Here is a 71931-nt window from a genome sequence, read left to right as displayed (position 1 = left end):
GGGTTCCTTTAAGGTCATTGAATCTTCAGTTCAATGACTTGAATTATGGAAAACATTCCCACGTTATCCTCTGTAATGTTTGTCTTACTGCCCTAATCAGTAAAGATTGTATTAAGTTGGGCCCCAATGCCATGGTGGGGGTAGGAATCATAGGACATATCTATGGGAACATCATAGCGAGGGGTACCAGCCTGAAAGGGAGTTGAATGCACATGCCCTGAGCTTAGACTTGCAGAGGGGTAATGTGGCATGAAGCTGTAGGATTTATCCAGGTCAGGAGAGCCATCTTGCTTCAAGGAGAAGTTCCCACTGATGCTCAAGGGTGGAGTGAGTGGACCCTCATAAGGTGGTGTACTGCAGTCAGGTGGATGGCTCCCAAAGGATGATTCTCCCAAACTCTTGAATACTGGGGGTTTGAGATTAATAAGATGTGTTTCCATATGGCCATAAGGAGGGCTGGGGAGCCCAGGAGACTGATAGTTGAAGTTATGGACAGAAATGGCAGAGTCACAAATAGGAGATTTCTCCTCGTGCTTCTCCAGGAGGACAGACTGAGGGCCCAGCTGGAGGCATCCAGCCACCAGATTGCTTGTAGGCTGAGAGAGCCCTTTACAGAGCATCTCCACAAAGCCCTTCCCTTCAGGTGTCTGTCCAGTTTCCAGGACCTCAGACAAAGCCCAAATATAGTTCCTGGCCAGTCTAAGAGTCTCTATCTTGGAGAGCTTTTGGGTCTTTGAGTAACATGGCATGACTCTCCTCAGGTTGTCCAGGGCATCATTCAAGCCGTGCATCCGGGTCCGTTCTCTAGCATTGGCCTTGACCCTCCGAGCCCTGAATCTCTCAAGGCGAGCTTTTGTCATCTTCTTTTTCTTCGGACCCCTTCTCTTAGGCTTTTCCCCATCCTCTTCCTCCTCTTCCTCCTCCTCAATACTGTCATGCTCTTCAACTAAGCTGCCAAGCATCCCATAAGCAGCTGGTCTTCTCTCCTCCTCCTTCATCTCATTCTGAGAGCCCAGACCTTTGTCCATCCAGGATGGTGTGTTGACCAACTCTGTCATCTCCTTGGATTTCACATAAGGTTTTGCCATTCCTAGATTCTGGAAAAGGAAATGACAATGATTAGTGTCTGTGAATATCTGCTTTAATTTAAATCTAAACTTTCTTTTTATGTCTTAGATATAAAGCAAAGAATTGTATTAGGATTCAACTTATGATTATCTAGTCCAAGTCCACCATTCTAAATAAGTAATCTAAGACTCAAATAAATGCCCAAAACACTAACGTAGCTATGGCATATTACAAGAAAATCAACCAAAGAAAATGAAAATTGACTTGATTATTCATTGTAGTGCCAGCGCCTTACTCTTTTTATTCTCTGGTGCTTCGTCTCATGGATACTTTATGCAAAAATAACATATAATAGTCAAACATATTTTTCCTTCTTACCAGAATCCAGATCATAAAGGGAAGTACATAAGGTGGGCATATAAATTATTGTCCAAATAGAGAAATTCCTGAAAGTAAGAGAGGATGCTAAAGTAATTATAACTATATAATATATATAAAATAATTATAATTACTACAAAATTTGAAAAGAATATTAGTAAGTAAACTGTTGTATTTTACACTATAAAATAAATGAAACACTGTGGTGGGATCATTCAGACTTTGCTCTCCAGAGGACTGCCCAGCCTCTATTTAGAGACATACCACATACATTTAACCTATAACATTCCATGTTTCCCACTGACTCTACCAACTGTTAGGTTCAGCCATCTTAGGAAAGAACCATACCACAACTGGCTGGTACCCCACGTGACCATGAAATATTTCTCTAACCATCACCTGAAGAGCATTTTGTTTTTCAGCAAGCACCTTGTGGTCTGTCTAGTGTAGTGGTGTTAGAGGTATTAGTGATATGGTGTCTAAAAGGATCAGGAAAAGAGAGCAGGGTTACCACTGACCATTTTTTTAAATTCACCCATATGTTACAGTGAAAACTCTTTCATTGCACATGCATCTCACATCATCAGACAAGACTATGGCAGAGCAACTAGATTTACAAGCCAGAGGTCTACAAAGCTTATTTAAGATTATTTTAGTGCAACTATTATAATAATACTTCATTAAAAATGAAAAATCTGGAACAAATGCTAAACTTAACAGAACATAGTAGCTGCAAACATTGAAATAGCCTGACTACTTTAATTCACTTGCCTAACAGATAGTGTTTAATCAGAATTTTCTTTGACAATATTGCAGTTTGAAAACCAGAAGACACCGGTGGTTTAGTAAACATTTTGTGTTCAATTCTGGAGGAGTGAATTGTTTTGAGATTTGCTGATCAATTTGTAGGTATATAATTTACCAAATAAAAGTATCTGAGAAGCTCAACTGGGGCATCCCTGTTTACCAGCTTAGTCTTTGAAATGTTAAACCTTCCATCACTTTTGTATATCAGAAAGGAGAGAGCATGATAAATGTTTTTTGATCCTTAAAGCTTGGGCCTCAATCAATGAAAGCAGGATTTAGTACATAGATTTTAAAAATATAAATATATGATTTGATTTGTTTCTGGTAATTTGAACTTGTTTTCCTTGTAACCTCATTTACCTCCTATAAATAATTAATGTTACCACATTGCAAAAACAGCCTAGGTTTCATGTTAATCAGCACAGAAATCATGTCAGCTTGACTTACTCACTTAATAAGGCTTCCTGGGTAAGCAGCTTTATTGAAAACACACGTTGGAACCTATTGGTCAACTGGCTGCCCAGGCCAAGTTAGAAAATCCCACTTTTAATATGGATGATGGAGCTTGTGTGCTGAGCCGCACTTCTAACTCAGCCAGATATCCAGAGGGAGGGTGAAGGACCTAATTAACTTTCTGTTAAAGTAACACAGACCTTTCTGAGGCAGGTGCACTCCGAGGCCAAAGAGGATGGAGTAGGCTTGGGAAACGCAATGTTCCACACGTAATTATAATAATGTTTGTGTAGCCTTATAACCAACCTTTGAGGGAAATAGGGATTTATGCTTGTTTTGTAGTTGAGGTCACTGTGGGTCAGAGATTAAGTGACGGAAATGCAAAGATGTAAAGCTGATAGAGCAGGACATAAAACCAGGTCTTCTGATTCCAAATCCTAGGTTTTATGGGTTTTTTACCTTTTTTTTCCATCATAGCTACAGGAAGAAAGAGAGGCACTTTGACTTCAGGAGATGTGGATCAGTAGAACTAAGTCACCAGGAAATGACCATCATCCAAAGAGGGGCTAGTTTAGGTGTTCTTTGCAGTGTTAACTCTCCTATTCCAGGATTCCTTCCTCTTCCAAATTTTTTTCTTGTTGTTTCCACCCTTTTATTCTCCCACCTTCTCTTACTCTGCTCCCTTCTCCTTTTTTCTCTTCCTTTTATTTGTCTTGTCTCCTCTTTATCATCATATCACTGGGTCATACTTACATGCATGGAGAGTTGAAAAGGAAGATGCAAGAGAGGAAAGCAGAGTCTCCTGAATTACCCCTGAAATTGAATACCATCCTAGCCTCTGTAATTGACATTATTTTATTACCAATTATTATTATTATTATTATTATTATTATTATTATTATTATCCCCACCTCCCACCTCTGGACACTAGCCAAGTTCTGTCAATCCTCACCGTTATCAAGAAGTGGGATTAGGAGAATAGAGTTAGACTATCCTTTGCCTTCAACATAACTTAATGGTCCTGTAAGAGTCAAAGAGCTGCTTTCAAATCAGATTATCAGCAGGTATGAAGGAAAACAACCAAATGGCTTTGCCTAAAACAATGAAAAGGGCAAACAATTTCCAACCATGGAAAGGATAGATGACTCCAGTTTAACTCTCTCTTTTCCCTAGATTCTGGTCCCTTAGCTCTAAGAGAATCCCATGGGTATATAGTATGGCTTTGAAATCTTGGAAGCTGGAATACACACACTCTAGGCCCAACTGTTCTGATTCCTGGTTGCTGATCTCAAACATATTACATGACTCTCTGATCTTCCATTTCCTCTTTGATAAAATAAGAATAAGGTATATTCAAGATGGTTCGTGCAAGATAAATAAAAATAAAAGATTTTTTAGACTTTAAATGCTATAAAACATTATCCATATATTGATCTTGTGTTTATTCTTGAATTCTCTTATCTAATCTATTTACACATTTGCATATTCAAAAATAAAAATTGTTTCTCACAGTTGAATAGTAAAAGTAGATTTTACTAACTACTGTGCCTCTTATTATCTTGAGGGAACCTCCTCTGATTGGCTCAAAAGATAATCTGACAATTGTCCAATAGCCCGCCAGTTTTCCCAGTGAGGCTGGACAGCAGACTCTGGAGTCAGATTACTTGAGATTAAGTTTCAGTTCAATTACTTACTAGATGGATGACCTTACCCAAGTTTCATAACCTTTCTGTGCCTCATCCCCTCTCTTTAAAATAGGAATAATAATAGTCCTACCTCATAGGATTATTGTGAGCATAATGAGCTAATATATCTAAAGACTTTGAATAGTGTCAGACATCATAAATGCCATGTAAGTGTTAGGTACTATTGTTCTTAAAATTCATCATGACTTTTTCTGGCCACATGGACAAAAATAAGTATAATTGCAATCTGTGCTTACTACTGATTTTATGCCAACAAAAGCCAATGACTCCATCTCAACAACCATTTTCAAAAATGTTTGACAAACCCCCTCCTCCAACTTCCTACTAAAACCAAATAACAAAGCTTCTATCCTGGTGCAAGAGGTGAGGACACGGTGTTCTATCAGCTGCCTCTACCAGATTGACTAAAACTCTTCACCATATTCAAGGAGGAAGTTAGCCTCTTTCATTCTGTTTTATAATTGGGAGACAGCAATTTGCTGAACACTCCTACTCAGTTACATGAATTTTTAGGTTCATGAAGTTTCTGGTGGAATACAGACAACTCTTGGCCCCTGGACATTTTTCCTTTTGTCTTTGATTAAACACTATTGGGGATAAGACTTTCTTACCAGAATCAAGTGCCAAAGCTCTGAGGAAAAAAATAAAGTGTCTCTCAAATAGAAGTAAAAGCCAGGACTCCTCAAAGATTAAAAAAAAAAAATTGCTTTGCCTTTGACTTTTTCCACCTAAATATCTCCAATGCATCAAAAAGTTAGCAGAGGGGAAAAGATGATGAACATCCAGTTTTAGACTTGAGAATTGAAAATGTGTGTGGTATAGTTCTGAGTTCTGATCAAGGAAAGCAACTTGGTTCTCTCCAGAACAAGTATCTGATTCTACCATGGCTTTAGCCTGTTAATGAACTAGCTCAGAGGTGTATTGAAAGAATCATGAAACTGAGACCTTCTTCACTCATTTATTACTTACCTATTAAATGAGTACAGAGAAATCATTTTCATTTTTTTACCCTTAGGGCAAAGTGGAAATAATATTTTTGTCTTCCATATCTCATTTAGAAGCTTTTATGAAAAACAAGGAAATCAAGCAAAAGTACTTAGACTTTGTAAAGTTATTAGGCAAACGTAAAGGCTGGCAATTGTTTGATAGAAGCAGTATGGGAAAAGCTCTACACAGAGTATTGTGATACACCATTTTAAGTTTCCCCAATTTTTACAAAAGAAATTAGCTCTCAAAATATACATGAAGCTGACTCCAGTGTGGCAAAAATCGATGAATACTGGCTCTGGAGGTAGAATACAGCTTTCCCGACTCCACCCTCAAATGCATTCTAATTCTCTAAAGCCCATTTTATTCTTTGATCTTAGAATTTGGACATCCTTACATATCTACATGTTATGACAAAATTTTCCCTTTTCTTTAGGGTCTTTCCTAAATTTCACATTTAGCCCATTCTCTCAAATTTGAAATTGTCTCTCACTCTTTTTTTGAACCTGTTCTAGCAAAATGCTTGCTTAAGCAATGACTGTGACTACCCAATACTTTAATTCCTGGGGCTGAGGTCATTAAGCATGACTATTACATGGATCTGTGCTGGAACTCATCTGACACTTTTACTAATTTTTTATTTGTTGTGGAGAAGTTTCAATTTATGAATAAGTGAGCAAGGAGTACTTGGATGTGTGTGTGTGGTGATTAGACAGTGTCTCCTCTTGGAAGTTGATTGTACTCACTTCACTTCCTGATCCTATGACTAAATCCTAAATACAACAGAGAGGGGACTATTCAGCTCAGTTTCTAGGGAATCTAAGCCCCAGACAGGTTAAATGACTTGCTCAGAGTTGCAGAGTCTTCCTACTGAAGACAGAATACAGACCAGGGTGCTCACAAGTTGCACTACCTAGAAACATCCAGTGGAGCTGTTTTGTGCTCTTCCTATGCAACTTCTTATACTCTACCACTTTCCCTCTTGGTTAATACCTATACACACACACATACACAGGCACATCTTATCCAACATAGCTGTGTCATACTTCAGTTTTCATAGCCTCAGATTCAAATGGCAAACTTTGCAAACAGAAATTACTCAATCTTCAGTTTCCCTGCCTTGTTCTTGAACATTTCATCTTTGGTCCCTCTGTCAAAAAACAAGGGAAGCATTTTACATTTATTGGTATTGTTCTTAGTACATTTTTGGGGTGGTGAATGAGTGAGAGGCAGAGGAGACAAAAATATACATGAACAATCTTTCTTTTTTGATTTCTTAGCTGAAAGAATGAGGAAAAGGAGTTTCCCCACTTTGTTACAAGTATCTAAGAATTTTTAGCAGACCAAATGGGGGCAATGGTAAGAATATACCCCCTGGCTTTCCCTGGCTTTCCAACATCTTCTCCCATTCCTTATTCTATTGCCATTCCTCTTCTTCCCCATCCACTCTCCACACAGTCCTAAAATGCTGTGAGCAGAGGGGCAGATTGGGTCAATTCTTGCAACCTACTTGCTGAGCCACCTCAGAAAAGCAGTTAAACTTTTTGGACACTGTTTCTCCTGCATTAATAAAATGGAAGGCTGGGTTTGACAGGAAAGGGGGAAGATAATTTGTAATCTCTACTTTATAAAAATGATTGGGAGTATGAGTTTCACTTCGGGTAGCAGGTGCTATGGGAATTAGTGAAATTATTAAAACTTTAATAATTTAACTATTAACACTGTGTTAATAGTGTTCTCTCTCTGCCTCTCTGTTCAAGTTTCCTAAGTCCTACTCTCTTCTCTCCTAGCCCAGAAGAGCCTTACCTCAACCCAACTGCTCCTCTAGGTCTGTGGGAACTTTCCACAGAAACTTTAATAGTCCCATACCAACCCATCCAAGGGCTCACCTCTGTCAATGGCAGTCCCTGGTATGAACTCTGTGAATCTGTGTCCTGGAGGAGACTCAGAGAACCCAGGTCTCCCTGACCATCCAGACCATAGGAGAAAGAGGTGCTTTTAGCGATCCATGTTAAACCGGCCACTGCCTCTTAGAAATGCCACCAAATCTGCTTTTTCTGATTGCGTCTTGTTCTACTCCTTCCTTGGAGTTCGGTATGCTCCTCCAGGACGCCTTGGGGCTGATGCCCCCGTTGTAGCTGGTCTTCAGTACCTCCTCTGCGTGGTTAGTTCCCCGGAGTGGAGTTTTCAGGACCACAGCCTCTGGGCAGCTCCCGCTTTCTGGCTGGAGCCTCTGAGTTGCCGCAGTTTTGATTGCTTTCCCAGCTGACCAGGGCGGGGTGATGCTGCCCGGGGTCTAGCTCCTCCCCTTCCCCAGCCGAAAGACACACCTACTTCAGAGGCTCCTCTGGCCAGGTCCAGCTTACCATTCATTTGTTTTGTTTGTTTATTTGCTTGTTTGTTTAAATAGGGATAGAAGTTAGTAGAAGGAGAATATGAGGGGAGAGTTGCTGAATTTGAGAGGTAAAGAAAAAGAGGACTGGAAATCTTTGTGGTTAAGAAGGTAAGAAATAAGGTGAAAGAAAATTTAGGTAGACTTGGAGAGAGAAGTAAGAAGGGTGGCCCACGTCTGAAGAGTCAAAAAATGAGAAAGATACAGGCCCAGAACACAGCATCATTGACTGTTAACCTTATGCTTGTAGATTGGCGTCTTTAGTTTTGAAACTTCAGAAATTCTAAAAGTAGAAGGAAAAAGTATCTTCCTCTCCCTTCTTTTCCACATGTCAAACTTATTTCCATTTAAAATCTTTTTATTGTAATTAGTGAATATAGACAAAGCCACATCTCTATTTGTTGTATTGTTCTTTCACCTTTTCTGTTTGCTTGAAATTTATAAAAATATAAAGTAAATGAAATCTTTCATTCTAAGGACACTTAGCTCTTCAAATCACAAATTGGGATCCACTATTGTTTTTCAAAAATATATCCAAATATATTGTTAAGCATTCAGTTAGAAAAAGTCCACCTGAGCAGCAGTGGGCTTAGAAGAAAAGAAAGTTCCTACAATTTTTAAAATCCCTGTGGTATTTTGAAGTAATATTAATTGGCTAGAACAGAAAAAGAAAACTACAGCTGGAAAGATTTAAAGAAAATATGTGGATATGCTTTATTACAGAGAGCTACCAAGGCAAAGCGTAGAATCTTCATTTTAAGATATAAAGGATTTTGTAACCTTCTAGTGGCTCTGGGGAGGAAAAGGAAGGGTGCTTGGATCAAGCTACTGGCTGACTGATATTCAGTAATTCAACTTCACTTACAGTATCAATTTTCACATCTGTAAAAGGATCTGATAAGTTTTTCCCATTAGTAGCAAGATAGAATTCTGAGTCCAAGCTCAACCTCTTTTTGAAATTGAATTGAAAGAAATCCCCCAGGTTTTTGGAAATCGCCTGCTCTGCCAATGTAATGGGCACATGTCTAATAGAAATGAAGAGCTGTAAGAATGCCTTATGTGCAAGGAAAGGTGCAGAAGTTTAAAACAAAAGATGGGTTTACTGTCAATAATGCTGAAAGGCATATCTTAGGTTTGAAATAGTTCATTTTTTAAAAACTCTGATATAGGTGTCCTATGACTCTTGTCCTTTACACACACACACATACACACACACACACAGAATAAAAAATAACTTTTTTTTCAATTTTTATAGGAAATTGTTCATCTTCAGCAAATCTTAAAGCTCTTACTAATCTGTCTTGTGTTCCTCTTCAGGAAATATCTGCTCAGCAAAATAAACTTCATTTTCAGAAGAATTAAATTACACATGCTAGGAAAGGTGGATTTCTGAAAAACAAATCAGATTCCCCTCTTCAGCCAGAGGAAATTTATCTATGGAGTAATTTGTGCTTAGGAGAGAGCTGCAATGAGCATGTATAGAATGGATTGATCCCCTGCTTTGTGTCTTCGAAGCCATGTCCATGGATATTTGACAGTTCGGGATATTGGTGATGTTAGTATCCTGCCTATGCAATGCTCAGAGTGCAGGCGAGAGTAGTGGATTAGCAGAAAGGTGAACATATTGAGACAAAGATGAGGGTGGGGACAGAACATTCTGTGGGGCTCCTGGCTTTCTCTGACAGATGTAAGAAACTAAACACAATAGGATTAGCTCCCAAAACACGTTCAGTTGTGTATATGTGTGTGTGCCCGTGTGTGCAGCCTGAAGAGGGCATTGAGGAGGACACTGAATTTTCTTTAAGAGCTGCCTTTTGCAGAGGGAGGGATGGAATCTATTTCATCAGGGTCACCCTCATCACAGCTACTCGAAGGTTATACAGACAGTTGGCTATTGAACTCAGAGAGCAAGAAGGGGCGGGAGGGGTGTGTGCAGTCAGCAGAGGAAAGGGGGCGGTGACTGCCTGCAGAGCATTTACATTCATTCTCCTCCCCCCACATGGTTTCTGGGCCAGAGGGCCAATCCCCAGGCCTTCCTTCTTTCTCTGTGCTTTTTGTAAAGCTCGAGCTAACCTGTTAGAACCATCTGCTGGGTGGGGAAAATGCAACCAGCGCTCAGTTGCCGGCCCACAGGCCGAGAGCCATTGAAGCAGAGAACAGGGAGGCAACAGGCAGATTTATGGGCAGCAATCTGTTCCCCCCACCCCAGGCCCCTCTGCCAGGAGACAGCTTGATAATCCATCAACCCCACTAATGAATTAATTAGTATTCCCAGTAATCCTGACCCCCAAAGGAGACTGGCCCATGGGCCCCTGAGGGGGCTAGAAACTGCCTTCTTCAACCAGACACTGAAGACCCTGGACCAAGGCCTGACATAGGCCCCAGGGTGCTCAGCTACATGCCACAGACCCTGTTGTTAAGGTCCCCAGATGTCCCTCCTTCTCACCTTCCCTCGGGAGACAGCTAGCTTTTGCTGAATTGAAACCTATACTACCAACAAATGGAGTCCAGAGCCATAAATCAGGGATGGTAGAAAGCGAGGGTTCAGGCTGCCCATATTTAGGATAAAACTTGAACAGATCCTAAAGCTGCTCTCCAAGGATTAGGACAGGGTTGGAGTAGGGTAAGGATGGGGGCAGAAGGTAAAAGAAGCACAGTCCCTGACCTCAAGAAGCTCCGGTAGGGCAATGACACGGGGTCAAAAATAATCGTGAAACAGGTTGAAACAAAGTGATTTGTGACATGAATCTCTCCCGAATAAAGACTGCAGTGGAACAGAGGTGTCAGCTGAGTTTCTGAACAGACTGGCATCTGGGAGGTTCACAACCCTCCCTTAAAACTGTAAACTCCTTCATTCTTTTACAAAACTCTCAGATATAGTGGGGTGAAAAAAAAGCTTGGGAGTGAGGAAACCTGTGTTCTAAACCGTGGTCTGCCTATAACTGTGGGACCATGATGAGTGATATGAGCTCTCTGCCTCACATCATCAGTCAATGATCCGGTTGGATCATGACCTCTTAGGTTCCTTCCAGCTCTCACATGTAGTGATGATGACATAGTTCAATGTTACAATTCCCCCTTTGAGAGTGAATAACACTAGCCCTTCGGAAGTATACAATCTGAGTCCCCAGGTTTGAATAACCAGGTTAATGACAAAAGTGGGTTTAGAAAACAGGTAGTAGACATGGGTGTCCTCTCTCCACCCAGATTGCTGGTCTCTTTTGGGAAGGACACTTAGACTAAACCTTCTCCCACCCCATTCATTCAAGTCCTATTCATTTGGGCATTCACAGGGCACACAGAGTGACTCACTCCAGCAACAAAATAATGACCTGCATTTGTTAAAATCTATTGGGAACCTTCTGAACCTTGGGGAGCTCTACCACCTGCCTTCAGCGCCCTTCTCTGCACTTGCAATAACCCAATTTCTACGAGCGAAGTCCTCCTGCACTCATTTGAAACCTAACATGGCCTTTTACTAATCATGCCGCTTCAGGGAAGTTATTTATCTCTCTGGGCCTCAATTTCTTCATCTGTCAATTGAAGGTAATAATGTTTATCCAATAAACCTGCCCTGAGGAGTATATATCTCATTAAATATGAGACAATGTATGCAAAGTACCTAGTATAGAGACTGGTACTTTGCAGGTGTTCAATAAATTGTAGTTGTTATTGGTATTTTGTCTTAAACATTTAAATCTGATTTTTCATCTCTTAGCAATCAAGGAAAAACTAATGTCAGGATCTTCATATAGAGTTCCTATCTCTGTGCCCCTATCTCTATATAAGTATTCCTTTTTTATAATAATGACCATACTATATTCATTTGTCCAAGAAGTGAGTTTTATGTACATATAAAACCCTAGGTAGTGTGTAAGATTCTGGGAATACAGAGCTGAATAAGATCCCTCATTCTTTTTTTTTCTCTTTATTTATTTATTTTTTTATTATTATGTTATGTTAATCATCATACAGTACATCATTAGTTTTTTTTATTTTTTTAATTTTTTTATTGTTATGTTAATCCCCATACATTACATCATTAGTTTTTGATGTAGTGTTCCATGAGTCATTGTTTGCGTATAACACCCAGTGCTCCATGCAGAATGTGCCCTCTTTAATACCCATCACCAGGCTAACCCATCCTCCCACCCCCTTCCCCTCTAGAACGCTCAGTTTGTTTTTCAGAGTCCATCGTCTCTCATGGTTCATCTCCCTCACTGATTTCCCCCCCTTCATTATTCCCCTCCTGCTATCTTCTTCTTTTTTTTTTTTTAACATATAATGTATTATTTGTTTTAGAGGTACAGATCTGTGATTCAACAGTCTTGCACAATTCACAGCGCTCACCATAGCACATACCCTCCCCAATGTCTATCACCCAGTCACCCCATCCCTCCCACTCCCCACCACTCCAGCAACCCTCAGTTCGTTTCCTGAGATTAAGAATTCCTCATATCAGTGAGGTCATATGATACATGTCTTTCTCTGATTGACTTATTTCGCTCAGCATAACACTCTCCAGTTCCATCCACATCGTTGCAAATGGCAAGATTTCATTCCTTCCGATGGCTGCATAATATTCCATTGTATATATATATACCACATCTTCTTTATCCATTCATCTGTCGATGGACATAAGATTCCTCATTCTTAACCAACTTTCAGTATAGTGGCAGAGGCAGAGAACCAAATTATGTAAGTATATAAATCAAAAACTCCATTTCTCAGTGTCTTTCTAATACAATTACATATGTGCCCCAGGAGCCACGTACAGAACAGAGATGTTCATTGCAGTATTGTTTTTAATAGTGAGAAAGTACATTATCAATACATTAAGTAACCAATGGTTTAGCCAACCAATAGACTATTACTTAATTTGCATGACCTGGCCTATATATACTAACAAGAAGTGTACTATATGTTTTAACATGCTGTGGGAGGAAATGTAAAGCAACATATAGAAATATAGGTTCCACATGATACATTTAATTTTTTGAATGTATATGTTAAATAATAGATATTGTACACACACACACCTGCAAATTGATAACAGTGAGTCTTTTCCTCAAGAGATCTCCTTCCTAAGATTAAGTAGGTTGAGATTAGGTAGTTATCAAAGGAGATTGTTTTCTTTTTGTGCAAGAATAATGAATTCATATATAACCTCTGAAAGCAAAATTGATATTAATAATTAATATATGCTATTTTAAAAATCTTATTTCCCACTCATAGCCAACCTTATTTTCAGGAAGGATCTGATAGTACCCCCCAACCCCAAACACTAGGTATATGGCAATATGCCTCTTCCATGACAAGACCACCATAATAGCTCCCACCAACTCTGCCCTCATACCCTCAGCCCCAAGAGCATTTGCCAAGTCTTAGGAGCAAACTTCATGTTGAATTTAAGAGGCTTCAATCATCAGTGATTCTTAAGCCCTGAGAAATATCTGGTAGAAGGCAATAGGGATTTTCTAAGAATCCAGCCTTAATTTATGCCACTGGAAAAAGATGAGGATAAAGAGATGAATAAAACCAAGTCTTCTGGGAAGGCAAGCAGAGCACTGCCCTTGGCACTGTCCCATCACAGCCAAAGCTCCACTCCTCCAAGCAGACACTACGCCATCATGGAGGCCATCTCCCTGCATCTGTGGTAGCTTTCAGTGGTCTGCTTCATTAGGCCAGTGCTCTAATCCCATCACTTCTCCTAAGCATTCATGAATTGAGTGAGGTAGAAGCCAATGAGAAGAAACTGATTACTAACAGTAATAATTCATAGCTAACCCTTATAGGATATATGCCATATGTTAGATGCTGTTTTAAGTGCTTTTCATGTATTAATTTATTTAATCATCACAAGAGCCTTATGAGGTAGGTAGGTAGGTAGGTAGGTAGGTAATAATAGTAGTGTCATCTCTGTTTTACAGGTAAATTGAACCAAAACAGAGAGTGTGAATCACTCGCCCAAGGCCACACAGGAAGTGATGGTGTCTTAAATGATGGTCCTGGAATTTGGATACAAATAGTCTACCTCTACTATGTGATATTGCCTTCCTAAAGCAGGTAACTGCTAGTTAACTTTACATCTAAAATCTATTCCCTGGATGCCCCAATAGGGATACTGAAAGTAAAATGATTAGCAGTGCCTGGCAGGATGGCATCCTCATCTGGTTCCCTTGCTGTCCAGGGTATGTTTAGAAGAATCATGTTTTGCCCATAATATACTAGTCTGAGATTCAATTTCAGGAGACTTTTTACCTCTACAACTGATACTGCAATATGGAGAGATGGTAGCATCTTGGTATCTAGAAGCTCCTACAGTAGGAGAGCTACTCCCCACTCATCTGGCCTTCCTGAGCCCCAATCTACCCCAGATCTCATGCTCTGAGACAGTATTTTATGAATCCAGAGCAGAGAGAATGACCTCTCTTATGAAAATAAAATGTAAAACCCTTTAGGATTTGAGCCAAGCAGAGTATTGAAAGATCATTGTGGGAGCTAGCTGTAGAAGCAGGCCATATACTGTTCACCAGCCTGAGACTCCTCTTCCAGATGGGGTTTTTCCTTTCTCCCACTAATTTTAAGAGAACAAATGTACCAAAAAAATACATGAAATATCCACATAGCCCGGTTCCCAAACTCTGGTGTTCTGCTTCTGCAATAAATGATTTTTCAACCACAGAGGTCTGAATTTCTCAGACATTTTTCCCTTCTCCATGCTCACCCATTCTCTCAGCTGGAACTGCTTTCATTTTTAGACATTTTAATTCCTGGTATGTTAGGAAGGCAGGGGATCAGGCAACACAGAGAATATAAAGCTATGCCGGCCCTTTGGGGTTCAAAGGTGAGTATTTTAAGATCCCAGAATTCTAGTGTGGGAAAGGGTAGGGATAAAGCAGGAAACTGACATTTGCAATGTGTCTACACCATACAGTTGCTGCATCAGTAATCTGCATATATCATCTCTTTTAGAAATACAACCAGCATTCTGTGAATTTTTACATTTATCCGAGAGATTTACCAACATGAATTCATTTAATTGCAGCAACAACTCTTTGGGATGGGGACTAGTATTATCACCTTTTTTTTTAACAGATTAGGAGAATGAGGTCCATAAATCCATGCATTCAGTAAATATTTGACTGCTTCCTATGTGCAGTGAACACTGGGGATATATCAGCAAACAAAATAGGAAGGACAAGTGACTTGCCCAAGATCACACAGCCAGGAAATGAAGGCTATACTTTGAAAGCCTGTTTATTGGTGTGTCCCTTTTTATTTATTCTTTTTTTTTAAGATTTTATTTATTTATTTGACAAAGAGAGATACAGCAAGAGAGGGAACACAAGCAGGGGGAGTGGGAGAGGGAGAAGCAGACTCCCCGTGGAGCAGGGAGCCCGATGCGGGGTTCCATCCCAGGACCCTGGGATCATGACCTGAGCCAAAGGCAGACGCTTAACAACTGAGCCACCCAGGCACCCCCCGTTTATTTATTCTGATTATTATTCTATTCTTTTAATCCTTAAGCACTGGGAGGATAGATTTGAATGAAAACCAATACTCCCACCTCATCCAAAGAGTCACATTAGTCAAATGAAGGCAAGTAGTTATCACAAAAAGGGATTCTCTATGACAGGTTAAACAGTCTCCACATCCCCACCCGTCCTCCCAAACACACGCGTGCGCACGCACACACACACTCACACAGAAACAACACACAACTGTTGTGTTACATGCCATTTCTTCATATCCAGGATAACCATAAGTTCTGGTTTGCTTAGTATAGTCAGTTTGTGCCCGTTGTAGATCAGTTAATGTCCATTAATTATTTTAGAGCCCCTTTCACTTTAAGAAATCCCAGCTTTCATGTACACTATATGATCACCCTACTCACACTCTGCCCTGAAGTTCCAGACTTGCCTGTTCCTGGACTTTAGGACCTTAGCGCTCCCTTGTTTGTGTTAGTTTACTCCACCATTAAAGGGGGAAAGGCTGAGCCTCCCCCAGGCTCAAAAGAGTCATGATCAAGGGAGCTAGAGGGGTGTGAAGATATTGCAGGGTGGGGTTTTATGAGCAGAAGATGATTAAAATGAGAATTGGGGAAGGTAAGGTGTGGGAGAAGAGGTTAAAAAGCAGACACAAAGACAAAACCTCCCTCTAACCCATCCAGTGACCCCGGGGGGGGGGGAAAAACACCCCCAGGCCAGCTCTTGATATTCAGCCTCCACTCCTTCTGCCGGCACCCAGCTGAAGCCAAGAGTTAGAAGCCCAAATCCAGCTTTAAGGGTGGGAGCCGTTTATTCCCCCAGGCTAGAAGGGATTTGACGTCTTTAAAGTCTAAATCAAGGCTCTGAATATTTTCCCTGGGTACCAGCTGAGGCCAGGCTAAAACCACTGCACTCTCTTCCAGGAAACTCCTGTAATAATTCGTGGGGAGGGTTGCCGCCTGTTATTCATGGTGCTGGTGAAGTCTTTCCCTAGATAGTGCTTTTCCCTCCCAGACAGTTATTTATCAGCAGTATTGAGAATTTAGTCTCTCCTAGATTTGAGAGTCATTGAAATGCTCCTCCAAGTTCCCTGAGGCCTTGGGAATTATGACTCTCCAACCCTCCCTGTCCTATCTTTCCCCTTACTTCCTAACTGTTCCAGAAAAATGCCAGCCTCCCAAGACGTGGTGTCCTTTTCTCTCCCCAATTCCCTCTGCTCTCTCCTCCTCAGGTTCCGAGGGGGCTCCATCTCATTCTCTCCACGCCCACCCCACTGTGTGTCCTCTTCCCCCTCCCATCCTTCCCCTTCCTTAGTGCACATGTTCCTCAATTTGATTTACTTCTGTACATTGTGTGGCTTTGCAACGGTCGGTCCTTAGAGAGCCCTCAGAGGGAGCACTCCATCTGTCAGCCTTTAGCCTTCCCTCCCTGGCCCCCAGCCATCGCCCCTCCCTCCCCTTCCCTTCCCGTGAGCAGAAGAGAGAGCCGGGGAAGATTTAAGCAAACTTCCCTTATCCCACTTCTTCCCACCTCAGCTCTCACTTGGTTTCCTTTCCCCTGCTCTCACCCATCCTCACTCAGCTTGATTCCTGCCGTCCCTGCAAGGAAAGCCTTTGAAGCCACAAAAGTCAGTGAGAAAGTACAGTCTGGTGAAGTTGCTTTGCGCCCTCTCCCCTACTGGGACGCCTGATGCCATATAATTAAGACTTGCTGGTCTAACAGTACATCAGGTTCTCAGTAAATTCAGGATTAGGCACACTGACGATAGGGGGCAATGGTGCAGAAAATCCCAAACTGCAGATAATCCAAAATTATATCCCACTTAACAAATATCTATTTGTCAATCCTGGGAGGTGCTGGGGACACAAACTTGAATAAAACAGGAAACACTCCAAGGAGGCCAAGGATTCACAGTCTAATGGAAGCTATTCACATATGCAAATAACTTTAATCGAGGAAAACAGTGATGAGTGGAAAATGCACTCCAGGACTCTTGGAGAAGATACCTCAAGGCTCAGGGAATGGTCCCAGCGAGGAGGTGAAACTCGAGCTGTGCCTTGAACAGATGTACTCCCATTAACTCAGCGCCAAGTGGGAACCAGGCATTTATGTGCGTTTTTCTTTAAAGCACCACAGTAATCTATTTTAAATACTCTGTATAAGCAAACTTGAGGCAGTTTGTTTAAGGTGAAAACCCTAGGGTGTTCTGTCTCTGTGTTCTGTTTTGCTTGTGAGTGCTAAGGAAAATCCACAGATTTTTGGCTAGGGTTGATAATTCAATAACTTATTTTCTGGGAGATGTGTTGCACGATAGTGCTAGCTTTTAAGATTCTGACAGTTTGGAGCCATGGAGAATAAAAGCAAGCCCCTATTTGCAGAGAGCTCTAAATATCTGCTAAGTTAAAGTTAGTTTTAACTCCCTTGGGCAGAAAGTCTGAATTATTTTGTGAATGGGAAAAAAGGAAAAGGTAAAATGCCCACCAGGAGAGTGGCTTGAATGAGGTTACCCATGGAGAGGGCTTGTCTCAGTGACTGAAACTTGTCTGGAAACAACCAAAACCACTTATCGCCACTTTAGTGTTAAGATGTGACCAAATCCTTTGATTCCAAAATTTCACCTCAAATGATCTAGCTAGTGGAAACAATCTCAAATAAGAAATAGCCTCATGCGTAAGTAGATTCATCCCTGCATTATTTAGATGAGTTAACATAGGGGATAACTGAAATGGGCTCAATAGAATAGTTAATTCAAGTTAGGTGAGTCCATGAGATAAAAACTTTGCTGCTTTTCCTGGGTGTTTACAGCAGATTTCTAAGACATAGAAAAATGGCATAAAGTAAATAAGAAGAATATAATATATAAAATTGTGTATACAACATGATCTCAATTACCTATAATGTATATTAAGAACTGAACCTTTTCTACACCTATGCATCTTACTGTCTACATTAACCTGGCTTCCCTATTCTAGAAGTTCTAGGAAGAAAAAGCTTTCAAATTTAACTTTACTGTTTATTTCAGGAATTTTGCGGAAACAAAACCATCGAAATGAACATTGAATGATAGTATATCTAATGACTGTTTACCATCAAGACTTTAAAATTCTCATCTTGGGATGCCTGGGTGGCTCAGTCAGTTAAGTGTCTGCCTTTGGCTCAGGTCATGATCCCAGGGTCCTGGGATCAAGTGCTTCATTCTCCCTCTGCCTACAGCTCCCCCTGCTTGTACTCTCTGTCTGACAAATAAATAAAATCATAAAATAAAATAAAATAAAATTCTCATCTCATAATTCTTGCTTTCTTTCTCAATCCTAAATTATTCTATTATCTTTACCCAATTATATTTACTTGTCACATTGGAAGAACCTTCTTAAATTATACTTCCATCTTATAAATAACCTGATCCCCTTTTAACTCAAAAAAAAAAAAAAGAAAAGAAAAGAAAAGAAAAGAAAAGAAAAGAAAAGAAAAAACACTCTTGGGACTCTGACAAGATAGTGATCTCCCTTGCTGTGGAAAGCAAGAAACAAACTTTGTCTTATAAGCAATTTATATTGGTAAAATTTGAGAAATCCAGCATTTTTGAATATTCAAAGAAAAAAAGCAAGAAAGAAATACAAAGATTTTTAACAATCATTATCACTTAAGCAGTAAGCTATGCTTGATTTTTTTCTTTATTTTTTATAGTAAAAAAATGTATGTTTTGCAAGTTTAAAATAAATTATTAGTCAAATGTATAAATATCATGAAGTCTCTGCAGGTTTCTCTTTTTTTAAAAGATTTATTTATTTATTTGAGAGAGAGAGCATGCATGCAAGTGGGGGAGGGACAGAGGGAGAGGGAGAGAATCTCAAGCAGACTCCCCACTGAGCATGGAATCCAAAGCAGGGCTCAATCTCACAACCCATGAGATCACGACCTGAGCCGAAATCAAGAATCGGACGCTTAACTGACTGAGCCACCCATGTGCCCCTCTGCAGGTTTCTTGAAATGCATTCCACAGCATTAAGGCACAGAGAACATAAAATCATTTGAAAACAATCCAACATGATGGTGGTTCATAGCACAGACTTTGAAATCTCAATGCTTTCTATCTTCCTTTTATAATTCCCTTTTCTGACTCTGTACTAACTCTATTAGTACTAATCTCCTACATCTAACTCTATATGATAATACTTTAAAGACATCTTTGCACTAGTGATGATACATCAGGCTGCCCCTGGACTTCAGACCCATATATCCGACTGCAACTTGATATCACCAAGTTATGATTCAGAGACATCACAAACTTAACATGTTTAGGGCTGAGCAACTCCTCTCCCCAGATCTTCTCCTCCAAGCCTTCACACCTCAGTTACTACTGGCAGAACCCCTCTTTCCAAGGACTCTGGCAAAAAACTCACCATCATTCCTGCATACTCTCTTTCTCTTACACTTCCAGTCCAGCAACCAATTTTTTTGGCCCTAATTTCAAAATTTATTCAGAATCTCATTGGTTCTGCTAGTACCCTACTACCCTGGTCTGAATCATCATCATCTTTCATCTGGATTATTGTCACAGTTTCCTGACTGGTCTCCTTGTTTGCATCTCTGATCTTTATTCTCTGTTCTCAGTGAGAATTAATTATTATTTTTGCTCAAAAACTTCTATTAGCTTCACACTTTACTCACAAAATCCTTACAATGACCTACAACTCTCTACCCATTCTTCACTGCTCCCCATCCTACAACCTCTATGACCTGATCTCGTATCCTCTTTTTTTTTTTGTCCATTCTCCAGAATCACCAGCTTCTCTGCTATTCCTCAAAGACCCCAATCTTGGGCGCCTGGGTGGCTCAGTTGGTTAAGCGACTGCCTTCGGCTCAGGTCATGATCCTGGAGTCCCTGGATCGAGTCCCGCATCAGGCTCCCTGCTCGGCAGGGAGTCTGCTTCTCCCTCTGACCCTCCCCGCTCTCATGTGCTCTCTCTCATTCTCGCTCTCAAATAAATAAATAAAATCTTTAAAAAAAAAAAAAAAAAGACCCCAATCTTCCTGTGCTCCCACCCTCATCTCCTACCACCCTATTATACCCCAAATTATATTCAGATTAGATTATTCTGCCTCCCAATAAATAGTTTTGGCCTCTATTTATTGAAAGCCCATTTATTATTCTAGTGAATGCCACCTCCTCAATGATTTTCCTTCCAAGACAGAATCAGCCTGCCCTTCCAATAAGTGAAAGAAGCACTTTTTTTTATCTCTACCATAACACTTATCAAGATATGCTGTGTTATCATAATCCATGCTGTTTGTACATTTCTCCCACAGAATTTATGTTCTCCTCACATTGAAACGTGGCTTAGTTTTCAATGAATCTCTGCGGCACAGAACACAACACAGTTACTACATTTGTTGAACCTGAACTGTGAGAAGTTGTCTGGAGACAACTGCCCTGCTGGTGGGACAACATGACATCTTTGCATAAATTCTTCCTAAGCCCATGTGATTGCCAGACACTGTTCCAGGCACTAGTGGAGAATTCAACTGACAAGTTTCTTTCCAATTACATGATATTATTTATGCTTAAATAGAAACTAGAAAATTTAATTTCTTAAGTGCTTCTCAGGAATAATCTCCTGATGTTTGAAGTCAGAATGTTCTACCTTGGTTTCAACCTGTCTAGATTCCTCCTGCTAGGAGAGAAATACTATCTCTCTTTCCCAGTGAGAGGTTCTTGTTGAAAATTCTTAACTCAAGAGAAATATTTTGTTACAGGCCTCAAGGAGCTTATGACTTTAAAATGCTTAAAACACTGTATAAGCAATTGAATTAAATGTGTTACAAAATGTATCTGTGCATCCCAAGAGAAAATAGTAAAGTGAGGTGTGAACAAATCCATCCAGGGAGTTAGTTTAGAATGCAAAAAGGAGAAAGCAGAATGGCTTAAAACAGGGAAGTAAGATGTAGAGTAGGAGGTGAAATGAGCCAATTCCTATGATAGATAGATAGATGATAGATAGATAGATAGATAGATAGATAGATGATAGATAGATAGATAGATAGATAGATAGATAGATAGATGATAGATAGATATAGATAGGTAGATAGATGATAGATAGAGATAGATAGATAGATAGATAGATAGATAGATAGATAATAGATAGATAATAGATAGATGACAGATCTCCTCTTGGTTTGTTTCTCTGGAGAACTCTGACTGAAAGAATATTCAAAAGAAATTGTGAACAAACATTATTTCCTCTTTTGCAAATAAAGACTGTGAATTAAGAGGAAAGTAAATAACCAAATGACAGTGCATACCTATTAAGTGTCACAACAGGACTCCAACCCACATTTACCTGACTGAAAAGTTCATAATCTTTTGATTGCCCAGAGAGGTTGGGAAAATAAATAAGGCTCATGTGTGAGGAAGAGTATGAAAGGCAGCATATAAAATGAGAAGAAGCCCGTACAAGGTACATGCTGAGGAGGTAGTGAATCCTCAGGGGTTGGGGACTTGCAGACCCAGATCATTCTGATACAGTCAATTGCTTCTTCTAAGGAAGGGTATTAAAGACAAGTGTCTGCTTGGCTCCTGTGCCTTTCTGGGAATAGTGGTTCATCCTCCTTAAAGTTATAATTCAGCCTTCATCTAAAAATGAAGCTGAATGGACCAGCGGTCAGAGGCAGACCTTGGGTAGGTTATATGTGAGGGACGCTGATCCCCTCTGAAGAGGCCTGGGGCAACACCCCAGTAGGAAAATGTCATTTCAGATGTTGGTGAGAAGACCTAATCAGATCCTCTCCCGGGAAGTGCAAACTTAGGTTCACACAGAAGGTGAGGAAAGAGAGCTCAACTTTGTCCTTAATTGTCCCAGTCTCCCTCCCTGTGCATCAGTATCCTGGCATTCCTGGGACTCAGAATAATTGGGCCACTGTCATGTGCTGTCATGCTGCTTTACTTCCCCCTGGTAGCCTGGTAGTAAACCTGGATTTTGAAAGATTTCTGAGTCTTTCCTTACAATCCGCAAGACCTTCCCTGAAGCAACTTTAAAGATAGCAGAGAGGAGTGAAGTGGACACCAGGATCAGTAAATGGCATGAGCCGAGGTGGTTTACTTGGCCAACAGGACCTGCTAAGGGTTGTGGATGCACTTAATATACCTTGCTATCTACCTATTCATTCAAGCCATCTAAATCCAGCATGCACACTGTATCAGCTGCTGTGCAAAGACCTGGGAATATGGTGATGAACAGGACAGAGTCTCTTTCCTGTGGAATTGATATCTCATTGGGAGGTCTAGAAAAATGATGCCCGTGCTAGGAGGGCCATTTCAACCACTGAGGAAGAGCCATCCATCACTTCTCCCATATCCCACTTACTAGCAGTTCAGGCTCCCATTTTTCTGTGGTCAGAGCAGTAAGTCCAAGTCCATAAGTAAGACACAGCGTCTTGCTGGCACCAGGATAAAGTGTGCACTTCTTAGTGCCCATCACTCTGTGACCCAAGCACACTTCTCATGCCCACCATTCACTGCTTTGTGTCTCCTTTCCTGGTTTGTTCATGCCGTTTCGATGGCTTCATGTGTCTTCCAATGTTACTTCTTCCAAAAGAATATCTTCCCCCAAATCACCCATTTGGCAGAATCTTATCTGATTGTCCAGAATCAAAACAGTTCAATCACTCCCACCTCTAGGAAACTTCTTGATACACCTAGGAGGAGTTAGGTACCTGATGCAAGCTGACTGTGCTCCCTTCAAAAAAAGATGCGTTGACATCTTAACCCCCTCAGAATGTGATCTTCTTAGAGAATAAGTAATTAGTTAATATGAGCTCATACTGGAAGCAGGTGGGCCCCTACCCAATATGACTGGTGTCCTTATAAGAAGACCATCTGAAGACAGAGACACACAGGGAGAATGTCATGTGAACACAGAGTATGGAAGTGATGCATGAATAGACCAAGGAATGCCAATGATTGCTAGCAAACCACCAAAGGTAAGAAGAGGAAAAATGGATTCCCCTCCTGGCATCAGGGGGAGCATGGCCTGACCGACATCTTGATATTGGACTTCTGGCCTCCAGCACCTTAAGACAATAAAAATCTGTTGTGTTAAGCCACCCAGGTTTTGGTACTTGGTTATGGCAGCCCTAGGAAACAAATATGATGTTCTTCCTCCACACTTTCACAATATCCTCTTTTTATTTATCTGAGTCTATCTTCCTCTAGACTGAATTCCTCAAGGGAAAGATTCCCTTACTTACCATCTCTAGAATAGTGCTTGATACAGAAAAGGACTAAAAACATATGTGCTGAATCAGCATGTAAATGAATGAAGAGGAAAAGGAGATTGGTGACTATATGAGAAGATGTGGAAGGTCAGTCCAAGGTATTTGTTTTGTTTTCTTTTTATTTTTAGCAACCCAGCTGCCAGAATTTTCCCATTCAAATCTTTGGAAATCTTAGCTTCTTCCTTAAATGCATAGCCAAAGGAGCTAGTCATCAAGAATGGGATAGTTGGGGCACCTGGGTGGCTCAGTCGGTTAAGCGACTGCCTTCGGCTCAGGACATGATGCCATGGTCTTAGGATCAAACCCCAAATTGGGCTCCCTGATCAGCGGGGAGCCTGCTTCTCCCTCTCCCTCTGCCACTCTCCCTACTCGTCCTCTCTTGTCTCTCTCTGTCAAATAAATAAATAAAATCTTTAGAAAAAAAAAAAGAATGGGATAGTTATGGCGGGAGGGATTATTGCATGCAAATTTGAAGAGGAAAGTTAATACAAAGGCAGGTGCCCTAACTAGAGCAGCTCAGGTCTTTGAGAAACAGAGTTGTTCTCCCTGAGTGAAGAAGACATGAATTCAGGGCCCAGAAAGATCTAGAAATAAAACATTCCTCTACTTCCCAAGACTCACCCTCCTGGCTACTCCTTTTTGTCTTATCCAGTACGCTTGCAGGTCGCAAAACTGCTCTATACCTGCTTGCCTCTTCTCATCCTGTTGTAGTTTCTGTGCAAATTTTCAAAGCTTCCCTCGAGAGACCTCTTTAATGATGCCTTTTCTGACTCCTATCCCAAGCCTCTTGCACCAGCACTGCACACTGTACAGATCTCTTGAAAGACCTATCTGCACATCTACATATATTTAGACCAATTATGAGGTCCTTCTCTTCTTGAAAACAGAAATTATGTCTTTACTTCTTTAACATCCATCTCACTAAAAAGCGTGTTAGTGGAATAAAACATGAAGCCCAGGTAAACTGTGTCCTGGGCAAATCGCAACATTTATTATGTTGCAAGCATGAATAAGGGGAGAAAAGCAACGGAGACAGGTTATGAAACAGGACTCCCTAAGGGGAGTAGCATTCTTTTCCTCATGCAACAGAACTAAAAGAATTCAGCAACAATATGGCAGGACAAGTGACAATGAGTATTTGCAAGAAAGACCTTGGAGTTGGGAAGAATGGAAGGACCAGTAGAGATAACAGCAGAATCTCATTCTTGAGAACGAATAGTTCCATGCCGTTCTTCTTCCCTCAGCCTGATGATGGTGGCCAGGCACAGAGGAGCCAGGCGGCAGAGTGGATGGGATTTAGGAAGGTCCCTTTGAGTAAAACAGTCTTCTTTCATTCTAGTTTAATCTAATTCGAGGGGCCCAGATTGGTTGGGGAAGACAAAACCACCCAGGCAAGAGGAGTCAAATATCCTCAGCAAATATTGGCAGTGCTCATTTACTCTTCACTGGCCCTGTACCCCAAAGGTGGGGGAAGAGAATCCGGGGCCAGAAAATAGAATTAGTCAGCCTGCTGGTTTGGGCTCTAATTTAATCTGGGCAGCTGTGCCAGGGGCCTGTATTAGCATGACACTGGGAGGCGGAGAATATAATTACGGAGCAATAGAGAAGGGGAGGAGAGGTGGGACGGTGACCATTTTGTGCCTGTTGGGGGGGGGGGTTATGTCAAGAGGGAGTGAGGATTCCCCTGGGAGAAGGGAATAGGGAATAGGCTTCTGTCAGTGGATGGATGGCAACTTTAATTTCGCTTTTGAGAAATTATGTATGTGGTGTGTGGGATGTGTGTGTGTGTTGGTGTGTTTAGGGGGCCCGGACTTGGTAGCTAGGGGCTAGTCCACTCTGCATGACAAAGGTGAGACTGAGGGTTGATGGATGGCCTTGTTGGTTACCTTGGAGGGGATGGGAGAGAGGGTGTTGGAGCAGGTTATGGCTGAATTCTGGACAAATCTTACATACTTTTCCAGTGGGTCAGTCTAAATGGGGAAAGCAGAATAAGGATTTTAAATTTGCACACTCGTTATCTCCTTTTTGCCTTTGGCCAAAGAAATGTGATTAAAAGAATACTTCTTAGTGGATTTCGTTCATACCAAAAATCGACCAGCTGCTAATTTTATTTCTAGGGAGCTAACTTTGTGCTGGGCTCTGGGTTAAGCAGTTTATACTTTATTAAGTAGTTCTTATAAAGCTTGACAAGGTATTTGTATTATAATCCCCACTTAACAATTGAGGAAACTGAGGCTCAGAGAAGTCAAATAGGATGTCCTCAGTCACTCAGCTAGTAAATATGGAAGGGGTGATTGAAATCAGGCCTGCCTGACTCTAGACGAGATGCTGCTAACTAGCAACAAACTAACATCAGTTGTGAGTTAGTATCACAATTGGAAATAGAACTTGGATCTCAGGTGATACTGCCTTTCTGCATAGAGGACTTGTAGGGGAAAGAATAAGATGTTATTTGCCAGGATACGAACATTATACATTAAAGAAACAGAAAAAGGGCTCCTGGGTGGCTTAGTCCGTTGAGTGCCCGACTCTTGATTTCAGCTCAGGTCACGATCTGAGGGTTGTGGGATCAAGTCTCACGTCAGCCTCTACACTGAGCATTGAGTCTGCTTGGGATTCTCTCCCTCTGCCCCTCCTCTCTCTCTCTCTCTCCCTCTTTCTTCTCTCTCTAAATGAATAAATAAAATAAATTTAAAAAGAAAGAAAAGCCTGTATTCCTCACCCTCAACCCAATGCTTTTGTCACTAGAACTAAGAAGCGTGATAACAACTGCGAAGTTCTCTGCTCACGTAGTGCGTCCTGGGTGACGTGCCCTCTCATTTCGCTGCTACAGCACTTGAAGGTGGGCACTATTACCATTCCGTGTTATGCGAGAAGACAAAGGCTTCCAGGCTACACCACTGGCCCAAATGCAGGTGGCTGGCGCAGGACCAAGCAGGGGTTCAAATGCAGACAGCCCATTCTCTTCATCGCTGTCTCCCTGTGAGCCACACTCTCCAACAGCTGTCATTGCCCCTTTCCCTCTGTGTCCATGATGGAGCCAAGAGGTTTATCCATCTCATGAAGTGACATGAAACTTCAAGGATTCACAGAACTCTTCCTTAATTTCAAGCCTCAGCCAGTACAAATCACATTTCAGCCTGGTATGTGAGGGAATGGAAAGACATAGAACTGTATTAGGGATCTTTTTCTTTACTCTTGCAGGCAAGTTTCCCTGTGGCTTTTAGCCTTTTCCCTCCCCTGCAAGGACCTGCAAAACCGTTCTGTCCTCTCATCTTAGAAAAACACAAACCCAAACAGGGGAGAGGCCTGGTTCTTCTTTTTCTTTCAGTTCCATGATGCTTTCAGCTCTCCTTTTCCCAGGCAAAGACCTCCCTCCAGGGCCTGGAGAGCTGAGCCACTGGGAGTAAGAAGGGAGAGAAGCCAGCTTCCTCCTCCCAAAGGAGGAAAGGAGGGAGGCTCTGCTCACCTCAGGACAACAGAGTTAGCTAGAGGAGATGGCCCTCCCTGCCGGCCTGTCCTGCTTGCTCAGCTGCTCAGCATCTGCCCTGCACCCAAGAGTGGGCTTCTCCAGGGTCCCTGCCAATCTCCTGGGCTCTGGCAAAAGGAGCCAAAAGGGGCTCAGGTGTGTCCTGCATCCTGAAGCCTGAGGGCACCACTGGGCGGCTCCACAGTCCATGTCTAGGAAGCCAGGAGAGGCATCCTGACCTCACAGGTCTCCTTACCCCCTGACATCCTCCCCTCGTATAGCTCTGATTCCCCATGTCCTCTCTGTCGCTCTCCAAAATTCTCCCCAACCTGCTCAGAAGAAGGCACAGGCTCTAATTGGAAAGAGCTTTTGGCTGAACATCAAAAAGCTTGGGTTTGCCCCTAGCTGTGTGGGCACTATCCTCCTCTATAGAATGAGACAAAAGACATCTGCTCTGTATTTCCCACAAAGTGGTGAGAATGAGAGGAAAATGTCTGTGAAGAACCAGTAACGTCAGTTACCGAGGCAATGACCAGGGTTGCTCTTAGTACAGCCCCCACCGTGAACGGGGCTACTAAGCCGCAGCAATGACATGGGTCTCAGAATCCGGCAGACCAGGCGTGACATCCTGGCCTCCTCCTGAGACGGCTGGAGCTCATTTCCTTCATCTGTACATTGGGGATAAGATTGCCTGCCTTGAAGGATTGCCATCGGCTTCAGTGAGGGGATGGACAGCGAAACACCTAGAAGAGGTGAGCGGCTAGTGAGAGCTTGAGATGTGTCTGTCCTCTCCCAGTGTTCCCCAAATCCAACCCAGGGCTGCAGGCCCACAGGCCCCTGCGCTACGGCTGTGCTGGCCGGACCTTGAATAAAGGTACCTCCTCGAGGGAACCAAATACAACCAAGGCACATGCCCTGAGACCCCGCTGCATTGGCCTGGAAGAAAGGTGTCGTTTTTGCCCTCCAATCTACCAAGATTGTTATGTGCTAGACTCAAGCGTTAAAAGGTTTCCTGGACTCCAGTACCAGAATTCCAGGCAGAAGGAGGACACAGTGCCCAGGAGTTAGAGACGGTGAAATCACACACACACCTACAAACACATGTGCATAGACACAGCTTCCAGAGTGAGATTTCTAAACAGGGCTCTGATTATATCTTGCCCCACTAGATCCAGTGTTAATATATTTTTGACTCTCCACTGTTACAAGAAAATGAAATGCTAAAACTAGCAGGTGAGAATTGAAAGTTCAATAAGGAATAGGGTATTTACATAGTCCTGAAATCTTTAGAAATGCTTCGTAATTTTAAAAAATTATAATTTTACAGTGAAAATAAAGAGAAGGAAAGTAGGATCTTATGTTACCAGTAATGGGAAAAATGAACTACCACATGCTCCCTGATGTGAGGACACAAGAGCACACACAGAATCCTGACTAAATCGTCCAACCCACATCAAACTCCGTGAAACTGCAAGCAAACCAAAGTGAGAGACAGTCTACAAAATAGGAGGACTGTGCTCTTTAAAGGTCAGCACCATGAAAGAGAAAGGAAAGCTGAGGAGCAGCTCCAGCTTAAAGGAGACAAGAGACATAAAAACGATGTGCACTTTGTGATTCTACACCTTATTAAGAAAATAATGAAATCATAGTTAAGTCTGTAGGTTGGATAATAATATTGCATCAATCTTAAATTTCCTAATTTTGATCATTGTACCGTGGTTGTGAAAGTCATTGTTTTTAGGTAAGTGGGGCGTACATCTGCAAATTACTCTCAAAAGTTTCTGAAGAAAAAAAAAAGGCAGTGTAATAAAGCAAAATATTAACACTTGAAAATCCAATGGGACAGGTGTACCAGAGCTCTCTTTACTCTCCTGACAATTCTTCCATAAATTTGAAATGATCTCAAAAGAGGAATTTGCAAAATAAACAAAATTCAAACCCTAAAATGTGACATTCAAGGATTTCTTAGATCTAACCTCAAACTATCTGAACAATCTTATGTTCCCCTCATTCTTTGTCATATAACTCACATTTACCCACATTGAGCTGCTTGATTTTTCCCAAACAAACTCTGTATTTTCCACCTTGGTTTTCATGCTCACTCAGATCTCCCTGCCAGCAGACTTTTTTTTAGTCCTTGAACTTTTGAAATCCTATGCAACCTTGGACATCCTTTAAAAAAAATTACCCAATATTAAGGAAGAAACCTTCGTTAGCTCCTAAATCCATCCAGTCTGCTGGGTTTACTCCTAAGTCTGGGTTAAGTCAACCTTCAGAGCCGAGCGAGCTAGTCTCAGATTCCACCCAGGAAACCGCAAGCCGAATTCAGAGACTGAGTCTAGGCTGCCACCTGGTGGTCATTAGGAATATCTTCGTTTGAAGCGTTCCTTTGTGAGCCCGTTTTGCGGGATGGGGAGTCAGGACACAGATTCTGCTTGCAGTCTCATTCAATCCATCTGTGGGTTATAAAAATCCACTTCATGGATCGTTTTGAGACTACAGTTAAGATATATTCATTGTTTTTCACAGAATATTCACTCAATAAATGAGAGCTATTATAATTAGAAACATAAAATAGTATATACTGGAATCATAAAGACCATTTATTTCCATTTATCATTTTATAGTTAAGAAACATGAAATCCAGGAGAGATGCAGAGCAAGGCATAAAAGACAGACTTTTGACCCCTCACTCCTTTAACAAATGTAGGTCCGAAGAAACAAGCTCATTATTGGCATGGCAAAAACTATGATAGGTAATCACAGAAAGTTTTGAGTGGTCTAAATCTTTCATACCCGTCCTCTCATTTACTTCTACCTTCTAAGGTAGAGTGCCAGCTGCTAGCTCCAAGTGGGTAAGGGCAGGAGGGGACTCCAGAGCAGGAGGGAGGAGGAGGATGCTTGCGGCAGGGGCAGCTGCCTGGGGAAGGGTGCCATGTTTCCTCCGATGAGGTAGACCAGAGCAATCTGGGTGGTTATGCTTCACTTTCACTTTCTCTTGTGTGTGAATCTCTTCCTTTCAGATTCTCCCCCTGTGCTTCCGTCTGGCTCAGTGTCTCTTCTTTCTTCCTCTCCACCTCTTCCTCCTTTTCTCTAAACCTAACAAAGAGATGTGTCCTTGGCGCCAAGACTCCTGCACAGACCAAGGGCTGGGGTTAACACATACACCATTTCCCCTCCTACAGCTCTCCCTCTGATCAGCAGATGACGGTTATCCCACTTCCTCTGATTAACTGACACAACACTGATACAGCATGATAACGTCTTCCCAGAAATCCTGGTTTGTTCTCCAGTCCATCACTGGGTTCTGCTCCACACACTCTTTCTGCTCGCCAGGGTCTCTAGTCCACTGTGACTGGGGAACAGTCTGACTTTGGTAGGATGGCCCCAGAGCTTCAGGGCTTCCCTTCTGGAGAGATGAGAGAAGAACACGGGCTTAGAAAAGAGCCATCCCTCCCTCCAATCTATTAAACTCTTGCTCCATCTCACTGTAACCCAAGGGCTCATGCTCTACCTCTACGCTTGATCTCATATTTGCCCTACATTTTTTTCTCTTCCACCAAATCTACAGCAGCTCCCAAATTCTACCTGCGGTGGTAGCTTTTCATGCCTATCCCTTTAAAGATGTTAGAGTGTTGGACCCAAAGACCCCAGTTTTAAACGTTCCTCAAATCCATGAGGTCACTAACCTCCCGGTGCATATTCCATAATTCCTCCAAGGTTCAACCCACCTTGAACGTTTTTTTTTTTTAAGGGTAACTGTATTTATTTATTTATTTATTTATTTATTTATTTATTTATTTAGAGTGCGTGCATGAGCAGGGAGGAAGGGGCAATGGGAGAGGGAGAGAGAGAACCTTAAGCAGGCTCCACGCTCAGTGCAGAGCCCAACACGGGGCTTGATCTCATGACCTCAAGATCATGACCTGAGCTGAAATCAAGAGTCAGATGCTCAACTGACTGAGCCACCCAGGTGCTCCCTTAAATGCTTTTTTACTCAAAAAAATTATATTGCTTTTTTGTCATCCACTCTTTCTTTTCTGCCGCCAATGATATCATTGTTCTGAGTGTCTACTTTACACCAGGTACCTACTAGAAGCCCTCTTCTAAATAGGGAGACCAAGATGAAAATTATTCCACATTTCTTATTCCTCAAGTCCAGGAGGCTGACCTAGCCCCAAAAGAACCCTGACTCTCATCCCCCGACATCCCCAGATCCTTCCTCTTCCACTGAACTTACACTACATCCTATGGGCCCCAGGCTCTGTCTTCCTCAACGGGCTTGTAAAGCACTGAACATTCACTATGTGAGTCCCACTTGAGACACCAATGAGGCCCTGTGCTTCTAAATTAAACAGGCTTGATCAGAGGAAAGATAGAACATAGCTTACAGGACAATCTTAGGCTCAAAACATCTGAGTGTGATGAAAGACATGTCTATTTAATCTAGAGAAGACAGAACTATAGTGGCTTTAGTGGAGAACAACTTTCCCAAAAATAATTTCCTTGGGATGGTCCTCAAAAAAAATAGACTAACACGTTTGGGAACTACAAACTCTCTCTTTCTAGGAGAGTCACATTCCCTTCAGCTTATTAAAAACTTCAAGAAGCTGTGCCTTAGAATCAGCTTTGTCTTTTGTGTTTCCCCAAACTGTTTAATCTGACTGGAGAGTAAGCCCTCTAAGGGATAGCATTTTATATTGTCTCTCTTCATATCCCCCTGGATCTAGTTTCTTTCTGGCCCTACCCAATAAAATACAATTTGAATAGAATTCTAATTTCAGATCTCTGAAGGAATACTCTCTGCAGAGGCCTGTGACAGATTGCTCTCCCGGTCTACAGGACTTACAAACAGGGAAGCCAGAACAAGACAGAAGGAAGGACTTTCCTGCGACTGAGTTGAGTGATTCAGCGGGAAGGGTGTGTTAGAAAAATTAGCAAGTCCCATTTGTTGGAACCCTGAACTCCCAGAGCATAGAAGCAAAGAGAAGGAGGTGACCTTGGTGGACCCTTTTCTGTCTGGAGAAAGTCTAGAAAACCCTCAATTAGTTGAACCACCACCCTCTCCCCTAAGAGTCTATCCGCTCTCCCCACATTTGAGCCTTTGGTATGGCAAGGAGACAAACTCACTCAAATTCCCACATCGGCGGTGTGAAAGAACCGGACTCAGTGAAGAATGGGTGTTAGCAAAGCCTCGCATCCGAGAAAGGAGAAAAGCTGAGGACTGAAATGAAAGCAGGTCACTTGCATCTGGGTGCGGATGGAAGAGCCCAGCTGCTCGGCCCCGACCAGGGCTAGGAGCTGCAGCTTCTCTGTCACCGGATGGCCTCTCCAAGCAGCTGTCCCGGCTCCAAGGCCCGGATCTGGCTGGGCCTGCTGCCAGCAGAGCGCTCCATCCTGCAGCCTCAGAACCCACCCCCAACTCCAGCTCAGCTGTTGGAGGGACGCATGGGCGTTCAGAAACCATCCTTACCTATCAGCGCTATCCAGCTACCGGTCTGGGGGATAATATCATTCACAAACAATTTTTACATGGCTTTGCCATGGGCATTCTCTATTACCTGCATGATGATTTCTTACCAAAGATCTGTCACTTAATATTTTCATTTTCCACAATAAATCCATGTAGTCACATGAAAGAAAAGAACAATAGTGCCTGTAGAGGTCATAGATTCCTCGAGGCAAGAGAATCTTTGAAAATATTTCTGTATTTGTCAGAAGAGGAAACTGATGTCCATGAAATTAGGCAACAACCACACGGTTCATGTTAAAGTCTAGGGTCCCTTCTACTCCCAGTTCAATGTTTATACTGAATTCCTTAAGGGCTGAGGAACAGGGCTCCCAGAGGGACACACTGGCCATGTGACGAGGCTTTGTACTGCTAAATCACACAGGCAGTAGGGAGCTAACTCCTCGCCACATTCAGTAGATAGGTTTTTATTTTTAACCAAGAGGGAGAAACAAGCAAAATCTCATTTAAAAAAACTCTGAAATCGGGGCGCCTGGGTGGCTCAGTTGGTTAAGCGTCTACCTTCGGCTCTGGTTATGATCCCAGGGTCCTGGGATGGAGCCCAGCATCGGGGTCCCTGCTCGGCGGGAAGTCTGGCTTCTCCCTCTGCCCCTTACCCTGCTCATACTTGCTCTCTCTCACTCTCTCTCTCAAATAAATAAAATCTTAAAAAACAAACAAACAAACAAACAAAAAAACCTGAAATCCTGGACTGCATTTAGCACCAAAAGGACGACTGGTTTTCAGGATGCATATGTGATAGATGATCAGAGCACTTTACAGTGTCAGAGATGTAGAGGTACTTAATGACTTCAAACATTAGGAAGAGTAGATGAGAGAGATTGCAAGAGAGAGTGAGAGAGAGGGGGAAGAGAAGGAGAGAGAGGGGGAGAGAGAGAGAGAGAGAGATTGGGGGAAAGGGAAATACTCAACAACTGAGAAAGAAGACCAACCCAGAACATGTTTTCCTTCTCCTCCTAGGAATCTCCGTGGGCTTTATTTGGGTCTTCCAGCCACTGCTGGTAAAGAAGGAAACATTTTTTAAAATCCCACACAAATAGCAATTTTCTTTTCTTAGTTAACAGAAAATCTCTAGAAATGTGTTTGAGAAAGGGTTTACTTAAAGAATGAAGTGATTCTGATGTACACAGATACATAGCATGCTGGATAAATTGAAAACAGTATAAAAGAGCTATAAAAAAAATAGCTGTGATTTGTTGAGCATTTGTGGTGAGTAAATACTCTACATTCCTTTATTCCTATAGCTCTGCAACGTCTCCTTTAAGAACATTGTCCCCATTGCACAGACAAGGAAATTGAGGCCTGGAGATGTCAATTCCTGTGCACTGGACTACAGAGCTACCTAGCGGCAGAGTCTGATGCCAAAGCCTGCTCTCCCAACCATGACACTACCAATGTTGATCAAAAGAAAGAATGTCCAGGGTGCCTGGGTGGCTCAGTTGGTTAAGCAACTGCCTTCGGCTCAGGTCATGATCCTGGAGTCCCGGGATCGAGTCCCGCATCGGACTCCCTGCTCAGCGGGGAGTCTGCTTCTCCCTCTGATCCTCCCCCTCTCATGCTCTCTGTCTCCCATTCTCTCTCTCAGATAAATAAATAAAAAATCTTTAAAAACAAAACAAAACAAAACAAAAGAAAGAATGTCCAATGAAAAAAGACAGTCTCTTCAACAAATGGTGTTGGGAAAATTGGACAGCCACATGCAGAAGAATGAAACTGGGCCATTTCCTTACACAACACACAAAAATAGACTCCAAATGGATGAAAGACCTAAATGTGAGACAGGAGTCCATCAACATCCTAAAGGAGAACACAGGCAGCAACCTCTTCGACCTCAGCTACAGCAACTTCTTCCTAGACACATCGCCAAAGGCAAGGGAAGCAAGGGCAAAATGAACTATTGGGACTTCATCAAGATAAAAAGCTTTTGCACAGCAAAAGAAACAGTCCACAAAACCAAAAGACAACCGACAGAATGGGAGAAGATATTTGCAAATGACATATCAGATAAAGGGCTAGTATCCAAAATCTATAAAGAACTTATCAAACTCAACACCCAAAGAACAAATAACACAATCAACAAATGGGCAGAAGACATGAACAGACATTTTTCAAAGAAGACATCCAAATGACCAACAGACACATGAAAAAGTGTTCAACATCGCTCGGCATCAGGGAAATCCAAATCAAAACCTCAATGAGATACCACCTCATACCAGTCAGAATGGCTAAAATTAACAAGTCAGGAAATGACAGATGTTGGCGAGGATGCGGAGAAAGGGGAACCCTCCTACACTGTTGGTGGGAATGCAAGCTGGTGCAGCCACTCTGGAAAACAGTATGGAGGTTCCTCAAAAAGTTGAAAGTAGAGCTACCCTACGACCCAGCAATTGCACTACTGGGTATTTACCCCAAAAATAAAAATGTAGTGATCCGAAGGGGTACGTGCACCCCAATGTTTATAGCAGCAATGTCCACAATAGCCAAACTATGGAAAGAGCCAAGATGTCCATCGACAGATGAATGGATAAAGAAGATGTGGTATGTATATACAATGGAATATTATGCAGCCATCAAAAAGATGAAATCTTGCCATTTGCAACAATGTGGATGGAACTATCGAGTATTATGCTAAACGAAATAAGTCAATCAGAGAAAGACAAGTATTGTATGATCTCACTGATATGAGGAATTCTTAATCTCAGGAAACAAACTGAGGGTTGCTGGAGTGGTGGGGGTGGGAAGGATGGGGTGGCTGGGTGATGGACATTGGGGAAGGTTTGTGCTATTGTGAGAGACTGATGAATCACAGACCTGTACCTCTGAAACAAATAATACATTATATGTTTAAAAAAAGAAGAAGAAGATAGTAGGAAGGGAAAAATGAAGGGGGGGGGATCGGAGGGGGAGACGAACCATGAGAGACTATGGACTCTGAGAAACAAACTGAGGGTTTTAGAGGGGAGGGGGCTGGGGGGATGGCTTAACCTGGTGATGGGTATTAAGGAGGGCACGTATTGCGTGGAGCACTGGGTGTTATACGCAAACAGTGAATCATGGAACACTACATCAAAAACTAATGATGTAATGTATGGTGATTAACATAACATAATAAAAATAAATAAATAAAAATAAATAAGGGTAAAAAAAACTAATGATGTAATGTATGGTGACTAACATAACAAAATGAAATAAAATTAAAAAAAAAAAGTTAGCATTTTGGCCAGGACAACTGATCATTCCTATGCTGAAAAGTCCTGTACCTTCAAATACATTTAGCATCTTTGGCCCTCAGGCACTGAATACCAGGAGCAGCTTGACTGTCACTCTGAAAATTAAAATGTTCTTCCGTATTTACAAACTGTCTATAGAGGTGCTACTCTCTAGACCCCAACTGTTAAGGAAAATATTGCATTTCAGAAACTTAGGGCTAAAAAGAATTTTAAAGAGTTCCACAAGTTTAGTTGTTTTTGTTGTTGTTTTGTGTTGTTTTCATTTTTGTTTTTTTAGAGAGAGAGAGAGCCAGCGAGCTGGAGGGGCAGAGGGAGAGAGAGAATCTTAAAGCAAGCTCAGCGTGGAGCCCAATGCAGGGCTCAATCTCACGACTCTGAGATCATGACCTGAGCCTGAACTAAAAGTCAGGAGCTTAACTGACTGAGCCACCAAGGTGCCCCTACTAGTTTAGTTTTTGTAGTTAATTTGTACAGAAAAGAATAGTGATAAAGAAACCAAGAGAATGCTAAGCTTAGTTTTTCTACTTGTTGACTTTGAAGGAATTCTCAAAAAAAAGCACCTACTATGTACTGGAAAATGCATTAGACATTTTCATCCCTACATGTAAATAAATGCATTGTGTGTGTTTGTACATATTTGAAAGAAAAAGAGAATTATTATTTTACTCATATTGTCCTTGAGGAAAATAATGTTTAGAGCACTTCATCTGCTGAGCAAGAATTCTATTTAGGCTTCTTTCCACCATAATACAGCTACACTGTGGATAACCAGTGAAGTCGTCCCATCGGCAATTGGAAATGGAATTTGGGGACATGGTGAAAAGAGACCCAACTGTAGTTATAGCCATAAAATTAGAAAGAAAAGAATGGGTATGTGGAAACCAGTTGCATTCAGTACATTTGAGGTGTGCCTTGTACATGAATATTGTGATAAATATTTGTAAATAAATGCTGCAAGGAAGGAAACAGAATAGGATAGGGAAAAAGGGATGGGAGACAGCTGGAATGGTGGACATCAAATGGAGAGAGGGGGAGCAGTCTTGGCAGGAGCTGGAGAAGTGAGGGGACAGCTGGTCATCAATGCTGAAAGCTAGCCAGGGGTGACAGTGATTGAGGGTTGGAGAAAACCTTTCAGAGTTTAAGAAAGCTTCTTGGAACTGAAAGCCAATAAATTGGAGACATCTCCAGGTTGTGACAGAGTTTTAAAAATTCAGCTTTAAAAGTTCCTTGGGAAAGCAATCATTTATTTGGAAAGAAAGAGAGAGAGAAAGAGAAGGAGAGAAAGAGAGGGAGAAAGAGAAAGAGACGAAAGAAAGAAAGAAAGAAAGAAAGAAAGAAAGAAAGAAAGAAAGAAAGAAAGAAAGACTTTAAAGTAGTTTGAACATAAAAACAAAGGACTAATAAGTCAACCCCGAAAGAAATTGTCCACAATGGCATGCAGTATTTGAAAACAAGCTTCTAGAGAATTTACCAGAGTGTGAAAGAGTTATGCAAACTGATCCATTTTGGCTCAGAGCTGTCTCAAGTGTGTGATAGGGCTGTGAGCATTTTCTCTGAGACAAATGTGAGTTAACTTTTAGACACCCATCCTCCTGGGGACAGAAAGCTTTATCACAGTCATGAGATTCCAGTAACATGGTAGGAAGACTCCTACACACGCATTGTTAAATGGGCTGTACCTTTCCCTTAACAGGAAAAGATCTCTTGTTTTACAAAGACCAAGGCAGCCCTCTGACAGGAAGGGCTCCTTAGTGGTGAGCTCAGTGACTGCCGATCTTTTGTTCTTCAGTCTCCTGAGCTAGAGCAAAGGATGTGGCTGAGGTAGGAGGCGGGGACTATGCGTGTGTGTGTGTGTGTGTGTGTGTGTGTGTGTGTGTGTGTTCTCATTTCCGCTTCCCCTTTCTGAGCTGGCAACAGCAGTTTAATGAGGACAGAGAGAAAGGTACAACATACAATATGATACTTTGTCACTGTCCTCACTCAGATCCCCATACCTGGGAAGGGCTTGGCCCCACTTTGCTAACCACTATGCCTCAAACTCTGCTCTCTACGCGCGGACAGGTGAGTATAATTTTCACCTTAATTTTAAGACTATACTGATTTGGGATGGTGCCGGGAGACAGGAGAAAACAGGCAGGAGAGAAATCAGGTTGCCAAGAAAAGGGAAAAATCAGGAGAAAATCTCCCACATCCCTGACTTCAATCCCTGACTGTGCTTCTCAGAACAAAAAGGACCCTTTACTTTTTTTTTTTTTCCTTCTTCCTGTTATGGGAGAGGTACTCTATATAGGATCACAAAACATGGGTTCTTTTGATGGTGTGAATTACTATTTAGGAATGTTTCACCTTTTTCATGTGGGAACTTCCTCTCTGTCTTGCTATGCTCCCTTGTGCTGTAACTTTGAAAGGTTCTCAAGGAGAAGTTTCTCACTTCACGGCAGATCCCATTCTAGTGCTCGTAACTGGGAACTAGTAGGAACACCTCGCCTAAATCAGTGCTGTTTTGTGTGGGTGTGACTACTCTCCTCCAAAGCTGCAGAAGAAAGCTGGCCAGGAGATAAGCTACAGCAAGATGTGTTGGGAGTAGACACGAGGAAGAAGTCACACAATTGGACAGTGCCAGGCCAATTTAACTGGAAGGCTCAAGAGGGATAACCACCTGTGGGGATTGCTTCTCAGGCTGTACATCTCGGAGATGGCTAGAGGGATCCGGTGACCACTTAATGACTTACATCATCTCGGGTGGGGGAGGGTCTGTGCCCCTCCAACATCCCTTGTCTTAGTGGCAGCCGAGCCGAGCATATCACCACCTACACGACTTTTGGGGAAGGTAGAGGAGTGGAAAGATCCTCCACACTGGGGTTTTCCCAGGCCCCTGCTGTGCTGCTGAGCTTTCCAGTGGGTGGAGAAGAGGCGGGTGCTGACACAGAACAGCAACAAGATAAAAGAGCCCCCCAGAAATGGTTTGATAAGATCATGAAGATTTATAAGTACTAGTGACTCTATCACAAATGGCTGCCTGTCTGGGCAAGGGGACTTTTTAGACAGTATGTGGCAGGTGCTGAGGTTATCAGGTTGGAGACTGGAGGCTTTCAGCTTGTGTGTCCAAGCTGCAGATTAACAGTTGTTAGGCTTGAGTGATTGGAGCTAAAAACCTGGTGTGATTCTCCTGTAACAGGAAGCATTACTAGGAGGAGTATAGGCCGGGTTTATTATCTATCTCTACTAGAATATTATCAGAGATAACAAGCAGATGATATAACAAGAGGGATTGAAGGACATCTAACAAAAGAGTTCTTATTCACGGGCACCCCGGAGAGTTTAGAAACTCTTCACAGCCCTACTAATACTGTTTCTCATAACTTCCCCTGGTCCCTGAAAGGGGGATGGAGCCCTGGGATTAAGCATCACATAGTGGCCCTGGGAATCAACACACTCATTTTTAGTTCAGGGTTTCTAATAGAGAATGACTCGTATTCTAATGGAGTTTTGGAGAGGAAGTTTGGTCCCAGCTTAGATCATGACTCATGGGTCCACCCTGGGCTCCAGTAAGGGAAAAAGATCAGACACTTATGGCCACTTGATAACTCGCAACTCTTCTGCTTTCCACCTAAAGGACAAAACAAAAGTGGGTATTCCAGTACCCACGGTACTTTGTACCCTACCCACACCCAAGCCCAATGCAGAAAGGCCTAAACCCAGATTCTGATAAGAAAGGGTGTAGACCATTGTGAAAGAAAAAGAGGGGAGATTTAAAATGAGCACCTGAGGGAAAGAGTTGCATTCCCATGCAAACAGGACTGAAGAATTGAAGACTTGGATTCACCGAACTAAGAAATCCGCTCACCCTTACTCCTGTCTCCAGACCAAGCCATCTGCAAACCAGGGCAGGTAAACGGATGTTTCTTCATCCTGCTGTCTTTGTAGCCCATTCAGGTGAAAAAATTTAGTGTCTCCCAACACTGAGAGCACAGGATTACCCTTTTCCAAATGTATAACTTTAATGTTTCCCATGGAACTTCACGAGTCTTCCATAAAACTCATTCAACTGTGGAAGTGGGCATAGAGAAGAAAAAGATGGAGAGCAAAAGAGGTTTTAGATGGTCTTCTTTCAGTATTTACTCAGCTGAAATTATTTATGGGAGAAAGAGGGTAAGAGAGGAGGGTAAAATAGTTACATTCATTCATTGGAATTTTTCTTCATATTATTTATCAAATAACATCCCCCTTTTTCCCCGAAATAGATTGACCTGCTGCTTTAGACCATAGGAGGCTCAGAATGCTCAAATGCTATACTCAGGGGAATTTTCGTTCTGAAGGTCTTCTCAACTGCAGTGATATAGAAGAGAACTAGAAATTAGGAATGTATTTCCTATCTGTGAAGGAATGTGAGAGCATATCACAGGTTGGGGGTGTGTGCTGAACAGGGTGCAGTCAACCTGGCTTGAGGTGGAGGTTGTCCTATCTACAGAGAAATGGCTGTCCTGGGATTTCCCACAGCCCTTTGCAATGGCGGTGATACGTGCCTATCTTGGCTGTAAATGCGGATAAGATGCAGAAGGTCTTATGGGCCCCATCATGGAAACTCTGTTTCCTTTTTCTCTCCTCCCACGCTTGTTTTCACTCTCAGTCCCAGTTTACATGCCCTGCTTGGGTGTAGGCACAATACAGACAGAAGAGAAGAGAGGTCTGTCTGATACGTGTTCCTGGGAGGAGGCCCAGAGTGGAAACCAGAGTGGCATGAGGAAGGCAGTGTGATGTAAAGGAAAAAGCATAGACCTGGGGCTCAGATCTTGTGAGTTTCAGTCCCATTTACAACCTTAATAGTCTATGTGATTTCAGATAAACCTCCCCCTCTCTCTTCCTCTCCCCCTCTCTCTCTTTGCACTTTCTTTCCACCCCCCACTCCTTTCTCTTTTTCAAAATGACTGACCAGGATTAGATGATCTCTCGGATCCCTCTTGGCATAAAGTAAGAAGGAAGGAACTACTTGCAGTTTATGTTTTATCTCTGCTCAACAGCAGCGTCCCTCCTTCCGCATCTGGATTTTACATCCACTACTGTATCCTGCTGCTCACTCCTTCTTCCTTCTTATTCCTGAAAGTGTTCTGACTTTAGTGAATGGTTTAGACTGAGGGAAAATTAACAATAATAATTGCTATCATTTATTAAGCACTTCCTTTATATTTCAGGGACTTAATATCCATTATCTGATATTGGCCCCCAGTAGCCCAACAAGTTGTGTTATTACCTGTTTTACATATGAAGAAACTTAGGTTTAGAGGGGAAAGGTGATTTTACCAAGGTACATATGCATTAAGTAGATACTGTGATTCCAAACAAGGCTAACTCTGATCCCAAGGCCCTTGCTCTTCCTACAGTTTTCCTTCTCAAGAGTTGGCCCTCCTTACTGGACCCCTTAAAAATATCCCCATGAGACACCTGTAAGCAGAGCTGATATTTGGCAGGTACAAATTGGTAGACCCATAATGATTGTTAAAATATTTCCATACCAGTTTATGATAAGTATCAATTGCCCCCAGCTCACTGAGTGCCCATGACCAACCCGACAATCCCAGCTCTTCCCACAAGGTTCCCCAGACAGGCACCAGAAACTCAATGCCATATACCTGTAGGACCCAGCTACAGGGCTGTGACTGGTGTCAACTCTGATTGGTCTGTGCTGCTCTATAGCCATCCTTAAATGTTCTGAATGGCACAAAAATCTGGAAGCAATGTGGAATCCCAGGCAGACTTTTTGCTCTCAACTAGAACCTAGTTGGACCCTTGCTGCTGAACCGCTCTGTGAGCCCGACAAAGGCAAAATTGCTTCACATAATCTAGTTGGGAGTTAGGAAGGAAAACTATGCTAATAACCAAACAAAGCAACACTTCCTTCACTAAGATTATCATAAAGCCAAGGGTAAATTAATTTTGGTTTATGCTGCCTCTTCTATACGAGGCTATAAAGGGGAGAGTTTATGTAGCATGTGAAATGGAGAATTTACTGAAATAGTTTCTCCTTTCTTTTATCCCAAATTATATGTGCCACTGATACTTGGGTGAAGATATTAGGCTATTTTCTTGTTCTATAATTAATGGAAAGACCATACAACTAGAGTCAGACCAACCTGAGTTTAATTCTCAACATTATAAGATCCTAATTATATGACCCTGGATAAGTCACATATGTCCCTGAGCTTCACATAACAATAGTTAGCTCAAAGGTGATTGTCAGGATTAAGTGAAATAGTTTACAGGAAGGTTTTATGGATAAATATACAGTACTCTGTACATCCCAGTTGTTTTAGCACCTATCACTTTGACTGGCCAGTGTTAATATATGCGGAATCTCTGACTACATCCCTTAGAACACAGACTGGAGGTATATGGTGTACTCAATGCAGTAATAACGACAGACCCATAAAGGTTTCCTCCTGCTACTACACTTGCTGCTTCTGCTGATGATTTGTGTTAGAAGATACTCCTTTCCAAGCTCATAACTCCTGAATCTTCTTTTGTCTAACTTCGATCCTGTCAGCTGAAATTTCTGCTTTGAACTATAACATCCTCAAAACAAAGAGAATTCCCTCCTGCTCTATTTGTTGTAGTCAGATTCCAGAACATTGGCCAGATTGTGGAGAAATATTTAGGGAGTGAACCTCTAGAGATATGTAGGAAAGAGGAAAGGACGAAGGGCTGGAAATGAGAGCAGAAGGGAAAATAAGGCTTTTAAAGAGTGATTCAGGTAAATAGCAATAGAATCAGTGTGGAGTTTTTTGGGTTGGGGGGTGGGCAGTTAGTAGGAAAAAATACCAGCAGCCCAGGACTTCCTTCCTCACAGGAGTTAGATTAAATATAATATCAAATACAATAGATTAAATACAATAAACCAGCATCACGAAAGATGGTTCTCAGATTCCAGAAGGAACTTCTGACCAAGGAGTGGAAACTTCGAACGGAAAACTCTGAAAAAATATTTTTTTAATTTAAAGGATTTGATAGTTTAAGCTTTATAAAATTCAGTGTGACCCCTATGTTTCATCAACAAAAGATCAGCGTGACTATGCCCCAAGCCTCTTTTCTCTTCACTACAAGGTATAAAAATACATATACATTAGGATTTGAGACCCTGTGGAGAGTCGGGAGCCCCTGTCCCATGACATGTGCTAAATGAGGATAATTTTTCAGCACCGGCATGATTCTCGCTCCTCTGCAAGTACAACATCTGCTGAGCCCCTCCTGCTGCAGGTACCCTGCTGGGTCCTGAGATGGGGCTCGGGGGAGGGGTTACAAGGAAGGGGGCATGGTGACCAGACGGGTGACAGCTTCCCTCTTGCCGCATGTGGTGTGAGTATATGTGCTAGTTGTTAGAGGTGGGGAAGAGAAGAGATGACTTGGATAGGCCTTCAAAGTGTAGACAGAATTTGTCTGGATAGAGGGGGAGGTGGATGAAACTGCATAAAGTAAAGGAAAAGTAGCGGAAATGTTCAAACAGTGCTGGAGCTCAGTGAGCAATGCCTAACAGAATCACACTCCTTTGGGCTCCTTCTGGGCCTCCCCCATTCAAGACTCACCACTTTCCTGAGTCCGTGGAAGTTGGAAGTGCAGGCACCTCATAAATCAGTGTCGCTGTGGAAGGGACTCTGCCAAATGGGAAGTAACACCGGAGGCCACGGGACCATTTCCTAATGCTTCTGGGGAAAACCATGCAAAAACATTTTCTTTTCCAGGTATTACCCATACAGATATTTCAAACTCAACTAGAATAAATTCAGATGCATTGGTATTGAAGGCAAATTTGTACAACATTGACTCCTGCCAATTCATTTTCAAGAGGATGAAACTGCTGCCCAAGGAGGAAACCTAACTGACTTGCCAGAGGTCAATGAATTGGACCAAAAGGTTAAAAGAATGCCCACATCTGGGGCACCTGGGTGGCTCAGTCGGTTGGGCGTTTGCCTTCAGCTCAGGGTCATGATCCGGAGTCCCGGGATCGAGCCCAGCATTGGGCTCCCTTCTTGGCAGGGAGTCTGCTTTTCCCTGTGACACTCCCCCTCTTGTGCTCTCTCTCTCTCTCAAATAAATAAATTTTTTAAAAAATCTTAAAAAAAAAAAGAATGCTCACATCTACTCTGATTCTTAGTAACTACTCTTTTTGCTGCTCCCAACTCTGTTGTACATATAGGTTTACGTGTTTGTATGACTTAGCTGAAGGAACTATGTCCGGGCCCCCCTCTCTATTACAAGGAGCCCCAAGACCTTCAAAGGTGCCATCTGCATGCACCCATCCTGCACGTACCCATCCTGCAATTCTTTTTAAAGCTGTCACCGCTGATGGGCTTGCCTGATATCATTTGCCACTTCCTCCAGATTCCCACAAAGAATACCCAGTTTCTTATCTCTCAGCAACATAGCTTCCTCCTGCGATCTCTAACCAGACAGTTCTATTCCTCCCTCCCTCATAATATCACTGTGCTCATCTTGTTCCCATATAACACCATGAACAGGTCTCTGTGGCAGAGATCAGGGGGAAATGAACTTGTTCAATTCCCTGGGCCCACGTCCAGTCTGCCACATTTGAGATTAGCTTAGATGTGCCTTGCATCTTTTCTTTGACTTCATGAAGAAGGTTTGCTAAGAGCTGGGCTTTGAAAAGTGCAGTGTGTCAAAGGCCGAGGGACAGGAAGATGGAGAGGGAAAAGAACATGAGAAAAGCATAAGGTTTAAAAGGAGATAAGCATTTTCAGGGGGCAAAGGGGAAATTAGCCTATATGCATGCAACGTATTTTCAAAGATGCAGGACGAATGTAGAATAGATTCGTATCACAGAGGATATCGAAACCCAAGTAGAGGTCTCTATCTACCATCTCAATTAGCGAGATTCTGGAACTGCACTAAGCATTATGGGGGTTCAGCTATAAAACGGCACATCGGGAGTTAAAATACCAGAAGCATCAAATTTTAGGGCATAATCTCCCAGTTGAGAAACTGAGACCAGAGAAAGGGATCGAATTTTCCAAGGTTATACCACTAGCAAGTGGCAGAGTAAAGTGCAGGAGTCACATCTTCCTTCTTTCCGTCTTTCCTCCTTTCTTTCTTTCTTTCCTTCCTGCCCTCCTTCCTTTCTTCCTTCATTCCCCCCTTCATCTTCCCCCTTCCCTTCTTCCTTCCCTCCTTTCTTCCTGCCCTCCTGCCTTCCTTTTAAATTCCCCTCGTTACCAAAAAAGTCCTTCTTTGTGAGCTGAAGAGTTCTTATGATTTAGATGAGGTCCATTTACTCTGGGAATTAAAGACAGTAGGCAAGTCAGCCTTTGACATTTTCTTTTCTGGACCAACTGACACCAACCTACTCAATATTTCGAAGGTGTAGAATTAGGTAAATAAACCCTGACCAAGGCTTTTTAGATTTCCTAAGTTCTTTCTAGTGGCAGTTTCATCCTCTTTTATCACCTCGCAAGAGCTCTGACTGAAGGGCAAGTTTTCTCTGCGTCCCCCCTTTGTGGTTTCCCTGTGTCACAAGCTGAATTTATTCATTTAATTGCCCTTAAAAGGCCCAGGCAGTGGACAAAGAGCCAGGTGCTCAGGGTTAACAACCTCTCTCCTTGGAGAAGACTGGGTGGTGGGCTGGACCCGAAGTGAAAGAATTTAGATGTATCATTCTTCTCTGGATATGTTTTGTCTCTAGCAAGCAGAGGCATCCAAAACAATTTTATTGCCCTAGGAAGGCGCTTTAGGTTCAGGATGGTCCTTTCAAAAACAGCTATTTTAGGGCCTCCATGGTTCCATGCCTCCCTAATGATTTTGTGTTGAAGTCTTTAAAGAATAGAAGTCTCTGGAAACTGGCACTCTTCTTATTTTTTTTCCTCTTGCTTTCCCTTACTGCAACAATTAAGAGCACAGCTATGAGGATGGAGCTGTTGACGGCAGCTCCGGGGAGCAGAGGGATGAGCCAGTGAAGAGCATTGGTCGGGCTCCTCCGTGTCCACTGTAGCAGGCTGAGTGTGGCAGGTGAGGGAGAGGCAGGAGGATGGAGCATCAGCCAATGAATGTGCATTGGCCTCAAGGCTTTTTAAGTCCTAGTCGGACAACTGAGAGATTCTTCCCCTCTTTCTTCCTCTTTGAATAAGTGGCTAGTGCCATCGGAACGTATCTTTTGGAAGAACACAGAGATGTTGAGCAGACAGTGTTAAATGAAATATACATGGCATCAATGAACTGAGGAGCTAACTCCTAGCTATGGAGAAACCCACGTTGACAAATTAGAAAGGAATGACCCTGAGGGTCGTGACTGCTCATTGAGTAAGGCAACGTCTCCCTGTTGTTTGTATTATGGGATTTTTTTTTTTTCCCAAGAGAAATCTTACATGGACCCCTGATATATAAAACAGGAAACAAAACAAAACAAACAACAGACTCAGAATGACAGTAGTTGGAGTGACATCCTGGCTGTGGCACCTTGGAGAAGTTGTCTAAAATTTGAGATCTGGGAATTCTTCATGTATCTTTATGAAGAACAAATAGAGTGAATTTTATCAATTGCCGATTTAAAGATATTCTAATTATAGTGGGAGAGTCTGAAAGACAACATTCTTAAGGATTAAAGAAAGCTGTTTTCTAAGGCAATATGCCAGTCGTTGTGAGAGGTAGCAATTCTTTAAGTTAGGAAGAACTTTCTCAATGTCCCTTAAGTCATAAGATGTTTGAAGTTCCAAGATTCGCTGATTTGAAACACTTGCCTTGGTATATGTCAGAGCATTGGGGGGAAGGGGTGCAGGGGTGGGGGGAGACAGAGGAAGGGCTGGACAACTCCCCCCCCCTTCCTGAATGGGCAGAGGGGTCATGCTCCTTCATTCATAGCTGGGAAGATGTTGGGGCAGCCCTGGGGTAGTTTCTGAACAGAGGATGGGGGAGTTATCGCTGTATTTCAGCCCTCAGAGCAGCATTCCTGTGCCGGGAGACCCTGAAGTCTGAGCTGGGGCCATGGAGGGCTCTGTGCTGAGCCCCACATCCTGGGAGAAGCGGCGGGCCTGGCTCCGGCAGAGCCGCCACTGGCAGACCCAGGTCCTGGAGGAGGAGGCCGCGGCTGCCCTGCAAGATGTCTCAGATCCTGAGCCTGCCAGCCTGGATGATGTTTTTCAGGAAGGTAAGAGGCAGTTAGACAGCAGACAGCCTTGCACGTGGCCTCGTGCCGGGGGAAAGGTACCAGGAGCCACAGGTCTGCAGAGTGTCTGCAGCGGGTCCCTTGTTGAGGCTGGGCCTTCAGGGAGGCTCATTTTGATGGGTTCAATGCATTTAAAGGAAGAAGAGTAAAGTAATAAAAAATATAAATTATGGGAGAGAGAGAGATAGGCATAAGATTAGGAAAAATAAAGCACATTTTTGCATCATCCCAAGAAGCTGTCTATAAGGGCCTGAGGTCAGGGTTCTCTTGAATGCTTTGGGGTGTTTTTATTTTGCTTAGGCAACACAGTGATGCTCAGTTTGGATACCTGGACTCTGGCTGCAACTCTGCTGCTAGCAAGTGGTGTGACCTTTGGCAAGTCACTTACCCCATATTTGTCTAATGGAAGTGGTGGTACCTGAAGTCATAGTAGTACTTTTCCTCCATGCCTCTCAGAGTTTCTTTGAGGTTCGAATGAGACTACAAACATAAAAGTTAAAAAAAACAAAAACATAAACAAAGCAAAAACAAAAAAACCCTCATATAAATAAACCCATCTTTGCTTCTCTGGCAAAAAACAAAAGCACGAACCCAAGATTGTGATTTTTTGTTGTTGTTTTTTTTCTTTTTATTTTATTTTAAGGAGAAAGATCCACCCCTGTTCCCAAACCTTGGGGAGAAGGGAGCAGTGGGCCTGTGATCCTGGGCATTTTCCAGGTTCTGGGAGGAAGGGGGCGGGAGGCAGAGAGAGAAGCAGCAGCCACTATTTTTATACATGGGTGTATTCCTCTCCTATCTTAAAGAAAAGTTTTATGGGGAGGAAAGTCTTAGGATGTGTCTCACATAAGGATACACTTGCAGAAGGAGGTGAGCTGCAGGGAGGAAGTCTGACCTCCTTCAGCTCTCACGGTGCTCTGACCTCTGACATTTCCAGGGAATCCAGTCAACAAGATTGAAGACTGGCTGCAGGATTGCGGGTAAGTGCTGGAAGGCCCTGGCAATGAATGTGGCAGATGTGTGGATACGCTTGCGGGCACTGACTCTTGGGAACTCAGAGACAGGGAAACGGGTTTGATTTGGGCCTAACAATTAGAAGTGAGGTTGAAATGGTGGGGGGTGGCGGGGGCAGATTATAAGGGTTTGGGGTGAGTGTTACCTGTAACTGGGCCTGGGCTGTAAATGAAGTTTACTCTGGGCTGAGACGAAATTAGGGTGGGGGTCTGGAAATCCAGTCTGGATGCGGTCGAAAGCCCAGAATGACGGAAATGCGCCGCTCTGGGGACTGTCTGGGCTGAGTTGCAGATCCCTATTCTTTCGCTTCTCCTTCAGACTGGAGTCTTACACTGTGTAACAAAAGAGGAGTTAGACACCTCATTGTTCTTATGATCACAGGAATTCATCACTGTGTTTATTTCTACTACAGAACACAGGATGATGGGCTAAAGGTTTACGCCAGTTATTCAAAGCAGTGAAGAACGGGAGCAGGTACTTGAAGGCAAAATGCAGTATCTCCCTCCTCGGAAACACTAAAATAGGAGGCCCCACACCTCATCAGTACCATTTTAGGCTCAGTCTACCCAGACACAGAGGGAAAGCTTCTGTGCCCTATTTAAGCCTGATCATTTGTGTGATAATTCTGAGAATTTATAACTCCTGCCTGCTCCTTCTTTCCCCTCCAGGAAGGTTCCAAACTTTATATAGCCTTTAATCTGAACTCATCCATTAATGCCATCCTTGCTTATTTGGCAGGAAATAAATAGCACTGAATGATGTAGGGCTGTTTATTTCAACTCTGCCCCAGAAGGTAATGCCAGGAAGGATTTATTCTGTGTTTTTGTGGGTTTGCAAAACATACTGTCCTTATTGTCCTGACCTGGTTCACAATTCATTGACTTCACAGTCCGTGAAGGGTCCTCAAAGTTCAGGAAGGGAAGGGATGGTGGTAATAGGAATGTTTGCACATTTTGGTGTGTCACAACTGTCCTAGGATTTGGAATGCTTCACTTGGTATCTATGGGAGAACCAGTCAGCTCAGTTAATGTCTTTATGTCATTAACTACTCTTGAGTCAGTTTACATCGCTAATTGTTGACAGCGCATTTGCTGATGTCTGATTGTCTAAATGGCTTAGAAGGGGGCCAAGGAGTTTAAAATATGCTCCTTGACTTCAAACATACTACATTCTAGCTGAAAAGAATAAATTCACAGGAATATAAGATTGTAAACTCCAGAGATTACCTTTCCCCACCTATATTCCACAGAGATAAACCCAAAACTTGTGCTGAAAAAGTGGTCTGGTGAGTCAAAAGGCTCAAAGAGTTGAGCCTACCCTTGTGCTAACTATCCATGTAACCACTTGTCAGAAAAAAACCAAAACTCCTTCTATCTCAGACTCCTCGCCAAAAGGTGCAGACTAGAATAATAATGTTTCAAAGTTTCTTGTGAGATTTAAATGAGATAACATATGCACAAGTGTTCTCTGCCCTGTAGTAAAACGTGAGCAGTGAGGTTTATAAAGGAGAGGCTTTGTGCTACTTTAAAATAGTTCTGCCTATAGACTTAGGATCTATCTGTCTAAATCTCGTTGTTTCTCAGAAAAGTATGTCCAGAAGTGATACACACCAACTCTATGATAGTGATTATCGCTGGGAAGGAAAAAAGTAGGAAGGAATGGGAGTAAAATGAAACTTTAGTTATATTTTTAATATTATATTTATATTTTTATTAACAGAGATCAGAAATGAACATGACAAAACATTTACATGTGTGAAAACAGGGTGGCAAGTGCAAGGGTGTCTGTCACATTTTCTTCCCCTTTCTATGTGTTGAAAAAATGTTAATATTTACACTTTGAAAAGCGCACAGGAAAGTCTCTTAACACACATTTGTCTCTGCAGGGGGAATTTAGGTTCATAAAATAGTTCCCGTTTTCTCTATTTTCTAATCCTCTCTAATATATATGTAATAGTTTTTAGTTATATGGGAAAATTAGAAAAATTAAAGGCTGATGATGGTTGATGGTAGCGAGAGAACACTGGATTGTGATAATAGATGATGAAGAAGAGGGGGGAAAGGCATTCCAGATATGCCATTCTGAGTCACACAGTGTTCAGTTCTTAGGCTGTCAAGGCCACAGAGGAAGGAAGATGAACAAGGAACCTACATTCACTGGACATCCGTCCACTCTGTTGACAGGTGCCTGGGAAGCACTTTTCAAATTTTACTTCAAGAGTGTATAGTTCGCATTTTCTTTCCAATGCCAAACAGACATCCTCTGGTAGCAAGACGGTTTTGTTTTCTGACAAGCTCTCCAAGAAAGCCCACCAACTTCCTGGGTGATTGAGAGTCAGTGTCTCTCAGTGTATTGAATCTAGTGGCGGACCATTCTGCTGCAGGTCAAGATCATGTATATCTTTACCTGTCCTTTTGCTTCTTCCTCTTAAGGCTCTCAGGGGAGGTTCTAGGACATGAATGTGTTGCTTGTGAATCATTGGAGGTAGGGTTAGGAGCCTCAAAATCTTCTGTGTGGACCTTAGCTTAAATCTCTGCAGGCAAAACCTATGGAAATTGCTGGAAGAACCTAAAAATAGTCACATCCTTCTCACAATCTGATCCTCCTTCCTACTTTTGTTTATGAATTGAGTATACAGGAGGAGGGGGACCTTGGCTCTTCTATTCTAGACTTGAAATGATGCTAAGGGATCTTTCAGTGGAAGACAGAGAGGGAGGAGCAGCTATAGATCTAGTCCCTAGTCATCAATTTTATGTCCTAAGCAATAACCTATGAAAGGCCTGGGACTTGGGCAATGGCTATGAAGTTTTAAATCGACTTCAGTTCGATCAGTAGATCCAGGCGCATGTCCATACTTCTGTGGTAGATTCCACACACACAGCCTACTGTCCCAAGGCTCATCCTGGGCTGGTCCTCAGAGAATACGTATCTGCCTGCTAGGGCACAACTAGAGAAGAGAAATGTAGGAAGAACACCCAACAAAATTTGTATCTAGTGAATAGTACTGAGTTTTGTTTGGACAAACCAGAAATTTTATCAGAGGTATTTTTTTTTTAATTTCAGAAGGAAGCTTTCTTTTAATTTTTTTAAAGATTTATTTATTTGAGAGAGAGGGAGAGCATGGGCGGGGGGGGGGGCTGAGGGAGAGGGATAATCTCAAGCAAGTCCCTCGCTGAGCACAGAGCTGGAAGCGGGGCTCAATCTCACAACCCTTAGATCATGCCCTGAGCCGAAATTAAGAGTCAGACGCTTAACCGACTGAATCACCCAGGTGCCCCTATCAGTGGTATTTTTTTAATGTAAATTTTATTGAAGTATAACGTATGTATCAATAGCATTTTTCTTTTTAATGCAACTGTAGTACAACTCAACAGGTAGGAGTTTCAGCTATGCTGGGTGAGTCGGTTCTAGAGATCTGTACAACATGGTACCTGTGGTTAACAGTGCAGTATTGTGCACTTCAAAATTTGTTGAGGGTAACTCTCATGTTAAATGTTTTTACCTCAAGAAAAAAAAGTCAAAGGGAAGCAAGGAGATTCTGGGAGATGTTAGATATGTCTGTTACCTCAACTGGTAATGATATCATGGGTGTTTGCATATGTCCAATCTCTTAACATGGTATACATTCAATATGTACACTTCTTTGTATGTTATACCTCAACAAAGCTGTTAAAATAATAGCCATGTAAGTTATACTGAAAAATAAAATACTTACTGAAAAATAAACAAAGCCCCATGAATTTTCTCAAAGAGAATACATACGCCCATGAAACTTGAAGCAGAACATTACCAGCATTCCAGAAGTCTCCTTCTGGAAGGTCTTCTTCCATTCACTACCCTGCTTCCAAGGGTAACCAATAACCTGACTTATAACATCATAGAAAAATTTTGTACTTTTTAAACTTGCTATAAATGGAATCATACAATATGTGCTGTTGTATTTTTTAATTTTAATTTTTTATTGAAGTATACTTGACTACAATATTTTATTAGTTTCAGATGTACAACATAGTGATTCAACAATTGTATACATTATGAAATGCTCACCATGATGGGTGTAGTCACTATCTGTTACCACACCAAGTTTTTACAATATTATTGACTAAAGTACCGATGCTGTACTTTTCATCCCCATGACTTATGTATTTTATAACTGGAAGTTAGTACCTCTTTCAATATGTAGTGTTTTATATCTGTTTCTTTTACTCAGCATTATGTTTGTGATGTTCGTCCATGTTTTTGCATGCAGTGACAAGTCATTTTTTTTTATTGTTGTGAAGCAGTAAATTGTTTATTTATCATATAATTTATCCACTTTACAACAGAGATTTGGTGTCTCCCAGTTCTGGGTTATTATGAATATTATTTCTCTTGGTGAACAAATACAGGCATTTCCATTGAGTGCAGACCGTGGAATACTAGTGTGTTTTAGTTGTAGTTACAATAACAGTCAGCTTTGGCCCTTGCATTAATGTGTAGCTGCAGCCAAGTATTAAATACAAGAGTAAATCTCAGTATTCTAATAGTTGACTATATAAGTTATGGTGGGTTTTTTTGGAGTAACAGTAAATATAAATTTCTACTGATATTTATAATGGTCTAGAGACTAACATTTATGTTTGTGATATTATCTTAAAATACATTTTTATGTAATTATGTTAGGAAAAGCAGCCATATTTGTAGTTCTAGTTATATTATTAGAGTTACCCATTCTTAGTTAGCTTGGATATTGTTTCACGTTTTATAATGTACCTTGATGTACGGTTTTTTTTTTCACGAAGAGATAAAAATGCAGATTTTGGAAAACATGGTTGATTTTTCACTACTGAAAGGAAAGCATCAATAGAAGATGTCTACCCATGCAGTGATTTATCCTGTAAAACTTAAACACAGCTTGATCTATAGATGTTCAATTAGTAAACCCATTGCTATTATTAAACATTTCATTGAGTGATTACATACTGAGATTACATTCAAAGCATCATGTGCAACTTCCCTTTTAAAAACTTTCAGGAAAATGAATTCTATAAAACCCATAACACATTAGTCCTTGAAGCGGACTTAGATAATGATCATAGCGAGGCATCCAAGTCCCCTGTGTAATATTTGAGAACAGAACAGCAGCCAGGAAGCAGGAATGCAAGCCAGGAGCTGTGGTTCCAGTTCACCACTTTCCATAGACTGCTTTACTCACCTTCTTAGACACAGAATTCTTCCTTGTTTGTAAAACTGAGTTGTTTCTTGCCACCCTGTATGCTGATTTCGGTCTATTCCTCTTGTGGAGATGGTAAAAGTTTGATAAGACCCTATCTTAAAATGTAAAATTACAATCTGTAACCAAGATGCCATTTCTGCTGCTTCTTGAGAGATATGATCATCAGCAAGAACCTGCTCAGAGAAAAGGAAGAAGGTGTGGGAAGCTAAGTTGACCTCCTAAAAGTTGAAAAATATCAGTATTTGTATCTGTGATGGCCCCAAGCCCCTGCTTATATAAATGTATTTCTCTGGTTTTGTTTCTATATTCTGTCTTTCCAATTTTACCAAGCACCTGTAGACTTGTTGCTCGCCAAGCCGACTGTGGACAGTGTGGTCAGTACAATGGCAGCCCACTCTACAGTGCATACACATGTACAAAAAACATGGTACGGTGCAGCACAAAATCCCGTGCTCTCCAGTCCCACTTCCCCTGGCTACTTTGGTGAACTTGTCAAGTAACTACTCTTAGTTTGCTTCAACCTAGAAGCAATTAAATACTGCTGAATCTCATTGGAAAATTGTGTGAACTTGTGGGACACATCTGAGGAAAAAGCCCCTTGGAAAATATAATTGTTTCCCACCTGTAAGATTATTTTTGGTCCTCAGATACTCTGAAGAAGGGTTTTTTGAGGAAACAGGACAGTCAAGCTACAATGGTGAGTACAGCTCTGTTCTTTCTTCTGTTGTTCTTCTACCTGGATAGTAACATGGCTCTGTGTGTGTGTGTGTGTATATGTACATGCACGTGTATATGCAGGCATTAAGAATGTTGACTGCCTTTTCACTGTCTGCAAAACACCTATTGGTGATCACAAGGCAGTCCAGGAGATCCAAAAGATGGAGTAAACATTGGCTCAGAGCTGACAGGCTGACTAACGCTTAAAGACTATCTTCTGTTAGTGGTTGCTCAGCTAACAACCACTGCTATGGGAAAAGAGCTTTATAAGATGTGTGTGAGTACACACCCCCATGTGCTCACTATCTGACAGAGGATTGTGTCCACGACTATATGATATAGGGGACAGGTTAATTACAAGTGATTGTTTATGTCTTTCTAAATCAAAATATGAATGTGATTTCTGAGGTAGTACATGTAGAGCTGGGGGAAGTTCTGCAAACATGATGTCTGACGTGATTACGTGGTTATAAATGTTCATATATATGGGTGTGTGTGTGTGTGTGTGTGTGTGAGCACAAGCCTATTCTCTGTGACTTTGCTTTATTTGACAGGGTGCCTCAGCCGTGGAACCAGCTTTGAAGATGACTTGACCCTCGGAGCAGAGGGTAAGTGGCACAGCCTTCTGACACTGGAATCAAGGAAGAGGCTAAACAGGAGATAAATTAAGGGTAGAATGAAAGGGGGAAACTGTAGAAAGAAGCAACCCGTTCCCTGAGGTCTTACCTGTAGGGAAAGAGCAGTCTCGTTATGATCTAATGTAAAGCTCTTAAAGCTTCGTGTGCCCAGAAATACTCCCTCACCAGCCTGACATGACATCAACCAGTCCATCATTAGGGCTCTCATTTGTCCCCTGGAAAGACAACACATAAAGTCACCATAACACTGGTTGCCCAGACATCTTTGAAACTGTTGTCTGTATAGGAAACCCAAAGCAGCCTGAACACTGGGTGTAAGCAGGAGACCACACTGAAGGAGAGAAGAGCTTGAATAAAGGATGGAGATATAGAAACCTAACAATGTCTCCTGGGTCCTGTGGAGACTCAAGCAGTGGGGCAGGAACACTAGCCTAGAGGGCTGAATGATGTTCTCTTCCTCGGGACAGAGAAACTCTTGCCTCAACACCAGTCATGGTGTCTAAGTTCAGAGGCTCAGGACCACTTGCTCCCTGCCATATCTGCCCCCCTTCCCGGTCTATGTTTGATGAACTTTAGATACTCCCACAAAGAACAGAGTTCATGGGGTTCAGCTAGCCTGCAGTAGTGGCAGAGGGGAGTGAAGGGGGCTAAGTGTTACATTGAGAGAGGCAGCTTAGGTGATTTTCATGTTCCCTTCTAACTTTCTCTTTGCCTTTCTGTTCCTTGTCCAGCCACACTGTTGGCCACCAATGGCAAAGTCTTCTCCAGGTAAGTGTTAGGTTCACCCAGACTGAATGATGTCTTCTTCAGGAACTACTGAACTGGTGTAGGTATCAGAGACAGATGAAAAATAAAGAGCTCAAGAGTCACAAGAGAGAGTGAGATTTTCCAACCAGGAACGAGGCCCTAGACTGAGTTTTCCCAGTAGACAATAGAAGGTACCCAGCAGGGAGTAAATATGCCCAGCGGAACGTCTTGGATCCAGGGTGCAGACTGCTTACAAGCTTAGGGTAACATCAACTCTGATCCCTGCAGGAGTTTCCTAGACCCATCCCGGCCCTGGCAGCTCCTCGATCTTGGCTGCAGCTTGGCTTCCAGCAGCATGACTGGTGGCACCAACAAGACTAGCTCAAGGTAGGTACTGGATTTGGCAGGGGTGTAAGGGTGGGGAAGAGGAGAGGCCCAAGAGAATGGAACCAAGAACCATTGTCCATTTTTTTCTGGGATATCTTACTGAAGGTTTTATACACTCACATACTTGAGAAGTATGACCATATTTGCTTCAAGAACACTGGGGGATGTGGAGGAATCTACTGCTCAGAGCTGGATGCTCTATAAGATAGAGGTGACCTTGTACCCCAGCAGGTGTAGCATGGGGATCATCACAGTCCCTGGACTTACAGTAAGTGCTCAATCAACAATCAATGAAGGTATTGATTGGTTGATTGAATGAAACAATAAAATATTAATTCACTAGGGCAATATCATATCTCCTAATGCAGGCCAGGCATTACTATGTGGAATTGAAAAAGATGAAGCAAAGTGCTTGCCCCCAGGAGCTCAACAATCAAATACGGTGAACAAAAGGCACATGCAAATAACTTTAAAACAAGATGGAAAGTGATGAAAACTAATGTGGTATAATAGAAAGTATTTGGAATTCGGTGTCAAAGTTTGAATTTGAGACCCAGTCCTCGGATTTATTAGCCATGTAACTAACTATCTGTAGTGATTTGTCCTTACTGAGCCACAGCTCTGGCCACACCCCACTTCAATTATGTCAGAATCTCTGGAGATGAGACTCGATATCTGCATGTTTTTATTGAAATACACTTAACATACAAAGTTGTATTCATTTCAGGTGCACAACATAGTGATTCCACAATTGTATACATTATGCTGTGTTCACCATGATAAGGGTAGTCACCAGCTGTCACATACAATGTTATTACAGTAGTACTGACTATATCCCCTATCTTGCACTTTTCATCCCCATGACTTATTTCTGTGGAATGGGTAGTTATTGAGCTCTCATGTCACCCAGCTTGGTGGTACACAGATTTGGATGTAGATACATGTGAGTACCATACCGAGAGAGAGACAGAGAGAACTTGATCTGTAATGCAGGGCTTCTGTCCTGAAAATAGTGCTACGAAGGGGTCTACCTTTCAAAATCAGGTTTTGAACATACCTACACTGGTTAATTTTTACCCTCAGGGTAAGAATAAAAAGAATTTTGTGTTTCTTACACACTTTCTGCCTAGAAGTCCCACACAACCATGAGGTGAAGCTGGGGAGCAAGCTGCAAAGCCCTTGGCAAAAGCCAGCCAAACCATAGTGTGTGCAGGTGGGAAATGACTGGTTAATAACATAACCACAAGATTTCTTTAAATCTAGAATGCTTTTGATTCTTCAAATCCCTCTCATAGCAAATTTTCATTCATATGTTATGATGTTTAAAGTACTGCGATAGGGGTACCTGGGTGGCTCAGTCAGTTAAATGTCTGCCTCTGGCTCAGGTCAAGATCCCGGGGTCCTGGGATCAAGCCCTGTGTCCCACTCCCTGCTCAGCAGGATGTCTGCTTCTCCCTCTACCTCTACCTCTGCCCCCGACTCGTGCTCTCACTTGCTCTCTCTCTCTCTCTCAAATAAATAAATAAAATCTTTAAAAAATATATAAAGTACTGTGATAGAATCTAATTCAGTTTTTTAAACCAAGGCTGGATTGTCATTCCCATGTTTCAGACAGAAAATGTAGGTTCAAAGAAGTGAAAGTTTTTCTCAAAGTCAGAATGGAAGGTAGAGAAATGATCGGAAAGATAGCTCAGTCTCCTGACACGTTTCTTAAATACTCTGGATGACCCTGTAACTCAAAGTTGCCCCTATTTACCAAACTTCCTCTTTTCAGCATCTCTGAGATTCTGGACAAGGTGCAAGAAGATGCAGAGGATGTCCTCTTCAGTCTGGGCTTTGGCCAAGAGGACCACAAGGACACTTCGCGGATTCCTGCCCGATTTTTCACCACCCCGTCTCAGGCCAAAGGCATCGATTTCCAGCTTTTCCTGAAGGCCCAGGTGCAGAGGATAGAGATGGAGGACCCTTGCCTCATGCTGGCCAGTGAGTGTTCCCATGGATCTGCTCCACTTCTCTGCCATTCACAACAGGGATCAGTGGCTCCAGATCCTACTTTCTCTCAGTCAGTTTCACTCCACCCTTTGTCTCCTGTGTCTATTTCCTGGCATGTTGTTTTCAGTGAAGATGGAGAACTTTGATGTATGCTTCTCCCTCTTAAAGAAATAGTCATCAAGAGACCTCATTTCATTATTGCTTTCTTAGGCCTTCTTTCCTTTAGCTGAATCAAATGAGAATAGTGTCTTTAAATTTTATCCCTGTTTTTATTTCTCAGTTGGAAGAGTAGAATGTTCCTCATTTACAGCCACTGTATTTTTGTTTGTTTGTTTTTGTACAGCCACTGTATTAAAATCATTTCCTTTTAGGGCAATGTTCTCAAAGTTCTCAAAGTTAGATATGTTAAATTGTCCAGGGACTTTATAAAAATTCATATTCGTAAGTTTTTTTTCCATAGAGGGAAAGGCTCAGGAGTATTTATTTTAAACAAGCACACGGGATTCTTATGTATAATCCTTAGATCACATCCAGGGAAACAATTATTTAAGTTGTCCTGATTTCATACTAAGGAAAGATATGAGAGGATTTCTCTAGCTAGATGAGGCATAAAAGACTCTATTTGATTCTATACATTAGAATATGTTTCAAATTATATTCTCTACACCCCCAATATGATTGTATTTCAGATTCTTTGCATCAGATTCAACTTAAGATAAGCTTGTTAAACCACGCTCCTGAGCTCTACCTGTTGCAACAAAGATTTTGAGTTGGAATATTTTCACAACATTAGATGATTCTTATGCACACTAAAATTAGAGTATAATTGATTGATTTTATTTTATGTGCCATGAACATAACTAGGTGTTAAATTCTGGAAGAACAGACTAGACAAGAGGAACATGATTCTTAAGCCTTTTGGAAGCTTACAGTTTAAGAGATGTATGGCTTATCACAGTGCTTTTCAAACATGGATGTCCATATGAATTACCAAATGGTATTGTTAAAGTGCTTTGAGATACAGTCTGAGATTCTACATTTATAACAAGTTCCCAAGCAGTGCCAATGCTTCTGGACTAGTGACCACACTTTGTGAAGCAAGGTCTAATTGAATGATAAAGTCGTAAGTGCGAGCCCCACATTGGGCATAGAGTTTACTTAAAAAAAAAAAAAAAAATGACATCAAAATTTCTGTACCCTAGTCCATTGGCTAGTAATTGCCATTTTTCCAATTTGTTGATACTCCCTTCTAGAACCCTAAAGTTTCGTTACTGTCTAAGAAAATGAGGTTGGTTTTGTCCTTTTTTCTGTCATGTTTGTCATCTAAAGCAAACAGTAATCGAAGCCATTGTTTAGAATATACTGACAGCAGAAAGGATATGTAAAATCAAGATATAGAAAAGTTTCTCATCCCATATAGAATTAATTTTTGGACTGAAGGAAAATATCTATTCGGGATGGGAGTCAAGAAGTCAAGAAAGTCAAGAAAGGGGATCCTGGGTGTGAGAAATCTAAATGGGAGAAACACTGGTGGGGAAAATGGCATCTTCCTTCTGAATTTTGAGCCTTAGGAAGGCTACTGAAGGAAGACTTACAAGAGATAATTTGCTGATGAGCCCCAGATTCACCATCTTCAACCCTTGTGCCCAGGCAGGTTTAAGCAGGTGCAAACACTGGCGGTCACTGCTGATGCCTTCTTCTGTCTCTACTCCTATGTGTCTAAGACACCTGTCCAAAAGTTCACACCATCCCACATGTTCTGGAATTACAACCCAACTGATGTGCCATCCATCAGGATTCTGGCTCCAGAACCTGAGCCTCACTCACCCAGAGAGCGCCTCCGGAAAGCCATCTCCAAGATGTGCCTGTATACAAGCCCCCGAGATCGGCTGTCACCATCCCATAATATCCCCAAAAGGAACAGTTTGGACCAAGTGGTGTGGGAAGTGATGGACAGAGTGAGAGGAGAGAAGCTGGTCTTCCAGCAAGACCCTGGATTTGGGCCAGGCTCAGAAGAAGATCCTGTGCCCCTCATCAGGGATGCAATGCTGCCCACTTCTTCTGGTCCATGTGCCCTTTACCCCAAAGAGGAAACACAGCAGGTGTTGTCCCCAATGCAAGCACCATCACAAACTCTGGATCCTAAACCAGAGGCAACCTGTTGCAGGCATTCTCTGCCCGGAGCAGATCTACAGTGGAGCACAGACCCTGCACCGGTAAAGAGAGAGCTGTGGGGTCTACAAGCCACCAATAAGGAAGTCCATTTGGCCAAGGATGAGACTTTCTGGAAAAGGAAGAGCAGAGCAAGAAAGAGCTTGTTTCAGAGGAATCCCATGAGCAGGACGGTTAAGTCATCGGAACTGTCCATCATCCAGCAGAGCCAAGAGCAACCAGCACTGCACCAATCTCTAACCCAGCAGCTGCAGGACACTTGTGACTTGGAGGAGGTGAGAGGGTTGGGGGCAAGAGAGAGGCTGGCAGAGAAAGGTTCTGGATTCTTGCCTTTCGGAAAAGGGAATCCAGGCTCTCTGTCCTCACCAGATATACCAATTCTTGAATTACATTCAGAAACCTTTGGGAACAGGTTAATAGAGAAGGAGAAAGATAAATGGGCTTGATTTCTTAAGATCATCCAGGTTTTCAGAGCTTTTCTAATTCCTCATCTGATCTGATCTTCATTGAAGTTCCTCATCGAGCACACCTCGCTCTATTATTTGTGGAATCCGCAACAGAGTACAAATAGAGGTTGGTTACACACTAAGCTAAACACTATTAAATAAAATATGCTCTCTTCTACCTTAATAAATATATAACCATAAAGACATGGAAGTCCAGGTTCAAAGTTAATATTCTCAGATTCTTAGGACTTCTGTGCTAGAACATGGCAGTGTAGGCAGAGCCACTCCCCAGCTCTGGCCTAGCCCCTTCTCTTCCCATGCCCAGATCTGTCCTAAACCATTAGGGACATTGCACATAGATGTGTGAGCACCCAGCCTGCATATCCAAAAGCCACACACCCTCTACCCACAAAAATAGCCATCTACTGGTCATCACTCATGCCTGGGGCTGCATACACTAGTAGAGAGGTTGACCCTTTAAGACAACAGACACCAGGCAAAACCAGTGCAATTCCCTGAAGCAGACTTGGGGGGGCATCTGAGCAGCATATTCGGGTATCCTATGTAACCAGAGCATGTTCTAGAAGGAGTAGTGCAGGATCCAGGTGGACACGTCCTGTCGGTCCACCAACTCTTCATCCTGTGCACTCTCAAGAACTCAAGACTCCTCTTGCCTGGGACTAGCACCAATACTAGCATCAAGTGCTGAGCTCCCTTGGGAAAGCTCTCAGATCCTTGCCACAAGGGAACCTGTGATGATTTGCAATATTGTTCGCATATATGTCACCTCTCATTGGACATAGAGCTGCACCTCAACTCCTGCCTTCCTCACTACTGCATTCCTGCCACAAGAGAAGAAGCCGAGTCTCTCAAGTACACTCAGCCTCTTTCCCCTACGGCTACCTGCCATCCAACACCTCTATGCACTGGCTCTGAGTTCTGCTGGGATCTTGGTTACAGGTGCAAAGCCACAGTGAGGAGGGAGAGCTGCTGGCCCAACAGTCCCAGACACGCCCACCTGTATCAGACTTTTGCTGGCAAAGACTGGAGAAGTAAGTGGGTCTCTCTCTCCTTTCTTTCTCTCTCCCTCCTGCCCTCCCTCAGGCAGTGAGTCTCAAACCTGGCTACATGTTATAATTACCCAGGAAGATTTTTTTTTAAATACCCACAACAAAGGGTCCCACATCCTGTGATTCTGATTTCATTGATAGGGCATGGAAATCAGTGCCTGATTTTTTGTTGTTGTTTTTAAGCTCCTCAGATGATTCTATTATGGCTGGTTAGATACTTCTCTAGATCAGTGGTTCTCAGACTTTAGCCTCACCTGGAGGGCTTGCTAAAATACAAATATCTGGGCCCCAAATCCCAGAGTTTCTGATTGAGAAGCTCTGGGCAGGGCCCAAGAAGCTGCATTTCTAACAAATTCCCAGGTGATGCTGCTGCCGGTCTGGCAACCGTCTGAGAACTGTTCTAGGGTTCTAGAAATGTATAACCTTACTATTCAAACTGTAGTCTGCAGGCCAGCAGCATTAGCATCACTTGGGATTTTGTTAGGAATGTGGAATCTCAGACCCCACCTCAGATTTAAGGTATCACAATTTTATCAAGATCCTAAGGTGATTTGTTTGCATGTTGAAGTTTGAGAAGTGCACTGCTATAGTTGTTTTAACAGATGGGAACCAACCATAAAGAGCTTCATCCCGGCTCCTGCTCATAACTACATTCTAATCCGCCAACATCACCACATGGGGAAGACTCCAAGTATCTCACAGCCATGCTCCCTTAGGCTCTGAGTTCCTTCCTGCAGTGAGGACCTGACATCCATAGCTCTCCTTCTCTGACAAGGGAACTCACATAGGTGGTTACTGCAGCTAAAATGTCTTTCCTTTCGCTATGAGTTTTGAGCATTAACTGTATCAGAGGTATCCCTTATACCTTTGAATGTTTTGGCTAAAGATCTGTTATTTAAACCAAGTATAAATGAGGCTCCTATAGTTTTTACCACCTATCCCCTAATACCACAGAGAAGATGGCATCAGGAATAAATAAATAAATAAATAAATAAATAAATAAATATTATAAGATAGTAGAAATTGATATCCTTCTTGAATCAAGTCAATGAGTCTTGCTTAGAGTTCCCTCTGTTTTGAATGTCTTAAGTTTATTGCACTTCCCGGCCCAATAGTTATTTTGGGTCAATACTCTAAATTTGCAGTGTTAATTGTCCAGCATCACAAAACTTTACACTTCTAGCTCTTTTAATTTTAATTCTCTGTGATTTTAGGGCCCTAGTCACTCTTCTTTCTCTCTTGCTCATTACTTTCATCTCCAGGGATATAAATTATATGTATACAGTAGTCACTCACAAAAGAGGTAAATATCAGAAGGCAGCAATATAATATATTGAATATATATATATATATATTTGGGAAAAGTTTAGGATATGGAGTCAAATGACCGACACTATACTAATTCCGTGATTTTGCAAAATTCACTTGACTTTAATTTTATCCTACATAATAGGAGATGTAGAGTTTCAACACCTTACAGGGAGTGTGTGAAGGTAATATAACATATTAGAATAATAATGGATGTTGCTGCAGCTGCTGCTGATTTTAGAAAAGGTAATCATGGGCATAAAATATTTAGATCAGTGATTCTCAATCCTACAAGATTTTTTTGAATTGCTCTTTTCTGGACTCCAATCAATAGACTTAAATACAAATCTCTAAGGTTTGGACTTGGGCATCATTGTTTCTTCTTCTCTTAAAACTTTCATATTGCTGCATAAGAAGCCACCTAAAATGCAGTGGTATAAAGAAAAAGTTGTTCCTTTTTTGTCACTATTTTGTGGGTTTACTGGAAGGTTCTTCTGCTTGTCTCACCTGGGCTCCCTTATGCAGCTGGTTTTGGCTATTTGACTGACCTGGACTGAAAGGTCAAAAATAGACTCCCCAACATGTCTGGAACATTGGTGGTGAGCGGCAGGGGGCGCCCTCTCCGTGTGTTGTGTCATTCCTTGGCAGTCTGGCTTGTCTTATGTGGATGTTCAGCAAAAACTGAAATTGCAATGCTTCCTTTTACGGATGTGTGGCAAGTTTCATAATGTCCCCCCTACCACATTACTGGTTAAATCAAGTCACAAGGCCAACCGAGATTCAAAGGGAAGGAAAACAGACTACATTTTAACAGAGTGGCGAGGTCACAGTGCAAAAAGCCATGTTGAATGGGAGGGTTGTTGTGCCATCTTTATAAACAGTCCATCACATTGACTCCGGTGCACCATGAGGGTGAAGAATAACTGCTTTAATCAAAGGACTTTACCCTCGCATATTAAAGATGCACTGAGGGTAAGCCTTCATGCTACAGCTCATTCAGACTCAGCCACAGCATCTGAATTTGAAAAGGAAATTAACTGGTAGGCTTATCAAATTAAAATAGAAAATGTGGAATATGTCCCTACAGTTTCTATGCCAATAACCTAATTTATTCTAAAATGCAAAGCTTTGCTCAAGTGTTATTTGTCCAGCAGATGTCAGCCTCGCACAAGAATATGCCAAGATACCCACCAAGGCAGGCTGGGTGCAGGACCTATCAAGTTATACTTTTCCGGGCAATACCTGCAATATCCAGGACACCAGTTCCCCTCACACATCTGCCCCACGTTTGGCCAACTGTCAGTGTACAGAAAGATTAGAACTGAATTGCCAGGGAAAAAATATTGCTAGGAGCTATATATTTCAGATAATGAACTAGATTCCATTTTCCTCTAGGGTTATAGGATCTCAGCACAGCACAAGAGATTGTGGTTAGAAATGGATCACTACATCAAAAATTAATGATGTATTGTATGGTGACTAACATAACATAATAAAATTAAATTAAAAAAAAGAAATGCTGTATCTCACTTATTCTAAGGTGTGCATTTTTCCACATTTTAATATCTCTGAGATAGAAAGGGTCTTAACATTGGCAATGTCAGCCAAGGTCTCTAATTTTTTTCCTCCTTAGTGAAATATAAAATAATTGAGTCTTGCAAAAGATGGCTTATCAGATTCAATGAAACACAGTAACTTTAAGAAATTAAATGTACTTATTCTCTCAGGTAAATGAGGAAATGATTTCACAGATTTCCCTTCTGTGATTCCCTAGAAGACTAAGAGATCTCTTCTTCACTGACACAGTCTTTGGCTGAGATGGGGGTCACAGTGGTTCCCAAATCTTTCAGATGTTCCATACATTAGTTTAATCATCTTTTCACAAAGCTATGAATTATCTCTCTCAATCTGCTCCTCTATCACTCTTTAAGAGATCACAAGAAGGGGGGAATACCTATGAAAGCACCTCAGGACTACCAAGATTAAAAGTTATGTGATAGGGCACCCAGGTGGCTCAGTCATTAAGCATCTGCCTTCAGCTCAGGTCATGATCCCAGGGTCCTGGGATCGAGCCCCGCATCGGGCTCCCTGCTCCGCGTGAAGCCTGCTTCTCCCTCTCCCTCTCCCTCTCCCACTCCCCCTGCTTGTGTTCCCTCTCTCTCTCTATCTCTCTCTGTCAAATAAATAAATAAAGTCTTTTTAAAAAATTTTTAAAAATAGAAGTTATGTGATAAATATGGAAGGGGGAAATTCACTCACTACCATCAAAGGCAGAGCAAGCTGGGGCAGTTCCTCAGATCGACTGAGAAACAAGTCCTCTCTGCCTCCTCCAGGGTCTATAATTATCTCCCAGGGATTAACGACCTCCCAGGAGCTCTGTAGCAAGTCCCAGTCTTCACCGACGACTTGTCACCAAGCATGAGAGGGATGTGAGCATGAGTAGGAAGGGGTAACAACCCCCAACCAGCCATAGGGTCCAGTTGTGTAGTCCTCACGTTGCACAAAGACTCTCAAAGAGACAAAGGGGGTTGAAATTCAGCTCTGCTGTGCTTACCATCCAAAATCTCAAGGGTCTTCATCTTCTAAGAGGGAGTTCCTTTTTTTTTTTTTCTAACTCATCTACATAAGGTGAGTGCCTTTCTGTGGTTAACAAAAGGGGACCTTCTCTTAAAAGAGGATCTTGTCCCCAGCTATCAGCTTTCTTCCCTTCCACTCTCTCATTTAGTCTCTGCAGGAGAAGAAGTCTTAATCTTCCTCCCAGATCTTAGGAAACGATGACCCTCATCATTCCTCATAGTTTGCACCATATTCAAAAATGTCAGATGCACAGCCCTTTCTCTTAGTGCCCCGTTGCTGAAATTTAAGCTGTTTGACCTTTATCAAGTTTATAAGAGGCAGGGCCAAGGTTTTATTTTTTGTTACTGTTTGTTTACTTTACCAGATCTGAGGTAGCACAGGCTAATTTATATTCTATTTGCAAAGTGATCATATCTAGAGACAGGAGTTGCATTTTCTGGGCAGTTCTGCTGGTGGCAGTGGGAGGAGACAGGCAGGATTAGGCAGGGAGGCCTGTGCAGAGCATAGGATAAAGAAGGAAACTAGTCTTAGATGATCCCAAATGGCAGGTAATCCAAAGCTGTCGGCTGGTACTTAGTGGAACCTATATGAGCCAGGTACCTACAGACTTCCTCTTTGCTGTAAGATTTTCCCATGTGACAATATGAACCACAAATGTTTCTATATAGTGCTTACTACATGTCAGGCGTAAGCCTTAGCACTTAATCATTTAATCCAATGATATAACTTTTTTATTGTTCCTCATTTTATAGATGATCACACTGGGCACTGTTATTTTTATATCAAAATAAGTTCTGAAGAGAGACTATCAGATACGAGGTATAGGGAGAGATGGGGAAGGGGAGAGGGGAAGGCAAGAGGATATCATGAGAATGTGACGATTATTTTTCTGCCTCATTCGCAATTCTTACCAAGTTATTTTGCATCTATTGGGGAAATATCATTAAAAATAAAATCTTCTGGAGCACGTGGGTGGCTCAGTTGGTTAAGCATCTGACTTGATCTCGGCTTAGGTCTCAATCTCTGGGTCATGAGTTCAAGCCCCGCATTGGGCTCCGTGCTGGGTGTGGAACCTACTTTAAAAAAAAAAAAGTTCTAAAAACAAAATCTTCTACCACCACAGAAAACCTCTCCAGAAAGGTATAAGAAAAAGAAAACAGTTTTATTTTTTAATATGATGTGTGTCAGGGGCCATCCACTAAAGAGATTGCAGAGACAGAAAGAAATCCCTCTTCTATAAGCAGGCAGATAAAACCCCTTACATACATATAATAACTAGTCCTCAAGGAAGATGACTTGGCAGGACCATTTGTCACACACAGTCCATTCTAGGTGCACCTCGGAACTGGGGTGGCCAACTATGTTAGCTAATTGCCTTTATCCAAAGGAATAATAAAACTTCTCATATCTTTATGGCAGAGGTGGTTTTGCCAGTGAGAGCCAGGCACCTAAGTTAGACTCCTACCCTCTCGTGGAGACTGAGAGATAGGGGCACGAGGGTCTTTGATGGTTACATTTCAAAGCAATGGCTTCCATAATCCTTGAGAAAGACATGACAAGGAAAATCAACAATTATTTTTATTGAATTTCATTAAATGCCACAGGGACATGGAAAAATGAACTTCCCAGAGGATGACATGTCCAGATGAATCTGGACACATGAGGAAAGGTCAAAGAGGGGAAGAATGGGTGGGGGGGGAAGTAGAAGAAGAAGCAATAGGACACTGATATACTAGATAGAAGGATAAACATTTTCAAAGGCAGAAAGAAATAGAATATCATAATATCTTCAGAAACTACACCTTGTACCACTTGGGAGAAAGGGGATATGTGGGAGATCAAAATTAAGAATAGGAAAGATAAATACAAATTAGATATGAAACAAAAGTCATCAATGTTATTTTAAGTGTTTTGATTTAGTCTAGAAAGATAAGGAGCCACTTAAAAATTTACAAAAGAAGTTATACAATTAGATTTATCTTTCAGAAAGATGATTCTGGCAGAAATATGGGAGATGGATAGAATAGGGAGCCAATGGAGAAAGGAAAATCATTTAAAATCCTACCACAGAAGACCGAGAGGAAATGTGACAACCAGAAATAAGACGAGCATACTAGGAATGGAGGGGACGAGTGGCACTTTGAGATATTTAATATGCCCAGTGGCTAAACCAAGGACCAATCATACTTGTGTTTGGGGAGAAGGGGGAGGAAAAGAAAAAAACAGAGAAATTTCCGGGTTTCTTCTTGAGTGACTAAGTGAATATGAATATCTTTTTATTAAGAACAAAATACAGTAGAAGTAGCAAGTTGGAAGGCAAATATTTTAAAGTATAATTTTCAAAAAGGCAAAATAATGACTCTCATGTTAATATAAGACAAACATGTTCAAAGATTTTATTCAACTCATCAATTAATAAGAATTCCAGTAATGTGCTTGAGTTGGTCCAAAGAGTATTTGAGAAGCTAGTTATAAACAGAGAACCTGAGTTAGCCGCAAGACTAGTTACCAAGCAGCACACAACAGACTCTCATCTCTGAGATTATTGGTTACACCAGAAATAAAGTACTTGCATCTCTACTCAACATAAATTTATGAGGTAACTTCTGCCCCAACAGAGTAGTAAAATAGCCCTGGAAAGAGAAACTCAAGAACATCCAGTAATCTTGTGATTACTGAAAGAACATCCAGTAATCTTGTTTGTCTGTTTTCAAGTCTAGAATAATTTTTTTTTAATTTTTTTATTGTTATGTTAATCCCCATACATTACATCATTAGTTTTAGATATAGTGTTCCATGATTCATTGTTTGTACATAACACCCAGTGCTCCATGCAGAACGTGCCCTCCTCAATACCCATCACCAGGCTAACCCATCCTCCCAACCCCCTCCCCTCTAGAACCCTCAGTTTGTTTTTCAGAGTCCATCGTCTCTCATGGTTCTTCTCCCCCTCCGATTTCCCCCCCTTCATTCTTCCCCTCCTGCTACATTCTTCTTCTTCTTTTTTTCTTTCTTAACATATATTGCATTATTTGTTTCAGAGGTACAGATCTGAGATTCAACAGTCTTGCACAATTCACAGCGCTTACCAAGGTCTAGAATAATTTGATGAGTTAAGATTTAGATACAATGAATTTGAGGTAGTTCTGAAATACTAAAATAGAGAAAGAAGTCCATAAGGCAACCGGATATATGAACTTGAGGATACAGTTTGTTGGAATTCAAGGCTTACTTATAATAGGTGAAGGCATGAGAAATAATAGTTCACCTAGGGAAAGTATGCAGAGTCAAAAGTTGAAGTGTAAAGGGAACCCTTAGAAATATTAATATTTAAAAATCAATCAAACCCAAGATGTTTATAAAGGAGTAGCCATATGGATTGGAAAAAGAAAGTTTCAGATAGAAGCCAAGTGAGATATGTTTCAAGAAGGAAGGTGTAGTCTTCAGTAACATATGTCATAAAATATACGGAAGGAAGGAGAATGCCAAGATACCATTGGATTTGCAACTACACAATGATTAGAAACATTGATAAGAGAATTTTTATTTGTATGACAGGGCTTTAAAATATTAATGTGAAAAGTGAATAAGAAATTGTGCAAATAAAGTAGATAAGGGAGTCAAGAGACTCTAAGGAGTGTTCTGGGTTTTATTTCAGGATGGGGAAGGTTTAAGCATATATATTTGCTGAAGGGAAAGAATCAACAGGGTGGGGGAGACCATGGTTCAGGAAGGAAAAGAGAATGATGATATGAAGTCACTGGAAAATTGGAACGAGTTAAGATCCAAACCACTTTTGAAAACTTAATTTAAAAGTAAAAACCAAGTGATTTTGGAGGGTTTAGCCATGAGCTAGAGGTACAGATCTTTGACTGAAATTAGAGGAAAGGAAAAAGGACAAGTGTGAATATAGTTACATTGGTCACCTGGAGAAGAAGTGAAGAAATTTCTGCCTATTGGTTTCTCTCATTTTCCTAAAGAAAGGGTCATCCCTAAACAGTGTGAGGCAGGAAATTTGAAGATAATAGTAAAGGTTAGAGATTGTCACTATGAAAAATAAATGAGAAATGTTTATTAGTAGAAGCACATATTAATAGTTGAATAGGTGAATAATATTAGGGTTCAGCTCAAGGTGCAGAATATGCATTGATGAGGATTTAATAATTTTCTCCTAGGGCACCTGGGTGGCTCAGTCAGTTAAGCATCTGCCTTCCCCTCAGGTCATGATCCCGGAGTCCTGGGATCAAGTCCCGCATCAGGATCCCTGCTCAGCGAGGAGTCTGCTTCTCCCGCTCCCACTGCCCCCCCCACTCATGCTCGCTCGCTCTTTCTCTCCCAAATAAATAAATACAGTCTTTTAAAAAAAAAAATGATTTTCTCCAGCCATGTTCAACAATCCATATAAACAAATAAGGATAAAAGTATATCTTTGTAAGTATAAAAAACTAAGAAGTGAACCCTTCCAGGAACCTTACTTCATGGTGAGCACAGCAGAAACTCTCAGTTACATGAGGGTTTCTTTGCTGCTGCTGCTGCTGCGGCTGCTAATCACTCTAAATGTGACTGTCAGTAGTGAGAAACATTTCAACAGGTGGGGTAGGAAAGTATCTATGAACCTTGGTACCCAGAGGTGTCTCAAAAATTCATGATGTGGGGGGAGGAGCAAGATAGCAGAGGAGTAGGAGACCTGGATTTCATCTGGTCCCAGGAATTCAGCTGGATAGGGATCAAACCATTCTGAACACCTACAAACTGAACAAGAGATCAAAGAAAAGAATAGCAACAACTCTCTGAACAGAAAAGCAACCACTTTTTGGAAGATAGGACGTGTGGAGAAGTGAATCCAAGGCGATATTCGGGAGGATAGACGGCGGGGGACGGGGCCTCCATCCGCCACTTCTAGCAAGTGATAGAGCCGCGGAGCACAAAATCGGAACTTTTAGAAGTCGGCTCCTCTGAGGGACGTCGCTCCAGTGGCTAAGCGGGGGATGGAACCCTCGTGGGACAGTGTGGTCTCAGGACCCTCAGGGTCACAGAAAGACCGGGGATGCCTGAGTGTGGCAGAGCTCCCAGGGATCAGAGTGGGGAAGCCGGCTGCAGAGACGGAGCCGAGGAGCGGGCTCTCAGCTCGGGGTTGCCATAAACCGTGATCCGCGGCACAGTCGGGCCACTGCTCCTCCAGCAGGGACCCAACAAGCAGCAGATCTGGGGAGACACCCCTTCCTCCCCCGGGGAGGAGCAGCGCGGAGCGCACTGCAGGGATCTGCTGGGTTTGGAGACTCCACACGGGTTCGGGTGCCAGAGATAGAAACACTCGGTCACAGGCCAGTGAGCATGGAGTGTGGCCGGAGACCGGGGAGACAGGAGTGATTGACTGCTTTTCTCTGGGGGTGCACTGAGGAGTGGGGCCCCAAGTTCTCGGCTCCTCTTGGGCAGAGATTGGGAGGCCACCATTTTCACTCTCGTCCTCAAAAGCTGCACGGAAAGCTTGCACGGAGCAAAAGCTCCCGAGAGCAAACCCGAGCAGATTACTTAGCCTGGACCGGCAAGGGCGGGGCAATTCCGCCTCCAGCAAAGACATTTGGGAACCACAGCAACAGACCCCTCCCCCAGAAGACCAGCAAGAACAGCCAGCCAAGACCAAGTTTACTGATCAATGAGAATGGCAGAACGCCAGCGCTAGGGGAATACTGCACATAGAATTCATGCCTTTTTTCCCAAGATTCTTTAGTCTTTCAAAGTTAATTTTCTTTTTAACTTTCTTTTTTTCTTTTTGAATTTTTCTTTTTCCCTTTTTCAACCAACATCTTATCAATCCCTTTTTTAAAAAATCTTTTTTATTTTTCATTTTTAGAATAATAATCTATGCCTTCATAGTACTTAACCTTATTTTTGGTATATATATATATTCCAGTTCTCTCTTTAAAATTTTGGGATACAGTTTCTTCTAACAGATCAAAATATAGCCTAAATCTCTAGTGTAATGCTCTGTTCTAGTCTCCTGCCTGATCACATTCTCTCCCTTTTTTTTTTAAATCCTCTTCTTTCTTTTTTCAACCAACTTCTTATCTTATCATTCCTTTTATAAAATCTTTTATAATTTTCATCTTTACAGTCATATTCCATCCCTTCATCGTATTAACCCTTATTTTGTACATATATAAGTTTTTCTTTCTTTAAAATTATGGGAGGCACTTTCTTCTAACAAACCAAAATATGCCCAAAATCTAGTGTGTGGCACTGATCTATGCACCAGCCTGATCATATTTGATCATATTCTGTTTTTTGTTTTGTTTTGTTTTGTATTTGTTTGTTTGTTTTTATCTTTTTCCTTTTCTTTCTTTCTTTTTTTTTTTCTTTTTTCTTTCTTTCCCTTTCTTTTCCCCCAGTTTCAGGTCTTTTCTGATTTGTTTAGTGTATATTTTCTGGGAACATTGTTACCCTGTTAGCATTTTGTTGTCTCATTCACCTTTTCTCCTCTGGACAAAATGACAAGATGGAAAAAATCACCTCAACAAAAAGAACAAGAGGCAGTACCAACTACAAGGGACCTATCAATACGAACATTAGTAAGATGTCAGAACTAGAGTTCAGAATGATGATTTTAAAGATACTAGCTGGGCTTGAAAAAAGCATGGAAGATATTAGAGAAACCCTTTCTGGAAGAGAAAAGAACTAATTTCTAACCAAGTCGAAATCAAAA

The 71931-nt window shown here is 41.9% G+C and overlaps 2 protein-coding genes across 6 annotated transcripts; one reads left to right on the top strand and one right to left on the bottom strand.

The window, feature by feature from the left end:
• Nucleotides 1-92: 92 nt before the first annotated feature.
• On the bottom strand, nucleotides 93-1088 carry NEUROD4 (neuronal differentiation 4). The gene has a single exon (XM_036072847.2). The coding sequence runs from the start codon at nucleotides 1086-1088 to the stop codon at nucleotides 93-95; it is 996 nt and encodes a 331-aa protein (XP_035928740.2).
• Nucleotides 1089-37692: 36604 nt separating this feature from the next.
• On the top strand, nucleotides 37693-64014 carry TESPA1 (thymocyte expressed, positive selection associated 1). 5 transcript variants are annotated; one of them, XM_078076101.1, is made up of 13 exons: nucleotides 37693-37845; nucleotides 39583-39675; nucleotides 42883-43035; nucleotides 43518-43689; nucleotides 46716-46930; nucleotides 47883-47925; nucleotides 53822-53871; nucleotides 54446-54499; nucleotides 55261-55297; nucleotides 55565-55663; nucleotides 57438-57646; nucleotides 59306-60102; nucleotides 61234-64014. In XM_078076101.1, exons 5-13 carry the CDS (start codon nucleotides 46768-46770, stop codon nucleotides 61327-61329), a joined length of 1548 nt encoding a protein of 515 aa, XP_077932227.1. In that variant the 5' UTR covers nucleotides 37693-37845; nucleotides 39583-39675; nucleotides 42883-43035; nucleotides 43518-43689; nucleotides 46716-46767; the 3' UTR covers nucleotides 61330-64014. The 5 variants fall into 5 exon arrangements, with proteins under 5 accessions (XP_077932227.1, XP_077932224.1, XP_077932226.1 ...); XM_078076098.1 differs by lacking the exons at nucleotides 39583-39675; nucleotides 61234-64014 and having other exon boundaries at nucleotides 59306-60477; XM_078076100.1 differs by lacking the exons at nucleotides 39583-39675; nucleotides 42883-43035; nucleotides 61234-64014 and having other exon boundaries at nucleotides 59306-60477.
• The last annotated feature ends 7917 nt before the right edge of the window (nucleotides 64015-71931 follow it).

Source organism: Halichoerus grypus, chromosome 6, assembly GCF_964656455.1.
Source record: "Halichoerus grypus chromosome 6, mHalGry1.hap1.1, whole genome shotgun sequence".
NCBI classification, from domain to species: Eukaryota; Metazoa; Chordata; class Mammalia; order Carnivora; family Phocidae; genus Halichoerus; species Halichoerus grypus.
This window is presented reverse-complemented; position numbering and strand designations above follow the sequence as displayed.

Excerpts from the sequence above, each read along its gene's own strand:
- NEUROD4 (XM_036072847.2), bottom strand. The coding sequence starts at position 1,088 with ATGGCAAAACCTTATGTGAAATCCAAGGAGATGACAGAGTTGGTCAAC.
- TESPA1 (XM_036072885.2), top strand. The coding sequence starts at position 46,768 with ATGGAGGGCTCTGTGCTGAGCCCCACATCCTGGGAGAAGCGGCGGGCC. Across the intron at positions 46,931-47,882 it reads GGATGATGTTTTTCAGGAAG|GGAATCCAGTCAACAAGATT; the intron begins GTAAGAGGCAGT and ends TGACATTTCCAG. Across the intron at positions 55,298-55,564 it reads AATGGCAAAGTCTTCTCCAG|GAGTTTCCTAGACCCATCCC; the intron begins GTAAGTGTTAGG and ends TGATCCCTGCAG.